The sequence below is a fragment of the Ovis canadensis genome, chromosome 22 (genome assembly GCF_042477335.2).
Source record: "Ovis canadensis isolate MfBH-ARS-UI-01 breed Bighorn chromosome 22, ARS-UI_OviCan_v2, whole genome shotgun sequence".
Lineage (NCBI taxonomy): Eukaryota > Metazoa > Chordata > Mammalia > Artiodactyla > Bovidae > Ovis > Ovis canadensis.
The window spans coordinates 54,886,094-54,936,587 of NC_091266.1; the positions used below are offsets into that span (position 1 = coordinate 54,886,094).

A 50,494-nucleotide genomic window follows, 5' to 3' on the forward strand; every position below is an offset into this window, starting at 1 on the left:
GGAGCACGAACTCAATAGTTGTGGCTCACGGGCTTAGTTGCTCCACAGCATGTGGGATCTTCCTAGATCAGAGATCGAACCTGTGTCTCCTGCTTCAGTAGGCAGCTTTTTTTTTTTTTTTTTTACTATTGAGCCACCAGGGAGGCCCCAGATCAATTAAGGTACTAATCAAGAAATGGATAGGGAGAAAGTGAAAAGCTGAGTGTGGAAGCATCTTCTGGGGACACAGATGCCCTACACTTCCATCTCACTGCTGCAACAGCTCTAGGAAGCTGCCTTCTGTCCCCACCTGGTTCTGCACTCAGAAGGGATGTAGGCAGCCAGGCGGGAGCAAGCGGGGGGGAGGTGGTGTGAGTACATGCTGGTGGGAGTAAGCTGTGGTTAAGAGTAAGCGGCTCCCCCTCCTACTGGGGAGCTTTTCAGGCAACTCTTAAGCAAGAGGCTCTTCTCTTGGCAGACAGACTTCCGGCTATCTCTAGCTGTTTCTTTTATGTGTTTCTGAACAGATCACCACCTCAAAGGGTCTCTGAACCCAGGAGTAAAAATGTGAAAGCCGGAAAGAGGGTTCCCAGCCATCTGCAGTCTCTGGGACCTGTCTGGAACAGGCTCTCAAATAGGAGGATCAGGGTTTCCCAGGTGGTTCAGTGGGTAAAGAATTTGCCTGCAATGCAGGAGACATGGGTTTGATCCCTGGGTCGGGAAGATCCCCTGGAGGAGGAAATGGCAACCCACTCCAGTATTCTTGCCAGGGAAAGTCCATGGATAGAGAAGCCTGGTGGGCTGCAGTCCACGGGGTCGCAAAGAGTCGGACGCAACTGAGGCAACAGCACACAAGCCACTCGCTCAGCTCCACGCGGCCTTGAAATTATCCTGTGTCTGTGACACTGCAGGGCCCGGCTTGGGGGCGCAGTCTGTATCTCTGCACTTTTCTGGCTAGTAAACTGTAAGTTGAGCTAGAGAACCTATTTCTTTTTTTTTTTTTTTTAATTCCTTACTCTTAAAAGTACATCAGTCTGTTCTGCTTGAAAATGGACTGAATTTCCCAGATGACAGGGCCCTTGGGTGTCGTTCTCAGGACGACCATCTCATTCCAGGCAGAGAGAAAACCTGTCTGGGATGACCTAGGGGAGGCAGATAACCCCCTGTTGGGAGAGGGGGATATCAAGTATTTACTGTTCCTGATGAGGTTCAGCTGTGTGGTTCGGTTGGAAGCAGCCAATGGCTCCCTAAGACCCAAAAAGGAAAGACAGGGGGCATTCGACCACAGTGAAGGGACAATGAGAATCTGGGGGACTGCCCAAGTGGTCATGCCAGGAGAGGGGGGTCAGCAAGGCGACTATGCAAATGGGTTTCACCCAGAACAGAACCAGCTGATGCCCTGTTATCCCAGCGTGATGATTCAACTCACTGCCCTTCTTTCTCAAGTGTCCTGGTTTGACTGATAAATCATAGAGTCATACTCAACAGCAGGGAGTTTTGCAAATTGAATGTCTGAGTTGGAAGGCTCTCAAGTAAGAGTCTAGTTGCTTTGTTTGTACAAACAGAAGTTTAAGGTTTGGCAAACATGCTGGAGAAGGTCTGGCAGCAGCAGATGGCAGGAACAGTGAGCAGAAGGGAACCATGCCTGACCTTGGGCTCTGCTGGAGGGGAACTTGGGCTGGCTAGGACTGCCTAGGACTATCGGACATCACTCACAGCCTCTAGTCCAAGAGGGGGCTTCCAAAGACAGCATTTCCATCCTCTGGTTGAAGTCTCAAGCCCAGAGTTAAGAAGTCTAGCGAGGGGTAGGCACTAAGAAAAAATGGTTTCACCAGATGGGCTGTGAGAGGAGCGAATATCCCCCACCCTCCATCATCAGCACGGGCTGGGTACCACCATCCCATTCAGCGCCACCCTGCATCGCCATGGGGACCCTGAATAATCTCCCGGTTTTCTTTCTTCCTGGTTGAGATCTTGTTTCTGTCAAAATGAACTATTTATCTGTGTTTCATAAAACGTCACGGATTGTGGGCAAAACCAGGACAACCCCAAACCTCAGAAATAAGAGCCCTCTGATGATACTCACACGCAACTCCCCGAATCTTGAGAGGCTGCAATGAATTTTCTTTTCCCAACACTGAACTTATTCTCTAGAAGCATTTAACCCAAGCGGCATCTGACAGACAAGCCCCCAATGGCCTGAGCATGCCAGATCAACTCATTCTCGAGCTGATTCACCAGGTGAAGCTGTGGACCTGAGCGACCCACCCACGGAGGGAGAGTGAAGATGTCAAAGGGAAGACGTGGCTGTAAGTTTCACCTGGAGGCCTCACATGAAGTTTAATCAAGCTGTAAAATACTCAAGATGTCCAGTGTATAAGGACTATTTCACTTTTGTGTGTGAGACAGAACTAAAACTTCAAAGCTATTTGTCTTATCTAAGATTAGCCATCATGCAAAAACTTACTGGTCAAGCAGATAATAAAATACACAGATCCCATGGAAGGGTTTTTGTACATTTCAGTCCTTGCAGATAACAAAGCCATTATCCACCCTGCATGGTCCTGAGAGTGAGTTCCTTCGATTCTGAAAGCTGCCAGTCCTGCCAGCGCCTGGAGGGTTCATGTGTTATAAATTCTCGAAGCTCTTTTAGCTGCAGTCTGGGCATCTGGTGACTCTTCGTCCTCTTCCTCGGTCCGCTTGTGTTTTAAGAACAAGTCAGACTTTAAGAAGCGGCTGTAACTGTCATACTTCATGAGGTTGAAGATCTAAGGGAAAAGGAAAATTATAAATCATTTAATTTTTATTAAATACCTATCATGTGCTGGGGCTTTCCAGGTGGCACAGTGGCAAAGAACCCTCCTGCCAATGCAGGAGACACAGGAGACGAGGATTCGATCTCTGGGTCGGAAAGATCCCCTGAAGGAAGAAATGGCAACCCACTCCAGTATTCTTGCCTGGAAAATTCTACGGACAGAGGAGCCTGTAGGGGCTACAGTCCATGGTGTGACAAAGAGTTGGACACGAATGAGCAACTGAACATGAGCACGATCGTGTGCCAAGGAGTGCACATGCATGCCAAACACCCAAGGAAAGCTAAAGTAGGTCTTGCGGTAGACCAGGCAGATTTCCTGGATGTTTAGGGTCACTATGAAATTATCTCAGTGGAATACAAGAGCTGAAAGAGCACAAGCAAATCTATATTTTTCATGGAAGTCTAGATTCATACAGTATTGATGCATACCCTTGGATCAAGAGGTACTTTAAGAATCACCACTTAAAAAAAAAAATAGAATTACCACTCTATTCGGGTTAGATATTACAGGGATGTGGGTCTCCAGGAACTTGAGGTAGCAGAAGAGAAGCCATATCTGTAGAGACGATGAAATAAAGGCCACTATCATATCAGACGATGCTAATATTTAGACCCCCGGAAGTCTGGCAACAAAGGTCTTACACAAACCTATTATTACGCCAAGAAACAAAATGGGGCATATTCAGTGCAGGGCAGAGAAGTGGAATGACAAGCTCAGGCAGGAGGGGCTTTGGGAACAGGCCCTAATTAAAGAAAATAGCAGTCAGCTGCAGGACGCAGACACCTGCTCGCTCACACAGGCCCAGAAGCGCCTCTCTGGGAAAGCAGTCATTCTAATGCACACTTGCCAGCTGCGAGGGGAGGACCCCTGACGCATTAGAGGACTGGCGCCTGCTGCACCCCAAGTTCACAAAGAGCTCCCCCCTTCTAAGCCAGAGTCCCTGTTCCCAACATTCTCCTCCTCCAACGCCTCCCCATGCTTTGCTGCAGTCCTCCCTTGCCCTGCCAAGGGGTGGGAACAGGGGAAACAAAAGGAAGCACTTTCTGGCTGTCGAGGGACAGTCTCTTATTTTGAGAAGTTTCTCTCCCATCTCAGACCTTCCCACTGGACTCTCAGGACATCGTGCAGACTGAAAATTCACATCACGCAACCTGGCACCCTCACTGACTGCACTGCCATGGGCTCGACAAACAGAAAGTTCCAGGGGCATCTAGAAAGATGCTCACTGCCAGGCGGGGTCACCAAGTGGGTGGTAAAATATCTTTTAAACCCGCCCTCTCGCCACAGGCACATAAACTGCTTTGCAAATGAAATGCCTGACGGTGTCCACGGACTCAGAACATCTGGCTGGGGGCTGGGAGAACTGGAACCTGGGCTTGACACCTTCGTTTTCCCAAGACAGCTCCAATCAGGAGAGGACCGCCTACATCGTTTTGCTCTCAGCCGGGTTTGGACTTTGGCTTTTCCGAAAACACTTGAACTGCTGTTTGCCCTTCTGTGAGTGCCCTTCCAGTCTGGTCAACCTGTTCAGAAGGAGTGTGCCTCCAAAGGCCTCTACCTTGAGCCTCTCCAGAGTGGGCCTCTATTTTGTAGCAATCTTGTCATCTTAGACTGCTTCAGTAAGATTCGGAGAAAGTATTCATTAAAGCCAAAAACCTCCCAGAAAATAAAAAAATCATAGGCAGGGGTGAGGCAGGAGATGCGAAACGCCAATAGTATGTCGCACAGGGGTGTTACCATCCCTCATCACCACCTGCATTATTCAGCCCTTCCAGGCACAGGAACCTCCAAAGGGGACTCTGAGACACCCATCCAGTTTACCGTTTGAAATGATGCTTGAAATCTGACCAATGAAACCAGGCTCATGAGTGCCCCCGACCCAGGGAACCAAGCCCCCACCCCCTCCTCCCAACCAGGCCCGCAGCAGATGGGACCCAGTACCACCAGCAGGATGCGGTTCGACCCAAGTGTCTCGTCTGAGTCTCTGCGTGTGGGAGTGGTGCATCCTGTTTGCCTGCTGCAGCTCTTCGAGAAAAGAAGAAGAAAGGCCGGGGCTGGAGGCGCCCGGCCCGAGGTGGTGGGGGAGGGGGGAGGGGAGGTGGTTCCAGCAGTGGGGCTCAACCTCCGGGAGATGCTTGGCTCTCCCTTCTGCACACTTGGAGCCAGCAAGCTCAGGAGGAGGGGGCTACAAACTATTTAACAAGAGCACAAGGACCACTCCCTGCTGTGGGCGGATGTGAGGTGCCCGTGGAGGCCCTCGAGCTGGGGTTTCCCTTTTCAGGAGCCCTCGCCTGTCTCCTGGTGAAACTGAGTCACCAGGTAGCAGCTGGAGGCATCAGACCAAGACAGATCTGAAGAAGGAAAGGGGTGTGGCTACCAAGAGCCTCATTTTCTGGGGATAGGAACTGCCTGGGATCTCTGATGGGGTCTTCACTGCCACCAGCAAAGGGTCTCCTGGGCACTGGCCTTGGGGTTCATGGCAATAGGCAGCTTCAACCCAGGGCCCCTCGTGGGTACTCAGCAATGATGACTTAGAGAATGTCCTAAAAATCTCTTTCAAGAAAGTGGCCAAGGCTGACCACAGTAGCCTTCATCACTGGGCACATGGTCACGACGGAGGTTCACCCAGTGAATGAGTGGGGCCCATCCACTGAGCACTGACAGAAGGGCTAGGGAAACAATTCAAGGTGTGCCAATCCCAGAAACAGTGCCTTCAAACCACATGCCAGGCAGCGCATGGGGCAGCCTCTCTAATCTCCACTGAACCGCTGAGGGCCCCGAACACACAAGGGGAAAAACCGGGCCCAGGAGGTTTGTTGCTTTGCCCCAGTGGCGGGAATATTGTCAGCTCAGCTGCCATGACAAGTACCGACAACTGATGACTTGAAAAGCAGAAATTTCCCTTCTCGGGGCTCTGAAGGCTGAAAGTCCAAGGTCAAGGTGACTGCAGGGCTGGTTTCTCCCGAGGACTCTTTCCTTGGCTTGTAGGTGGCCGTCTTCCCCAGAGTCTTCATCTGGTCTCTCCTCTGTGTGTGTCGATGTCCTAATCTCCTCTCCTTAGAAGGACACTTGTCAGATTGAATTAGGACCCACCCCAAGGACCTCATTTAATCACCTCTTTGAAGACCCCCATCTCCAACTAGTCACACTCTGAGGTCCTGGAGCTTAGGAGTCTGACATCTGAATTTGAGGGGGGACACGATTCAGCCTGTGACAGTGAGCAAAAGAGACTGGCAGGATGCAAACACTGGCCGTCCAGCTCTCAAGCCCACACGCCTACCTTTGGGTCATCCCACCGCTCACATGGCAGTGAGAGGTAGTCACTAGAAACGAAGATTGTGCAAAGAGTTTAACGTGGAAAAATGAACATGAGTGTCAAGTGACTGAACATCGAATGTTTAAAGTTCACTAAAACTGAAAACAATGACCCCAGATACATTCTCTAATGTGTTAGCTTATATATTTAAGTGGGAAATAAATATTCCCAAAGGTCAGTATAGGAGGTTGAACAATGTGTCCCCCAAACTGACATCCACCTGGAACCTCGGAATGTGACTTTATTTAGGAATAGGGTTAGCTGAGGATCTCAGGATGACATCATCCTGGTTTAGTTCAGTTCAGTTCAGTCACTCAGTCATGTCTGACTCTTTGCGACCCCATGAATCACAGCACACCAGGCCTCCCTGTCCATCACCATCTCCTGGAGTTCACTCAAACTCATGTTCATCGAGTTGGTGATGCCATCCAGCCATCTCATCCTCTGTCATCCCCTTTTCCTCCTGCTCCCAATCTCTCCCAACATCAGAGTCTTTTCCAATGAGTCAGCTCTTCTCATGAGGTGGCCAAAGTACTGGAGTTTCAGCTTTAGCATCAGTCCTTCCAAAGAACAGCCAGGGCTGATCTCCTTTAGAATAAACTGGTTGGATCTCCTTGCAGTCCAAGGGACTCTCAAGAGTCTTCTCCAACACCACACTTCAAAATCAATTCTTCTGCGCTCAGCTTTCTTCACAGTTCAACTCACATCCATACATGACCACTGGATTTAAGGTGGGCCCTAAATCCAAGGGGGCTTTCTTTGTGGCTCAGACAGTAAAGCATTTGCCTCCAGTACAAGAGACCTGGTTTCAATCCCTGGATCAGGAAGACCCCCTGGAGGAGGGCATGGCAACCCACTCCAGTATCCTTGCCTGGAGAATCCCATGGACAGAGGAGCCTGGCGGGCTATATTCCATGAGGTGGCAAAGAGACAAAATTGAGCAACTTTTCGCTTCGCTAAGTCCAAGGAGTGATGTCCTTATAAGAAAAAAAAAGAGAGAGAGCACACAGAGAGATAAACAACTGGGAGAAGCCCATGTGAAGACAGGGGCTGGAGGGATGCAGCAATAAGCCAGGGATACCGAGGATTGCCAGGAGCCACCAGGAGCTGGAAGAGAAGAATAGAGTCTCCCCTCCAACTTTCAGAGGAAGCACAGCCCTGCCTGACACTCAGGTTTCAGACTTCTGACCTCCTGAGCTGTGAGAGAGAAACAAAAAACAAAAAACACCTATTTTCTTAAGCCACTTAGTTTGCAATCATCTGTTACGACAGCTCTTGGAAATGAACGCAGGTAAATTATTGACTTCATCTCACTCCTGCTTAAGCGCAGAAAATGAGATGGCCCTTAGGGGTTCCAGAAGGCTCCACAAAACCAGGACTCTCTGATGGGAGAACTGGACTCACCAGGGCTGGACTGTGGTCATCAGTCTGACCACGCACCTCAAGTTGTCTGCAGGGAAGCGAAAGAAGGTGTACCCAGGTGGGCCAGGACTGTGGATAGTGGACCACAGACCAAGGGGGCAGGGCTCTAACTAACACAGATAGCCTTTTGGGGAGACGGGCAGCCGACCAAGCAGAAAACCCAAGTTGGCAGCAAAGTTGCATTTGTACCTTTTTTTTTTTTTTCGCCAACACAGCTGTGTCCATGCAGGTTTCAGATTTCAGCAGCCCCACATCTGGGAGCTACATACCAGGACTGTAAATCGCTTAGTGTTTTGGCCTTGGAATCTAACCCTTAGTCTGCTGGAGGTGGGACTCACAGTGAAAATCAAGAAGGGAGGCTTCCTGCCACGAGGGCCCCCAACTCATGGTTGATACACAGCAAGACGCCCCACCCTCCCCAGACCCCAGACAGCGCAACTGATTAGGATTTGCCTTTCCGTGACGGAAAATATCCATGAGGGGCTGTGATTTGAGACTGTTTTGTCTGCTGCTCTGGAAAGGATTCCCTCATGGACACATACTCAGTCGTGTAGAGAATGAGACGCTTAACCAGCTTTGAGGGCCCCTCCGTGGAAGCTTTATCCCTGTCTCGATCAAGTACATTGCAGGCCTAATAAATCTTCTAACCCATCTTAGGAGACAAGATGGCAGTCCAGTGGTTTGGACTCTACATTTCCACTGCAAGGGGCATGAGTTCCATCCCTGGTCTGCTGGGGAGCTGAGACCCCGCATGCCATGTGACATGGTCCCTCCAAAAAAACAAAAAACGCAAGGACATTAAAGACCTGAACACATACATGGCAAAGTCTTCCACCAATGTAATTTCAACTGAGTGCCAAGAGGAAAAAACATGAAACCTTTCCTGCAACAGACAATTTTATTAATGGGACTTCATATTTGCTTCAAGCACTTGATTTAGTTTTGATGTGAAAATGACTGCAAAAGTGCACAAGTGTCCACAAATTGCAGTTCTAGAATGTAATTGCACACGTACACTACAGACAAACTTTCACACCACGCAAATAGATGCAAAGTGTGAAGAGAGCCAGCCCTCATGCAAGGATCAGCTGGGTGCTGTAGAGGCTCCTGGGGCAGGGGCACAGCTGGGGACACCCCCACCGCTGGATCAAAGACCACCTTCCCCTCTGGTGAAGGGGGGATGGGAGAGGAGGCCTGAGGGCAGCCGGCGGAGAGCGGGAGAGGAGACAAAGCTCAGGTCGGCCCCGGTCCCAAAGCTCCGGGGAAGGCCACATAGAAGGTTGCGTCACCTGGATGTTGCTCCTGCTTCTGGAACAGGCCCCCTTAGAGGTGAACCATGTGCCAGGGTGAGGTCAGAACTCCAGAGAGAGGCCGAACACACATGGAGACAGCGGCCCCTGCCCCAGGTGAAATCCCTTCGCAAGCCCATGGGTCTGGTGCTCTCACATTGTCGGGGGCTGGAGTAGGGAAGAGGTGGCCATCCACTTGTTCCTGAAGGCCCTAATCCTCAAATCCAAAGCTGAAATGACACACCTTCTGCATGGGGTGAAGGTGTTTTATCCTTGCCTTTTGCCATCACGGAGAGAGTTCAGAGCTATACCGGTACCCACCCCCCTCCTTTTTCCCTTAAACACTATTTTAAAGTTGCTAAAAAAAAAAAAAAAAAAGATATTTCAAACGCTGTCCTTCCTGCCCCACCCTCAGAAGCCAAAGGGCTGTGGTAAACGCCAGGATCCAAGCTCCTTGCATTTGAGTGGAAACCCACAAACTGCTCTTTCTGGCTGTGCCCGTTGGAACATGCCATTTTCTGGACTGGGCTTGATCTTTGGGAGCAAAGGTCAGCTGGCACCAAGACTGAGGTCAGCTGGCACCAAGACTGAGGCGCCCAGGAACCCCTCTCCAGCCACCATCACAGACTACCAGCTGTTCCAGCCCTTCTTACTGAGGTCGACAAAGGAAGAGATTCTTAATTTCTTGGGGTCTGGGGAAATTCAAAGAAACGACACTGCTAAAAAAAAAAAAAAGAGGTCTGGTGCTTGGTTCCTTTCTCTGTCAAGGATGTGGCTGGGAGCATTGACACCTCACTGAAGTCTTTCTTTTTTTTTTTAAACATCAGAGGTTGAGGACTTCCTTTTCAGTGGAAAAAACCTGCCTCCACTCTGTCCTCCCCAGACCAGACTTAGCATGCATCAACCCTGAAGCCTGAGGGCCTCCTGGAAAGCCTCAAAATCTGCAGTAAGGAGAAGGAGCACCCTGCCCCCTCAAACCTGCAGCCTTCTCTTTCACGGTCCCATGAGCAAGGACCTTCCCTCTTCTTCAATCTCCTTGCTGTCCTAGGGAACCCATCATTCTATGCTGTGGAATTCAACCCAGAAGCTTCAGAGCAAGACAGGCATGTAAACGGGTGCCCAGAAACTTGTGGAGCAGAATTCTGTTTTAAATCTTTCATCTGCCACAACCTCAAGTCACTGAGCAGATTTCAAAGTGCTCCATTTTCAAACGTTCAGGGTCTGGAGGGACACACAACATGAGGCAGAAAGTGAGAGCGAAGAGGCAGGAACTGGGGAATTTTAGCCTTTCATATCATCTTCTGGATGGTGTCATTTTCTCCTCTTAATCTTTACAATGCACATAGTAATTTTACAATTGTTCAGTCGCTCAGTCGTGTCCAGCTCTTTGTGACCCCATGGACTGCAGCACACCAGGCTTCCCTGTCCTTTACTATCTCCCTGAGTTTTCTCAAACTCATGTCTATTGAGTCAATGATACCATCCAACCATCTCATCCTGGGTCACCCTCTTCTCTTGCCTTCAATCTTTCCCAGCATCAGGGTCTTTTCCAATGAGTCAGCTCTTGCTTTTTTTTTTTTTTTTTCAATTAAAAATAACTTAAAAAATTAACTTGTCCAGGGGACTGGTGCTCCAGTGGCTCACTACAGGGGCATGGGTTTGATCCCTGGTCGGGGAATTAGGATTCCGCAGGCTGTGCGGGGCACAGCCAAAAACAAAATTGACTTGTTCAGAATCCTGGGTGAGCCAGTAACAGGATGTGCTCGTGGCTAGCGGTGGCTTAGCGGGTTCCTCTGCCGGCCTTCCTCCCTGGAGCTCCAGCCAAGTGGATGAGCAGGATGCCTAGCTGTCAAGGCCAGCACAGACAGGCGCCATCACTTCTCATACAAAGAAAAGCATGTTAGGCTGCTGTGACCAATTTGATCCCTTTAGGTTGTAGGTAATTCTCAGTGTCTCAGTGACTGCTGGGAATGTTCTAGAATTAGCCAGGGCTGGAGGTACAGGAGAGGACGACTGAGCAAGGAAGGCCAAGGGGGAGAAAAGAGATGAAGGTAAGCAAGTTGGTTGGTCTCTGAATGCCAAAGACCATGCCACCATACCAGCCCCCAGGAAGAGAAGAAGGCAGCAGAGACCAGAAAGAGAACGGTGAGAATAAACACCACGGCTCCCCACGGAGCTCGGGCCTCACAGGGCAACCGTGTGGCAGCAAGAGTCCAGCTGAACCAGAAGCGCTGGGTTTTTGCCCCCTTTCCCCTCTTCCAGCTCTGGGAGCTCGGGCTAGCCAGGTCACCTCCCCCTCTAGAGAACTTTCTCCCGTAAACTGAGGTGCCAGGTCCCACCTTCCCCAAGACCACTTGAGAGTCAGATGGGAGGCACACCCGGAGGCGCTGTGTAGACTGTGAAGAAGTGCAGCCTGAGTGATTTCCCAGGACTCACTAAAGTGTAGAAAACTCCCATATACATTATTTGGTGCTTTTTTTAAAAAAAATGTGGGGCCCTGAGGCTCACTGAGGGTAAGCCACATGAATTCTGCTACATTTCTGAAAGCCACTCTAAGCCAGGATTTCTGCTTCTCTGGTGGCTCAGATGGTAAAGAATCTGCCTGCAATACAGGAGACGCAGATTCCATCCCTCGGTTGGGAAGATCCCCTGGAGAAGGGAATGGCTACCCACTCCAGTATTCTTGTCTGGAGAATCCCACGGACAGAGGAGCCTGGCAGGCTACAGTCCTTGGGGTCGCACAGAGTTGGTCATGACTGAGCGACTAATACTTTCAATATTTTTCTCCACCTCAGCACCATTGACATTTTGAACCGGATACATCTGCATCGGGGGAGGAGGGTGGGGGGTCGGCCCTGGGCACTGCAGGGGGTTTCACAGCATCCTGGCCTCTACCCGTTAGGTGCCAGGAGCATGCCCACTCCACTTGTGACAACCAAAAATGTCTCCAGACACTGCCCATTCCCCAGAAGGGCAAAACTGCCCCCCGTTAAGAACTGCTGCATGAGGGCAATTTAAAGGACACACGCACGGTTTACACTCATGGAATTAACACTTACAGATTGCACGCCAGCCTCTAGGTTAGCACTTCACAGACACGAGTGCATTTCATCCTCACAACTGCCTTATCATAACCCATATTTCACAAACGAGGAAACTGAAGCTCAGACAAGGATGGCATCTTGCCCAAAGTTTCACAGCTGCTAAATGCTCACGTCAAAGGAAAGAGAGACATGTCTAAAGGCACAAGGTTGTGGCCATCAGGGAGTGACTTTTTAACACGGGTCCTTGAAGGCTCGCGGACTGCCTTGCGGCGGAGCCTGGAGAGGCAGCCATGTTTGCTGAGAGCCCTGAGTTACCGGTGAGGCCACAGAAGCCACACCAGGCAGCAGGACGCAGCTGGGGGGCGGGGGGATGGAGGCCGTCCTGGATCATAAGCTCGCGCTTCCCCTCCTGCCTAACCCAACATACAGTGATGATGACATGAGTGTGAGCTCGGTGTCCAGGAAGTGATGGGCAGGGGGCAGGGAGCGAGGGGGCAGGGAGTCAGGCCATTGGGGACAGAGATGAGCCATGCTCAGGAGACTGGGTGCGCAACTGACTTTCTAGTAGCAGAGATGGCTGTGCACTGAGTCATCTGCATTCCCTTGCCGCCCACCCCCGATGAAGGACGGAAGCAGCTGGCATCAGGGGTCAGAGCCAAGGGGCCTGGCTTTCAAGAGGACCAAACCTTATGAGCCCAGCTGGCACATAGTCACCATTGAAATTAAACTGGTTCCCTCAGGGCCTAACCCCAGCCAGTCCCTCCCAACTTAGCTTCTTCTATCTCCCTCCTTCCCCTCCAGCCACACTGACCTCTTCCAACACACCCAGTGGATTCCTGCCCCAGGGCCTTTGCGTGTGCTGGAAGGTCCTGCCCCCCCCCCCCCCACCTGGCTCCCCCTTCTGCCACTCGGATCTTCAAGGAGTACTACCTGATCACTAGACCCCTCTCGGTCACTCTTAGCCCCATTGCCTATTGTATTTCCTATCCTCATGGTTAGTCAGATGCCGATTTCCTCACTGCACTCACAGTTCCAAGCACAGTCCCTGGTACATAGCAGGCCCCCCACCAATATTAATAGCATAAAGGAATGAAAGAAAAAACAACTTCACACACCAGCAAACCAACTAGAACCGAAACAGACCTCCCAGGGGAAATTTTTTTTTTAATGTGGACCATCTTTAAAGTCTTTATTGAACTTGTTACAATATTGCTTCTGGGTTTTTTGTTGTGTGTGTGTTTTTTTTAATATTTTGTTTTTTTGGTCCCTAGGCATGTGAGATCTTAACTCCCTGACCCAGGGTCAAACCTGCACCCCTTGCTTTGGAAGGTGAAGTCTTAACCACTGCACCACCAGGGAATTCCCCCAGGGGAATTTTGAAGATTTAAAAAGTCACTGCAGTGAACTGCGATTCATTGAAGAAATCAACTCTTTGTAAGATCATCTCCTCCCCATTCCAGCTTCCTGAAACTTAACTTTATCCAACAACAGCCTTTGACTATAGGCTGAAGTTCCCAAGGATGCTCCCAGTACTACTCTTGCCTCCCCTGGCCTTACTAGCGCGTGCTCAGCAACACAACTGGGCCCCATCAGCACAGCAAAATTAAATCAGAGAAGAAGCTCTCCAACGACAAATTTTCTAGATAACAAAGTTTTAAGCCTCCAAACTTCTCTTAAGATATCATTTTAATAAATATGCAATTCTTATTAAAACATCTAACACACTCTACAGTGACTATGCTGACCACAATGTAAGTTTTGCTTGACATCTTAGGGTCATTAGGATCACCCGCTGCATCACCATCCTGCAGTACTGGGATGCCCCCACTGTGGTGTGGGACTGTGGTCCCCCGTGCTTGGTGGTTCCCAATCACTGAGCTATGGTTTCGTGTTTTTAGTATCATTTTCTGCCTGCTCCTTGGCTGTTAGCCATTGCTTCTTGTAGCTCCTCACTCCACAGCCTCTACCAGCACTTCAAATAGGCTGTGAACTGAAAAAACCAAAATGTGTTAGAATTGTGTGTAAACCAAGAATCAATAGGACCTCAGCAAAGATCCAAGAAGCTCTCCTTTAAATGAGATTCATGGATGTCAAGTCATCTCATCTGATGCTCGAGGAAGATTTTCCCATCCTTCTAGGCTTCAGCTGTGCCCCAAAGTCCATGCTGCCCTAATAGCAGCCTCCAGGGCTTGGAGCAATGTCCAGCATGGGGAGGGGTTAAGGCTCCCTAAAGCTTTCCTGGTGAGCTAGTGCTGAAAGCAGCCTGCTCAGGAAGCTCAGCCATAAAGCCAAGTGGTGCTGAATGAAGTCAAGGCTTCCCTAGTAGCTCAGTTGGTAAAGAATCTGCCTGCAATGCAGGAGACCTGGGTTCGATCCCTGGATCGGGAAGATCCCCTGGAGAAGGAAATGGCAACCCACTCCAGTACTCTCTTGCCTGGAGAATTCCATGGACAGAAGAGCCTGGCTGAATGAAGTCAGAGCTGCTGAGAAGGGTTTTTAAGTTATCTGAAGTCTTGTGGTTCCAAACATGCTCTCCTCTGCTTCACTCTCCTTAGGAACACAGGGCTCTCGTGGGGGCCTTTGGAGAGCAAAGAACCACAAACCGTGCTGAGCATGCATTTTGATGGTTACCAGCAAGGCCCCTGAGAGACAGAGTTTTCTGAAGCGAAACAGAACCCAGAGGCCTTCACAGGGACTCACTATGGAATCAACCCAGATTCCAAGTACCCGTGCTGTGCTCGGTTGCTCAGTCATGTCCTACTCTTTGTGACACTTTGGGCTGCAGCCCACCAAGCTCCTCTGTCCATGGGATTTCCCAGGCAACGATACTGGAGTGGTTCGCCATTTTCTCCTCCAGGGGATCTTCCCAAACCAGGGATTGAACCCTTGTCCCCTGCAGCTCTGGATTCCTTTCCGTTGAGCCTCTGAGGAAGCCCCTCCAAGTACCTTGCTTCCATCCAGTTATGCCCAAGGAAGACAGTTAGCACCTCTCTCTCCTCCTCAAGTAAATGACTTTCAACAACAGGATATAAAAGTACTTTCTTTACAGGAAGTAGTGTGAACTGCATTGTGCCACATTTGTTCGATGTGTGTACACAGGCATATTTACAGGAAAAAAATGATGGAAAGTCTAGACATCAGATGTTAGTGATTTGCTTCAAGTATAAAATTATGAATTTTTTCATTTTTATATTTTAGTTTCCCAAGTTTCTTTTGTTGAGTACATATAATTTTTCTAGCTAGGCAGATGAAAGATTTTTTTAACAAAAATTATTTTTTAAATGTTTCTGGGGCTTGCCTGGTGGTCCAAGGGCTAAGACTCCAGGCTTCCACTGGAGGTGAGCATGGGTTCAATCCCTGGGTAGGGAACTAAGATCTCACATGCTGCATGGTGAGGCCAAAAAACAAAATTAAATTAAAATATTTTTGTCACTTAAAAACATTATCCTCAGTCCCTTGTACTTCCTCTTTTCTGCACCAGCTAAACCTCCCGAGGTCTGAATCCAGTGGGGGTGCCCTGGTCACAGCAGTCCAGCTCCTTTTTGAGATGTGTTGCAGGCCTAACTCTCACAGGAGAGCAGGGTCTTTGGGAGACCGAGGTGAGAGCAGCCCACATTCCTTGCTGCTGCCTGGGCTTCTGCAGTCCCGGAAAAGGGCCGTATTCACATGTAACCCCTCTGCTCCAGCTCCTGGAGCTTTGAGGAGCTGTGAGGGGCTGTGTGAGTCCAGAGTACAGTCTTATTTTTTTCCCTTTGGCCACACCTCATGCCGTGTGGAACTTTCCCGACCAGGGATCCAACCTGAGCCCTGTGCAGTGCAAGCGCAGAGTCTTAACCACTGCACTGCCAGGGAAGCCCCCAGAGTACAGTCTGTGAAGGCAGGTGCATCAGCCTCCAGCATGTCCTAGACCTGTGGGACTCTGTGCTAACAAACCATGTAGTGTCCCGAACCTTGCTTTTCTCATCATCAAAATGGGAGCACAACTCCTCACTGGAGATTAAATGAGATGATACGTGCCAAGGGGGCACAGAAGGGCGCCCCTGAAGCATGGACATTGTTTTTACGGAGAACACCTAGAACACAGGGGTGTCCGTGCAGGGTCTCACCCTGGCCTCCCTTCACAGTACCCTAGGAAGCTTGTAAATGATTCTGAGGTTGGGGTGAAGCGGAGACCTCCATGTGGCTCCAGCCACAAGCACTGCCTTTAACCTTGCCTTCCTTTCCCTCCACAAGCCCATGTCCACAGCATCCCTCCCATCCGCTCGACATCACCACCTCCAGGAGGCCCTCAACAAGTCTCCCATGCTAACTGTAGAGTTCCTCCCAAATTTGAGGTTGAATTCATGTGGAATTTGCATTTGCCACTGTACCCACTGGAAAACGTTCTCAAGTTAATTCTCATATTTGTAATTTCTACCTATTTGTTTTCTATCTGATGTTGAGCAGATGAAGCTTTCTGGATGCTGGGACACGCTTTGGGCTCTGTGCACAATTCAGCTGATCAAAAAAAAAAAAAGGCCAACTGATGCTGTAGACCAGTGGCTTCCAAAGTGTAGTCTCAGAACCTGCAGTGTCAACATCACCTAGGGGTTTGCTAGGAGAGCAAGGTCTCAACTCACCTGGAAACCATCAAGTCTGCTAGTCCAGTTTCTCTTTTAACAAACCCTCCAGGTGGCTCTGGGCTTGCTCATGTTGGAGGATTGCTAAATTAAGCTAAGAGCTAGTCTCCACCTGTGGGCCAAAGAAGGCCTTTGCTTCCCCAATAAGAATAGAGCCAGCAGAAGTTAGCAATCTGTCAGTGTTCCACGATACACGGGTGTGTATATAACGTTTCACAAGAACAGAACCTGCTGTGAATAGTCACATCTGCAAACACATATCCGAAAAAAACCTCTGCAGTACAGTTTCAGCCTGTTGCCTATTTTATTGGTGGCATTCCTCATATGACAATTCGCCAGAAAACTAAAGTTGATCCCTTAGAAGTCCATTTTTTAAACCTAACTTTCCCTGCATTAAGTGGACTACGCTGACAAAGTGGACCACGGGCCAACTGAAGTAGGTGGTGAAGTTCGGATATTTTTACAAAAGCCTCAGGTTCCCTGGAGAAGGCAATGGCACCCCACTCCAGTACTCTTGCCTGAAAAATCCCATGGACGGAGGAGGCTGGTAGGCTGCAATCCATGGGGTTGCGAAGAGTTGGACACGACTGAGCAACTTCACTTTCACTTTCACTTTTCACTTTCATGCATTGGAGAAGGAAATGGCAACCCACTCCAGTGTTCTCGCCTGGAGAATCCCAAGGACGGCGGAGCCTGGTGGGCTGCCATCTATGGGGTCGCACAGAGTTGGACACGACTGACGCGACTTAGCAGCAGCAGCAGCAGGTTCCCTGCCACTCCGGGTCTTGTGCTTGCTTATCTGGCTGCTCCCACCTTTAGCAGTTATCACACGTTGCTACCTCAGTGTGGGTGCCTCAAACAGCTCCAGCCTCCCTTCTAATCTGGTAGAGAAGACTGACAACCCTGCTCGGTCAAAGTGTGAGTAGGCCAAGAGTAAAGAGGCCTGAGGGCGGTTCTGACGGGTCAAATCCTGGGCCTGGCAGGCCAGCCTGTCTCTTTCACCAACCACGCCCCCTCCATGTGCCTCAGGCCACCCAGATGGATGGGACTGCTTCTAGGGTGTTCAGTATTTAGTTTTAACTGAGAGGGGGGCAGAAATGTCAGTTTTGCCATCAAGGTGCAGCTGGGGAAGTCAGGTTACCTGGTCCTGAAGCTTCTGGAACATCAGTGGATGCGGTTCCTCCAGGATCTTCTCATTGAGGCGGGACTGGCCCTCGACGTTGACTTGGGACGAGGCCTTGCTGGACAGAAAGGTCACATAGATCTCCTTTGCCTTTTCCTGCATCTGTGGGGAGATATGGAGAGCCTATCTATTATCTGCGAGCACAGCCCTTGCCAGCCAGAGCCCAGAAGGAACCACTGCTGGAAGAGCCGCGGGGGCTCTAGCTGTGGCTCCAGAGCTAAGCTGAATGAGGAGGTCAGGGGGGTGGGAGGCTCATGGTCACCCTGCCCCGTCCCCTCCCCTTCAATGCATCCGTGGCCACATCGCCCGCCTCAAAATCTACACTATTCATTCTGAAATGAGGACAGGAAGAATCCCAGCCCAGAGCGCGGGACATTCAGTAGCATTCACGACCATGCTGTGAATTCTCCAAACTCAGGCCTCATGAGAAAACTTTCTTGCTGTTCTTCAGTCACTCAGTCATGCCCAGTTCTTTGTGACCCTATGGACTGCAGCCGGTCAGGCTCCTCTGTCCAAGGGACTTCCCAGGCAAGAGTTCTGGAGTGGGTTGCCATTTCCTTCTCCAGGGCATCTTCCCAACCCAAGGACTGAATCTGCACCTCCTGCATTGGCAGGCGCCATGAAAAGGAATGACGGGCTGACACATTCTGCAACGTCGATGAGCCCTGAAAGCATTATGCTCAGTGAAGAAGTCAGACACGAAAAGCTACATGTTGCATGATTCTACTCATATGAAACATTTAGAACAGGCAACTCCATAGAGACAGAGAGATAAGTGGCTGGCTCGGGGGAGGGGAAACAGGGAGTGACTGCTTAACGAGTAAGGGCTTTGTTTGCAGTGATACACAATTTCTGGAACTAGACAGTGGTGACAGCCGTGTAATACCGTGAATGTATTCAATGCCACTGAACTTTAAAATGGTTAAAATGGAAAACATGAGAGCCCTAAAAATGGTTAGCATGGTAAAATGTATGTCTGTTTTATCATGGGTGTGCTCGGTCATTCAGTCATGTCCAACTCGTTGCAGCCCTATGGACTGTATCCTGCCAGGCTCCTCTGTCCACGGGATTATCCTGGCAAGAATACTGGAGTGGGTTGCCGTTTCCTTCTCCAGGGGATCTCCCCAACTCAGAGATTGAATTTGCCTATCCTGTATTGGCAGGCAGATTCTTTACCTCTGAGCCACCAGGGACGCCCCATGAGAACATTATTCAGCCATAAAAAGGAATGAAGGACTGACATTCTGCAACATTGATGAGCCCTGAAAGCATTATGCTCAGTGAAGGAAACGAGACATGAAAGGCTACATGTTACATGATTCTATTCATATGAAATATTTAGAATAGGCAACTCCACAGAGACAGAGAGAAGTGGTTGGCTCGAGGAGGGGAAAATGGGGAGAACCACCCAAGAAGCCTCGCATTCTTTACAGCCATTGGCAGGCAGATTCTTTACCACTGAGCCACCAGGGAAGCCCCTTTTATTTTACCACAATACCAAAAAAATCAAGTTAAACCATGAACACATATCCCAGCCAGTGATCAAGCCCCTACTAAGTGCCAAACACATGCTAGGCATTTTACATCTATGGTCCAATTTCCTTAATCCCTTAGGAGTTCAGCAAAGTGCCATCTTCCTGTTACTGCCATGTCCCTGATGAGGACACAGAGGCCAGGAGGGGTGATATGGCTTATCCATGCCTGCAGAGAGACATGGGATGATCTGCCTCCCAAGCCTTGCGTTTCTGCTCAGTTTCACACTGGTGACATACATTATCTGCCCCCTCCCTGCCCCCGGTGATGCACTGTCAGCCCTGCAGGACTGGGGGTTGTTTTCCCAGAACTAGAGATGAGCATTAGCAAGAGATAGAACACTGTCGCCTGCCCTGAACCCCAAGTGCAGTCAGGTCAGAAGGCATCAGCCCTAAATAGGCACTGCCCTGGGAGGGCTTGTCAGCGGTGTTGGAAAAGGTATGCACAGCTGCACTTAGGCGGCACCAAAACCCAGCGGTGACCGGTGCAGGAACGTGTTGTTCAGTCGCTAAGTCGTGTCTGACTCTTTGCGACCCCATGGACTGCAGCACGCCAGGCTTCCCTGTCTATCACCAACTCCCGGAGCTTGCTCAAACTCATGTCCATCGAGTCGGTGATGCCATCCAACCATCTCATCCTCTGTCATCCCCTTCTCCTCCTGCCTTCAATCTTTCCCGGCATCAGGGTCTTTTCCAATGATAGCAAACGCTTTGTCTTACAAACAGCAGGCTTCCACGCGAGGGTCCTGCAGGACACCCCCTGAAGGCTGTCTGCTCTCTGACTTCCTGTGCTCACCCCGCACAAGGCTGTTTCTCCAAACATTAGAGCCTCAGGAGTAGCCCACCCTACAGAGGAAGCCAGACAATAAAAGCCTCGGAAATGGAGCTGCGGAGCTATGATTTGTGTGGGAAGCCAGGGGCTTCTCAGGGTCTACGTAGAAAACTCCACTTTCTCTAGATAGCCCACCTGGGGTCCTGCAAGCTGCAGGACTTGGCCTAGGAAACCCCAGGCTGTGAAAACCCTTTGGACTCATAGAAACCACCAGAAGGCTTCAACACTTCATGCTGAAAGAAGACGAAAGCAATCCTTTCACTTCTTTTGGTTCTGGGGACTAGCAAACAAAGATCCTATGAGAAGGAGGTCTGACCCATCTCCCATCCCCCAGAAGGAAAACCCTGGGGAGAAGTGCAGGAAGACCACCCAGGTGGGAGCCTTAAGGTAAGTGGCTGTTGCAGGGGACAGGCCAGGAGGCCATCGAGGAGACCCAGGGGGCCTGTGCATTGGGGCCGCCCACCCCTCCAAAACCCACTCATTTCAGGAAGCTCTGAGCCTCCCTCCCACCACCCCCATTCTGTCAGAAAGGAACGTTTTTGGAAAACCACTTCCTGTTTCAACGATAATTCATAAAAGCAGACTTTTAACCAGTTAGATTAGCAAACTCCATGTAGGCCCCTAGAAGAAGAAATGGCTTTAGGCCTCCCCTCCCCCTTGAACATTCACTCACACACACACACACACACACACACACACATTTTCCAGATGGATCCAGGCTGTCTTGGGTAGTTCTGAAAAGAAGAAGTGTAATGAGTAGCTTGAGGCTTAGAGGTGGGGGTGGGGGGAGCAGGAAGTAGGCTTAGGGGGACGTCTGCAGGTGTACAGGCCTCGGGCCTCTCAGCCCCCCCACCCCCGTGTGTCCGCTACTACCCCAGCATCTGTCGGAGAGTGAAGGGTCCCCGAGGTGCCCAGACATGGGCCACCCTCATCTCTGGCTGATGGCTCAGGGTGACAGCTTCGTGGGCAGAGCTTATCTGGCCGGGGTAGGAAGCGTGACTGAGAAGGGAAACCCTGAGACTGCTGACCACAAGCTGGTCACAGGAAGGCCTGGTGTCCACGCTGAGAACACGTAACAAAAAAGAAGAAGCGGGTCTCTCAAGTTATTTGGGGATATTTTCCAGACCGTGGTTAACCCTATTCTAGTTCCTGTCGGGACAGGGTGAGACCATTCCCCACTGGTGGGGGCCCCCCGGGTCTAGGACCCTGGGTGTGATGTGGAACGATGGCTGGCCACTCTCCTCCGCCGTTCCAGCCTCCGCCAGAGCATCTGCACTGCCGTGGACAGCAGCCACACCCGGCTCTCAACCCTGCCCCAGAAGGTGCTGGAAAAGGATCGCCCCTGGGTGCAGGTGATGACTCCCGGCATCAAGCTGAGAACCCCCGTTAGAAGCCATGTGTAGCCAGGTTTGCCTCCCAGACACGGTGGTCCCCAGCCCCTCTGCCCAGGGCCCTCCTCCCAGCCCAGCAGCGCATCAGCCAACAGAAACATCAGCACTCAAATGCAGCTCCCAGCGAGTGCACGTTTAGGAGAAGCAAACCCACTTGAGTACCATCAGGCCCAGAAAGAGAAATCGACCCAGAACAAAGGCAAAGGCATTTGCAGACCATAGTGCGGACGAGCACTGCTCTGTACGTTCCGGCTTCTCTCCCTCATTAGTGAGTGTGCTTTAGCTTTATCCACTGGGAGAAATAAAAGCTTTTACTCCACATGCCCCTGTAGTTAATGACTTCTCACTGAAACATCTCAAAAGAAAGCACAAGTGCATTTTCTGTCTCCACTTTCTCCCTTCCACCTGCTCCCCTGTCCCTGGCTCCTGCCTTCCCACCGGCTCATCCGACACCCTTCTTCTGGACCACTCTCCAGGCCCCTACCCTGCTCACCCCCATTGCCCTCTCGGGATTCTCCAACACCTCACTGCATCTGTCTCCTTTGCCAGCTCCCGTCCCTCTGTCGCCCTCACCCCTGCAAATTCTGGGGTTTCCCGAGTTTGGCCCTAGGCTGACCACTTTCCTAACCACATGGTCTCCAAAGATTTCAGCCCATTCCTCTGCCCCAAGCAACTTACCATGCAGATAACTGGTGTCTAGAATTGTGGGCTTAGATATCCCACAGACATCTCACACCTAAAACCAAGGAAAGGAATGGTCCCCTTCTGGCCTGGGGGGTCCCCCTGTATCCACTCCAGGAACCTGGGGGTGGTGATCCCCTAACACCCCACTCATCCCTGCACCCTGCCTGTCACTGAGTCCTGCTCACCTGGCCTCCGTCAGCCCCTCCCTTGCTGTTCCCATCACTCTGCCAGAGACGGACAATGGGTCAGGACACATAAGAAAAGGCAAGGCTCGAGCCACGCACTACCTGTGTTACTATCAGCTTCAGAAAGAGACTGAGGCAAGGAAAAGGTCAAGTGAACGACTTGAGATAACTTCTGAGAAGGGGCTCAGGAAATGGAAAGCAGTTGGAGGAACAGTGAATGACACTGCAAACAGCAGCAGGAAGAAGCCTAGGCCCTGCAAGTTTGTAGGGGGTGAGAGAGGGGGAAAGCAGCATCCCCAAATGGCAGGAACTCAAGGGCATCTGGGAACCCAGGCGAGAGGGATGAAGGGGGCAGCAGGAAGAAGCCATGAGACCCCCAGGTTCTGACCCTCAGCCCTCCTGCAGTCATCTCCTCCCTCCCCACCCACCTACCACACCCACCCCCCAGCCTGGAGTTTTCTTCTCTTGAAGACAGAGGAAAGGCAGGAGGGAAAGGAAGAGATGCCAAACTGAATACAAGGGTTAACTGAAAATCCACACACACACACGCAGCAAATTTCTCCCAACCCAGCTCATTGGAAATACGTTCAGTTTATAAGCCTATCAGGCTTGCCACCACCAGGATGAGAGGGCCGCAGTCTATAGAAAACAGAAGCGGAAAAAGTTCCATAGAAAGATTTAAAGATAAAGTTGAAATCTCCAAACGAAAATGTAGGAACTGAAAGGTACAAAGATGAAAAGCTCGGAGGGAAAGACGAGGAAACTGAAGACTCAGTCCAGGGGAGGAGGGCCATCACTGGGAGAGAAACCAGAGAGAACGGAAGGAAAGAAGTTTCAAAAAAATAGTGATAATAAAAATACGAGAACATTTCCCAGAACTACAAATTTCCAGATGAAAAGGCTCCAGAAAATGTCCCACACAGTGAAAGCACCTCACCCCACTCCCAAGCCTCTAACTGTACAGCTTTAGAATATTGGTGATGAAAAGAGGGCCTTATGTTATTCTGGAGAGAAAAAGCAAAGAAAACGAAAGAGCTTACATATAACATACTGATTCGTAACAAAAATGGAAGATAATGGGACAATGGCTTCAAAGTTCTGAAAGAGTTTTAACTTGGAATTCAATTTTATGCCCTGTTGAATTATCCATGAAGCGGGAGAATAGCAAAACAATTAACATTTTCACTCAATAAGATCTTTAAAGGTCTACCTGCCATGTGCCCTTTCTCAAGAAGTTATGACTAGTCTTGTTCCATTAAGATGAGGAAGTGACTCAGGACAAGCAAGGGCCTGGGTCCAGATGGCAGGGGAGGGGCAAACGGAGTGGCCACTGGCAGCAAAGAAAGACCTGGGGACGTCTGGGTGGGAGCTGTGGTCAGAGGGCCCCAGGAAGGGCCCCCAGGGGAACCCGGACTGCAGAGATGACGAGAGGCCTGAGCCACATTATAACAAGAAGCATTTCACAGGCTACTAGAAAGTATAAAAAGAAGAAAAGCAAAAAAAAATGTCCAGGAACTTCTCTAGTGGTCCAGTGGTTAAGAATCTGCCTGCCAATATAGGGAACACAGTTTGGATCTCTAGTCCGGGAAGATCCCACATGCCTCGGGGAAACTAAGTCCGTGCTCCACAACCGCTGGACCCACGCTCAGGAGAGTAGCCCCCACTTGCTGTGGCCAGAGAAAGCCTACAAGTAGCAAGGAAGATCCACGGACAGAGGAGCCTGGTGGGCTACAGTCCATGGGGTCGCAAAGAGTCAGACACGGCTGAGCGACTTCACTTTTCTTTTATAGACCCCTCCCTCTGGTTAACTCTAAACCACTAAAAAAAGGCAAGGTGCTGTTTGTTACATTTAAGCACCAGTGCAAGTTGCTCTCAAAGCTTTGATTATTAGAAATCTTGCACCACCCCACCACTTCCCCACCCCGACTCAGTTTGGTTTTTACAAATCTGTAGGAGCTGCTATATCCGTTTCAATCATTGTCACATAGTAAATAGGCCCTTTATACATGTGCTGATGAATGAATGAGTAACAATGAATGAATGAATGAGGGATAGCCAAAGAACAAACACCTTCTTGGAGCTTTTTCAGAGGTTTTAAAGGACATGAATGTTGCTCTGTGTTAGAAGGTAGATGTATCTCCCATGCTAACTCACGGGGAAGAGGCCCTTTAGAGAAAAATGTCAAACCATAAAGAAATTGCCGAGGGAGAGAACGGCTCTGAAAGCTGTCTGCAGAATAGGAACACCTGGCAGTTACAACCCTCAGGAACCCCGAGACGGGAGCCGGGCAGGCATCACCTCCCAACTTCCTAAAGCCCCAGCATCCCCCACCGTAAACAGAGCGCTGAGACCCTCCCAAACTAAAGGGTTGCTTTCCCCCCCGCCAGGGGGCAACACACAGACCAGGGAGGGCAGTGAAGGCCCAGCATGGGTCCACCGTTTGGAGTTTCTGAGAATTCAAACCCCAGCAGAACAGACGGCACCCCCCTCTCTCAAGTCTACCCCTAAAACTGCGACTGCAGCTCAAGGTGAGCAGGGAGGCCAGGATCCTACCCACTGTGGGTCCTCAGGGGTCAGCTGACCTGAGTGGAGATCAGGGAGGACCCAGTGAGCCAGGGACCATCCTAGGCTTGGGACAGAAGACAAAGCTCGCCAACCTTAGAGAGCCCTCATGATAAAGGGAAAGCCAAACCGCACAGGAGATAAATAAATATAAGGTACCAGGTAAGTTGATAAGAGCTTATGGAGCCATCTGACTGGATCACGACAGTGAAAGAACGGAAACAACACCCAGCACAGGTCCAATTGAAACCGAGGCAAAGGTGAGACACGGCCTCCATCTTGCAACTGCCTTAGTTCACGGCAGAGACAGACAGTCAACAAACTCCCTGCCGGCTCAGACGTGACAAGTCCGATTGTGAAATGCAGTTGGGCTGACTTCTCCCTGGGCCATGTCCTCCTCTGCATCTTAAGATTAGTGAAGCAGAACTTAGTTCTGGTTTTACTTCCCTGCCGCTGGACCGGCAAGACGGTCTAGAGAGAGAGCCAGGCTGCATTCCCGGCTCTGTCTGCACCGAGCCCAGGGGGCCGTGGGCGAGCCGCAGCCTAACCTCTTAGACCGCAGCCCCGGTGTCTGGGAAGGGGGGGAATGGTCAGGACGCTGAGTGTGATGACCAGGAAGGAGGTGTGGACCCCATTGGCTTCCCGGATGGGATCCTCCGTCTGTCCCAGAGCCGTCCACATCCGCACGCAGCTGATGGGCAAGGCAGCGTTCACTGCCCTGAAGCAACATCCAGACCTCAGGGCTGGGGGTGCAGAGAGGGGCTGCTGGATTCTGGAGGCTCTGGCTGTAGGAGCTGGATGGTCCCGTGCACTCCCAGCCTGTGGCTTTCCAGCCTTTACCTTGGCACCCGGGTTCTCCAGCCGTGACCCCACCTCCCTCCCAGCACAAGGTGCAAACAGGCACAGCGAAGCCAGCCTGCCTCCAAACAGGAGCCTCCTGCCGCCTGGTCTTCCTTCAGCTCTTCTCTCCAGGCCTTCCTCCCCACAGGCTGTGCCCTCTTCCGGGAACACTCCGCCCACCCTTGACCTCACCCCCATCCCCAAACTCCACTGAGGTGTCAGCTGAAGAGTCACTTCCCCAGAGCCCTGCCTAACACCGACTGCCTGTGCTCCCACGGAACCTGCACTTCCCATTTCTGGGCTCGTCGCACTTGCAAAGGCTTGGTGAACCCCAGGGAGCTTCCGCTCTTGGGGCCTGTTCCCTAAAGAGGCTCAACTGTCTCGTCCCGCCATCCCGCCGTGTCGCCCATGCTTTCTAGAAGGCCTGGCCCTGAGCAGGTGCACCGTGAGGGTCTGGCAAACTCGACTGGATGGAAGGGCATGTCAGCGTCATGGGCAGGGACACCTGGGAAGCTCAGGAGGCAAGCTCAAGTCCCAGCTCAGCCGTGCAGGGACCTCTGCTGCCCAGTTTGCATATAGAGGAGTGGCTGGCTGACTGGTCAGCCCCTCGTACCTCCAACACACAAACTGAGGCAGAATAATGGCCATCTGTCCATCTGTCCCACTTGACTCTGAGCTAGGGCTTTAAGGTGAGGCCAGATGAATCCATTGCAGGTCAGCATTTATCGACAGTGGCCCCTGGGCTCTGGGCTGGGTGCTGGCGGCCAAGGAGAGCAATGGGTGAGACAACACCCAAGTGTCAGTCGTTCAGTTGTGTCTGACTCTTTGCCACCCCAGGACTGTAGCTCACCAGGCTCCTCCATCCATGGAATTCTCCAGGCAACAATACTGGAATGGGTTGCCATTCCGTTCTCCAGGGGATCTTCCTGACCCAGGGATGCAACCCAGGTTTCCTGCTTTGCAGGCAGATTCTTTACCATCTGAGCAACCAGGGAAGCCCAAAGGGCTCTGGCAAAGTCATCCAAAGGGGAGAAGCAAGAAGGAACCAATGTCAAGAATCATGCCCAGGATGGCTTTCTGGGCTGACCTGGGAATTCCAGCTCCAGGAATCTCGGAATCCAACTATCCTTGCCCCTGCAGAAGAGAAGGCGTAGAACAAAGGCCACACCACTCCCTCTTGGGGAAAGAGTGTCTGAGGCAGAAAAGCCTTTGAATAAACCAATGACAGATATTTTCTGCAAACACATAATGGCTTCTGGCTTCATGGATTCCAGCTTTTTGGAGCCAGAGGCTTAAAAACTGGCAGCCCACAAGCCACATCTGCCCATGGTTATGTTTTGTTTGGCAGGAAAGGTTTTACATTTAAAAAAAATTAGTTCCATCATTTATAAGATTGGATGGTTTCACATAAGAAACCAAACATCCAGCTTCTCTGGAAAAACAAGCAGCGATTGGACTGAAGATGGGAGAAGATGCCCAAAGAAGCAAGGTCCCTCAGGGTTCTGGGGCAAGTGAAGACCTAAGCGGGTAGAACCTGAGGCAGGGAAAGCTCAGACAGCCACAGATCCCAAGGCATTTGCTGCCAAGGTCAGCTAAACAACCAGCCACTACAGGCAGGACAGGCCACCCCCTAATGCCCCAATCCCCACCACTCCCTACAGCCTCACACCAAAAACCTCCGTCATGCACATTATTACCAGAAGATCCCCTGGAGGAGAAAATGGCATCCCACTCCAGTTTTCTTGCCTGGAAAATCCCGTAGACAGAGGAGCCTGGTGGGCCATAGGTCCATAGGGTTGCAAAGAGTGAGACACAACCAAAGCCACTTAGCATGAATGCATGCATGCAGGCATTTAGCCATGAGCCTCTTAGAAAGGCACAAGCCTTGTAAACACACTCAATCCACAAGCCTCCTTGCCCAGAATCTCCTCCACCTCCCCTGACACCCAACCTTCAGTGGCAGAAAATCCGGCTGACACTGGAATTAAAGACTACCTCCTGCAAAGAGCACATATTCACCCAGGAGAACAGTCAGAAACTTTCTATGTGGGATGCCTGCCAACTACAAGATGTTTTGTAAAGATGGATTGAATAATTGACAATCCATCTGATGTGCCTTGTGCTTTTATCACCATGCATCTGCTTTACGATGTCCATACAAAACGCCAACATGTCAAGCCCTGGAAGGAGCATTCACATAAATTATGCATGAAAAAAAATCATACTCGATGACAGACTCTCAGAGACTTAAATCGTTATTTTTACTTTAAATATTTGAAAATATTTTAAAAATTTTAAATCCGTTTGAAAATAGATTAACACACTCTTTAAAAAACTGTTAATATTTGATCAACACAAGGTAGGCTATTCTGAATCTTAAATCCTCCCCCAAATCCAATATGGTTCGGATTTCTGTTGGCAATTTCAAAATTTATTGGAAAGGGCAACTGTAACTTTATAAACAACGAAAAAAAGTTAGCAACAACATGGTTACAGGGTGAAAGAAGTACCTGCTTTTTATCTTGTGTTTTCTTAAAATCTTCACATGCTAGCCAAAATAAAACATTTTCTTCACTGAATTCCTTTTTTAAAAATTCCTATGGATGAAGAGAAGAAAAAAATATCAAACAGTATTCTACTTAAAAAACAGAGAAACAAATAATGCATTTCCCTTCAAGAAGTGACAAGTCAAAATTTGACAAATGAGCATGTTCATTCACTCTGTAAAAGCTCCACCCCCAAAACAGTGTTATGCTTAATGTTAAAGCTAGAATTTCATATGCATTCGAACTTAATGGTTTTTAACATTGTGAAGAAGTGTAAAAATGAAGCAGGAATCTACTCAACAATTCTCAACTAACAATAAATTACCAAAAAGTAAATTAAAGTGGAAGATACATTAGTTCCTTCCAGACAGTGTTTAAACAAAGTACATTCCTCTAAAATCAGGCTCATTTTTTTTTTAAACAAAAGAAAAGAAAACATATTAAGCATGTCTAAAAATGCCACAATGAAAAACTATTTTAAGTTGGAGGTGCGCTTTCTTTCGGCAGATGTTGGGGGTCAGTGGCACAGCCAGCTATCCTAATGTGCACGGAAAAGTTTTCTCCCCAAGATCTGCATGGTGCTTACAAACGCCCTGTGTCCAGGAGTGGCTGCCACTGCTCCCTGGAGTCTGCAAAGGGAACCAACAACATGATGGCTTTTGATGGCCTGACCCAGGACTAAAGACAGAAGTCAGTGGGACTCAGGCAGATACAGGCGTTCTTGAAATTTACAGGTTCTTCTGACACCTGGGGTTTGTGGAGGCCATTTCTAGGTAGTCCTGACATTTCCCCATCCGCCTGTCCTCCTTTGAGTTCGGCTTCACTTTACCAGCTGTTGTCCAGCTCTTTCACTCTACGAGCAGCGTATCCTGAGAAGCCCCAACACACGAGAGAACAAACCTTCACATCAGGGAGCCCCTGACCGGCCCCTCCTAGGTGTCATGGAGCTGGAAATTCTTTGCAGATTCTGCCAATGGGCACAGTACCTCTTCCCCATCCCCCACCCCTCCCAGTTATATAAAAACCAGACACAGTCGGTGCAAGCCCCTCAGTGCTGGCCCATGACCACCCGGGAAAGTGTTCCCATGTTGGTCCTGATAGGTGAGAAGTTCTTTCTCTCAGGTTGGGATAGACAGTATCAAAAGCTGGCTTGTGTTTCCCCCACAAGCTTCTAAACTTCTTTGTGTGGTGTGTCAATTCCGGTCAACAAGGAAAAAGGCACACCCTAAATCTTTTCACGCCTTCTGGGTCTTCAAGCAGATTCTCCAGGGAAGATGCCCATTTGGCTGTGCTTTTGGGGGTCTGGTGGCTGCTGCTGGAGCTCCCATCACTGTCGTGGATGTCTGCAAAGCAAAGTTCAGAGACTGTGTATGTGGTCCAAAGATACTGTCATCTTATAAGAAGCATTATTTTCATCATCATCACCACCACTATGACCAAGACACAGTATCAGGTTACACACCAGAATCTACTCTCTGGGCTAACACAGGGAATTCATTCATTCATTTATTCCTGACAACAACCTTATGAAGTGGATGCTACCATTCCATTTTACAGATGCAGAAAACAGGCTCAGAGTCAAGAAGGGTTTTGTCACTTTCCAACACTCCCCCTACATCCTTCAGCCACCCACATATCCACTAGCCAACCCACAGGCAGCCTTCAGGTCTCCCTCAAGCCCTCCTTCCAGGAATCAAAGGCAACTCCTCCCCATTACTTCCTGTGCGCAGTCTTATAATTACCCTGCTGTGTTGTGACTGTTCGCACAGTCAGCTCTCACTAGTCTGAAAGCTCCTCTGTGTCTTGATCTTGTATCTCAGGAGGTAGCTCATTGCCTGGCACATAAAGTAAGTACCAGAGTTGGGACTAGAGTGGGGGAAGGGAGGCAATGGACCAGGTGCAAATTTTAAGGGGATGCCAAAAAACTCAGGCATCAGATAAAAGAGATTTTCATGCAATATATTGAAAAAACAAAATTAATGCAAAAAAAATCCATAATGAGCAAAATACTAAAGACAGAGTCGTTATAACTGACTTTTCCTGTGCCTCTCAGACTCCAGTATGGCTCGGCGTCACACTGGCACAACGGATAAAGACTAAATGAGTTAATGACTGCACGTGCCCACTCATGCATTCTCTTATTGTTGCCTCCAAAAAAAGCCTCTTGATTAAAGGAAAGGGGACTGGCACCTCCAACTAACACACTCCGGCTACTTGCCTGAAGGTGGAATCGATAGTACAAAGACATCTCATCTCACTTGGCCCCTCCCTGGAGTCAAGGGAAAAACCATGGAATGTCCCTTCAGATGGGCCCAGGTTGCAAAGCCATTTTGGCCAATTTGAACTACGTGCCTGGGTGAGCCACTCACTTGTATCCAACTCTTTGCGACCCCGAGGACTGGAGCTGGCCAGGCTCCTCTGTCCATGGGATTGACTTAGCAAGAAAACTAGAGTAGGTTGCCATTGTAGATTGCCTGTGATCTCTCATGTACTACTGGGGGTCAACACAGGTTCATTTCTGTGAACAGCAGAGATTGCGTTCTCCCAGCATCTTGCCACTAGGCTAAATAAACCAGAAGCAATACACTTTGGTGACGGAGTAAGACAATTGTTGGGACAAAGCCACTCCTTTGGGAGGCAAACTGACTCAAACATCACAAATGGACCTGATGCTTCTCTAAAGTGAGTCTCCAGTTCGGGGATATTAAATTAGTTCTGTGCTCTCTTTGCAAATGCTAAAATGGCAAGCTTCTGAACACTGTGTTTCTTCCCAACGAAGTATAAATCAAATTAAAAGATCATTATCATAAGGAATTTCTGCAGCAGGGCTCATTCTGCCAAGCATTTCACAAATTTACTCTCTGTTCTCTGCCCGAAGAATACAGTTTGACGGTTTTCTCCACTTCCCCAGCAGGTCTTCTCTTAAGTAAATAAATTAGAGACACAATTTACTGTTCCAGGAATAAACTTAGGCAGCCAGAACTTTCTCTTGCCATGGCAGAACAACTCCTTTGTCTATAAGTTTTCAACCTTGGCCTGTGGTGATTCCAAAACTCTCTGACATTCTTTCAATAATACATGAAACCACATTTGGGCTTTCACAGTTTCACGGTCTTGCAAGTAAATATAGTTGGTGGGGTCCCATTTAGCTAACAGAGTGCTCTGGTTAACTAGATCTTCTGGTTAACTGAGAGGTAAGATAGCTGTCTTATGAGACACCGTGAGCCAATCACTTCCTCCCTCTCCCGTTTCATTTCATGCTCTACTCACTTTGCACATTAGGTTTCTGGGCCAGCTTTCTGTGCCACTTGACAAAAAGTTTTACAGCTCAAAACCCGCTCATCTGATCTAGTCTCCTAATTTAATAGACAGAGACATAAAGGTCCAGAGGGTAAGGTGACCCAGCTAAGGAACTGCTGAATGGAACCAGTATTGGGTTAAATGTACAGGCAATTGTCCCCACCAGGACCACCTCCTCGGAACCCCAGAGTTCCTCAGAATACAGGAGTTTGCAAATGGGTGACCCTTCCTTTCAGTTCCCTCCTGGGCTACCGGTTCCCATCTATCGACATTGTGAAATATATCTATGGCCGACACTGTTACAGAAGGCATAGAAGTTTTAGGGCTAGCTCAGAAAGCACACCATATGGGGATACGGTAAGTATCCCCATAACCACAGTCACTGCCTTCTGGCTTTGGTGCCCTGGATAAAGAGAAATTCCTTCTTGCTTTTTTGCTCACCTTCTGCCCTAACAGTCCTCACTGTAAGAATCTGCTACTCACACTCTACCGTCATGTGTTTTCACTTCTCCAGAAATATTGGTTCACATTTTGCAAAGACTTCCCGATTGTCTTTCAATTTTGATTAAGGCCTCTGCCTCTGCCTCAAAAAAAAAAAAAAAAAAAAATCCTTCTTGATTGTATCAATATACATAGATAGCTCTAGTTAGAGCAACACTTGCAAACTCCATTCACTTAATGGTGTCTCTCTTTTCCAAGTCATTATCCCCAGCTTCCAATGAGCCTGGCAGAGGTCCACTCCATTTGGCACTGCCCTAGAGACTGCCTCATCACCTGAGGCATTTCCGTTCCTCGGGAGCCTCTGCACAAGGAGACTTCCACTATTTTCCAAGCATACAAGTAAGGACTTCCTAAGACAGCTTGGTTCGCTTTAAATGTTACAATCAGTCCAGTGATGTCCAGGAGAAAGAAAGAACCTTTCTTCATAGCAATCAGATATACTTCTGAGCTTAAGAATAAAGCAAAACCCAGCGGTAAAGAATCCGCCTGGAATGCAGGAGATGTGGCCGGAGCAGAGGGTTCAATCCCCCTTGGGAAGATCCCCTAGAGGAGGACATGGCAACCCACTCCAGTATTCTGCCTGGAGAATCCCATGGACAGAGGAGCCTGGTGGACTGCGGTCCATAGGGCTGCCCAGAGCCAGACACAACTGAGCAACTATAACAAGGGTACCCAGCTTCCCAATTCCTTCCCAGTCCCTAGCACTTGGAAACACAAAGGTCCAACACTCTTCTTTCCTTTTTCATTGACAAAGGTTTCCATTTTAGATGGATTACACAAGAAGGTAGGTTTGGAAAGGACGGGTAGAGGGACTTCCCTGGTGGGCCAGTGCTTCCACTGCAGGAAGCAGGGGTTCGATCACTGGTCTGAGAACTAAGATGCCACAGGGCACAGTAAAAAAAAAAAAAAGCACAGGAGGAAAAAAGTTAAACCTATCTATCTAGCAGCTTTAAGACCACTCAGGTTAATAAAGAACTGTTGGTGATAACATTTGTTTGTTTCAATTTTGTTCAGCTCTGCACACTTGCTGTCATTTAGATCAGCTGCAAAGCATTTTTGCAGTGAAATAAATAGGTTTTTTACCTCCTGGGCTCTTCAAAGTATTTTAGCTTTTCAGATTTTTGCAGGCACAATACTTCCCTTTCAAGAAATTCATCTTCAGATGAGTTTATCATGGGCTAGTAGTAACCATTACACTTAAAAATTATTCACGGCAGGCTGCGCTCTAGCTATTCTGAGCTTTTTCCATAGGTTAAATCATCTTGTTCTCACAATGACCCTCTGATGTGGTTAAGATTATTCCCACTTCACATATGAGGAAACTGAGGCACACTAACTTGCAAGGGTCACCCAGCTTTGAAAATGGGGACTCATGGTCCAAGCCCAGGTAGCCGTGGCTCCAAAGCACAATATACCATTTGCCACTGGCTCGACTGCCATCTTTATTTTTGATATCTGCTGATCTTCACCCTCACAGAGGCCAGAACATGCCAGCCTTGAAAAGAATGGTAAAAATTATGTGAGAGAAGACAGTGAAAATAAGAGTCTAACTCCTCACAGACAAAATCCCACACACAACTGGGCCAGAATCATCCAGCACATAAATACAACGGGCATATGCTTTCATTTACATTGGCGCTGTTCTGTGCAGTCTCTGACTTCAGTAAAAGCTGGTATTGAAAAGCCAGGTCAGCATCCAGGTGCAGAGGCCTGAGACTGGGTGCCTGCAGCATATTCTGTGATGCATTATTGATAGACGCTATGATGTCATATCTCCCAGAGACCTTCTCCAGACATTAATTCCTTGGAAATCCACATTCAAAAGGCATCTCTAACATTCATCACAACTGAACGCTTACAGTACAAATTCTTGCTATTAGTCTACAGGAAGGTCTGAGCAATGATCCTGAGACAATTTCCCCAAGCCAAAGATTTTAGTAAAATCTCAATATCCAGCTTGCTCAACAGCAGAGTCAACTTACATCCTCAAAGGGTTTGTCAAAGGCAGCCCCCCAAATGCATGGCTTATTGTTAAAAAATAAACATTCAAGCCCAGAAAAAGGCAAAAACATTAGCTCTAAATTCTGAAGTGGTTGGTAATACACACACAAATGCACACACACACACACACCAGACTCCTTAAAAATACACAGGGAAAGTACGCACCCCACAGAACTTATTCAAATCCTTGTATCACCTACATCACGCCAAACACTACATTTTTTAAAAAGTCATCCCAACTTAGAAGTGGAGAATCCGTTTTTAAAATTGGTGATCCATGGAAGGCTCCAGAGAAACTGGGTCATGGAAACCCTCTCTCTAAATATTCCTTAAGTGTTTATCGGCCCCAGTATCTAGCTTCTGAGAATAACGACCCTTCAGGCATGCAATTCCCTTGGTGGGGAGGTTTGCGTGAACTGCCATTAGCAGAAAATAAAAATAAAAACGTTTTGAAATAATCATACTAATAGAAAGCATCAAAGACCAGAGCAGGCCCACAGGCTGGAGAGGTCAGCTCAGAAAAGGCCTCATTGGCATTTTCCCACGAGTTCTGAAGCCTCAAAAAAAAGTCAAGTGCTCGGCGGCCCCCAAAAAGGCCCCCTGTGTACCTATGACTGCACCACACACCCCCGACCCTACTTTGCCTGTCAGCACCCAGCGATGGCCAAGTGGAGGACATATCAGCTCCAGGATGGGAACCCTCCTTACGTGCCATGCCCTGGGGTCCGCCTGGGGACGTCCACGCAGCCCCACACTCCGCCGTCTTCTCAGAGACGCGTTGTACAAGACGGGCAGGGGCTACGGGGCTCCTGAGCACCCTTGGGTCCGGAGGAAAAACAAGCCTCAACATCCTCTTTTGAGTGGACTAAACAACAGATGGCCACTGGTTTCCAGTTTCTACCAGAGGGAAGGAAATAAGAACGCCAGACTGCTTTTTGCAGCCTCTTAGAGTCCTCACTTTCTAGGCAAAAGCCCAGAAAAAATAAAAACTCAAGAGCCCAGTTCTGGAGGTGAAAGTAAAGACCCTGACAGCGTTTTTTTCTTACTTTCCAGAAGCCCCTGTGCTTCCTCTGGAACCAGTTATTGTTCAGTCGGTAAGTCGTGTCTGACTCTTTGCGACCCCCTGGTCTGCAGCACGCCAGACTTCTCTGTCCTTCACTGTTTCCCGGACTTGGCTCAAACTCACATCCATTGAGTCGGTGATGCCATCCAACCATCTCATTCTCTGTCGCCCCCTTCTCCTCCTGCCCTCAGTCTTTCGCAGCATCAGGGGACTAGACATTTATGCAGAAATGTGCCCTCGCTCTCCCTTGGCGTCTGGTGGTGGTTTAGTCCCTAAGTCGCGTCCAACTCTTGTGACCACATACTGTAGCCCTCCAGGCTCCTCTGTCCGTGGGATTCTCCAGGCAAGAATACTGGAGTGGGCTGCCATTTCCTTCTCCAGAGGATCTTCCTGACTCACGGATCGAACTCTGGTCTCCTGCATTCCAGGCAGATTCTTTACCAACGGAGCCACCAGGGAAGACCCACCCCCAACCCCAGCCCCTACATTTGGGCAAATAAGCAACTTTTTCCCTCCAGTGTCAATAGGGTAGACTGTGTATTTCTTGAGAGTAAGAGTTATGTCTCCCTCAGTGTCCACAGTGCTTGGCATTCATGTATAGATTTATAGTGATAACAGTTTTCTGATAGATTGTTGGGGTGGAGGGCAAGGCAGAAAGGAGGATGATGGTTATACAAAGATCCGGCATGTACTGAACACCGATTACCTCCCATCTCAACCCGACCACAACGCTTGGAGCCTGGGTCCATCACTGGCCCATTACAGATGAGGAAACCAAGGCAAGCAAAGGAGCAAGCCAGGAGCTAGATGCTAGGACTCAGCCCTAGGCTGTCTGGCTGCAGAGGCTTCAAAGGGAAAGGCAGAGTAAGATGCAAGAAATAAAAGGCAGGCCCTTTTTCTCAGGGAACTTAAAATTGACAGAGAAGATGAGGCCAGGCATTCTCTGATGGCCACTGCCTGCCTTGCCACACACTGCATGAAATTTTCTTCACTGGTCCATGAAGGAATGAGAATGAGCAGGAGGAAATATTTACCAAGTGAGCTGTGTTGACCAAGTAAGGGCAGTCTGGGGTTGTCTTTTTAAAGTAAATAAATGCATTTATTTACATGGTACAAAAGACAAGAGCTCCAGTGGGACAGGTCTTCCTATCTTCCCTGTCCCTCAACAACCCAGAGCCTTTTGCTAGAAGCAACAGCCTCTAGAAGATTCTTGTTAACAGGACAGTTCTTTACATGAGATTGTATCTTTCCTACTATTGGGGGTGTTGAAACATCCTTCATTTGTGGGATGATAAAACCAGTCCATCCTAACAGAGATCACTCCTGGATATTCATTGGAAGGACTGATGCTGAAGCTGAAACTCCAATATTTTGGCCACCTGATACAAAGAGCTGACTCATTTGAAAAGACCCTGATGCTGGGAAAGATTGAAGGCAGGAGGAGAAGGGGACGACAGAGGATGAGATGGCTGGATGGCATCACCGACTCGACGGACATGAGTTCGGGTAGACTCCAGGAGTTGGTGATGGACAGGGAGGCCTGGCGTGCTGCAGTTCATGGGGTTACAGAGAGTCAGACATGACTGAGCGACCGAACTGAACTGAAAGACGGGTGACGATGGTGTTGTTGGCTTTTAATGTTCCTGATTGGAGAGGGAGAGACAGAAAGAAGGAAGAAAGGAAGGAAGGATGTGAAGCAAGGCAACAGGGAGGCAGGGAAGGAAAAAGAAAAACCAGCGCGTCACACTTACTCTCAGTATTATACACAGGTGAGCTGAGAGGACAGGATGGATGCTGCGTGAGGCCACACGAGCAGCTCTGGGCTCGGGTCAGAGCTCTGAGTCCTTCTCACATAGGCGGCTCCAGGCTGTCCCTGTCCCTTGACAGTCTCTGCACGGTCCAAGCAGAGACAAGATGGACAGGCTGTGTTTCTGGTGCCGAGAGGGAGGGAGGCAGGAGGTCTGGAAGAGTGGGTCTCCTGGAGTTCTGGGAGGACACAGGTCAGAGGAGGGGGTATGTCCGGCCACCCAGGAGCAGAGCTGGGGATTGGGGGACCAGGAGAGAAGGCAGGCCAGATGAAGGGGTCCCTGAGTGCACCCCAGATCAGGAGCAGCAGAACCGAACCACAGGCACTGGGCCCTCGAGAGCAGGGTACTTGCTCGGGAGGGAAACTGGTCCCCGGAAGCCTGCAAGGCTCTGTTTTGCCCCAGGGGACCCCTCCTGACAGCTCTTATCGGGGAGCCACTGCTGTCGCCCACGTGGGCCCCTCAGCCCCCCACTGCCACCCCCGGGTTTGCTGCCCTGGAGGGCTATCTGGGGGAAGCAGATGAAACGGGTGGAAGTAAATTTAGTACAGTTTAAACAGCAAGTTCCCAGAGCCCAGCAGCAGGAGCCCAAGGGGATTACTCAACCCCAGGGAGGGAAGTGATTCAGTTCACCCAGGAAGCCCGAGGACGTGGCCCAGCCCAGCACCTGCCTAGTTTCCACAATTTCTAAAGCGAGGGAGAAAAACACATCGGTTCCAATACAAAGTCTGTGAAGAAAAGTAAAGCACCCTAAGTGCCTGGCACCCACCAGCCTGCAAGCTGCCTGTGCCCCTGTTCAGAGTTGGCACTGAGGACTCAGCTGGCATGGAACACGCGTGTATAAACGATGAGCCTCTCCCAGCCCGGCCTCTCTGTCTCCTTCTCTCCGAGCCCACAGGCCAGCCCAGAGATGTTCTGCAGGGAAAATTTCCCCCAGCAGCCAAGCCAATCCTGCTGTAGAGTTGTTATAACAAAGACATTAAATTGTTATGTCAACTGTCATCTTTAAATAAAAACTTAAGCCCAGCAATAAATCTGCAACTGGTCCCAGAGGTTTAATGGGATAATGTATAACAGGCTCGGGGCTGGGTGGGGAAATTCCCCCAGTGGTTCAGTCCTGGTCTGGTCACACGGGGCGGTGGAAGGGTACGGCTTTGGCTTTTTTTTTTTTTTTAAGTGAAGAGCATCCCAGGTACCATCAATGTCACAAGTCATCGTGGGGGGCAGGGTGGGTGCAGGGAATCGTCCAGGGTTCCTCACACTTCAGTAGCCTAAGAATCAATTGAGCGCTTGTCAAAAATGCAGCCAACACTCCCTCCCACCTTGGGTGCCCAAGACAGAATCAGACAGGGGAGGGGTCTGGGTCATGGCCTGGAAAGCTGCATTTTATCAGACCACCCCCACCCTCTTGTGGTTCACGAACACACTTTGAGAAACCTCAGAAAGGAGAACATTCACACTTTGAATCACACTTCGAAACTTGGAATTAAGGGTTGGGAGTGCCAAACCTCAGTTTAAAGATATGGTCTCCAGTGAGATTTTGTGGGAAAACAGAAAAGGTTTGGAGTAAAAGGAGCTGGGAGGCAGGACTGCAGCCAGGTCTGAGTCAGGGTCCAGCAGGAATGGATTGAGTTTTTGTGGGGCCAGATGCTGATACAATTTGGACAGCCACTTTAGGAAAATAATTCAGAATCACCAAAAGAGAGAGAAAAAAAAGTTCAGTCCAGGGTCCCCTGGATCACTTGGCTGGCTTCCCAGTGCCTTTGCCTCAGGGCCCACATTCCCCCTTTCTCACTGCTGGGTGGTAATGACCAAACTTGCAGAGGCTCGTTTGTCCTTTCCTATCCAGAGATGGACGTTAAACCTAAAAATCATAAAGAAATCAGGCTCCTGGAAGCCAGACACTTAACACCAGTCCACGATTTTTAGCTATTGATCTTTCTATCAGTGATCCAACCACATTTCATCAGCCTTAAAATGTGTTACTCTGAAAGAGGTACACTTCACTGGTATTCCTAAAACTGCCCTAGTCTTTCTGGGGTACAATCTGCACATATGCAACAGCACCCTAAAACTATGTGTGATCCATAATTCATTTGTTCTATTTGGAAGACCTCACCCCAAAAGCGACCTGTGCAGGGATGTTCAAAGCAGCTCTGTTTATGATAGGAAAAAGGGGGAAAAGGTAACAGCTAACCATTATACTCAGTTATGCCAGGCACTGTACTGGAGACTTCATATATATATATACATATATACATATATATAATATTATATTATATATATGCTTTTGTATGTTTGGTTCCACAATTCTATGAAACCCACTGTACAGATGGGAAAATGGACACATAAGTATGCTGGTAAACCAGCTTTCCTAGAATAAAAAGATTTAAAAAGAAAACGTGATTTTTAACATTTGCTGATTTCCATGGTGGAAATGGCCACTAATAGCCAATTTCGAGCTACCTATGGTTTAGCAACCAGGTCCCAAATTTCCCATTTAGCAATGGGCTCTGAGGTCAAGTAACTTGCTCAAGGCAGCTGAATGCTAGGGTCAGGGTAGGAACCAGGGGTGTAAGTAACTTCCGAGTCCAAGCTCTGACCACCACTCCTTCGGCCTGTGAACATCCAACAATAGGGAATGGCTAACTCGAACAGTTCAGACAGTAAAGAATCTGCTTGCAATGCAGGAGACCTGGGTTTGATCCCTGGGTCGGGAAGATCCCTTGGAGAAAAAAAATGACTACCCAGTCCAGCATTCTTGCCTGGAGAATTCTATGCACAGAGAAGCCTGGTGGGCTACAGTCTATGGGGTCGCAAAGTCGGACACAACTGAGTGACTATCACTTTCAAAGCAAACACCCAACAGGGAAATCCTTTGACTCACAGGCAACACAGAAAGGTTTACATGACCCCTAATACTAACACTAATATAAGCAATTTACAGTAACTCTGTGGAGTCCTACTTTGAGTTGTTCTCAATATTAGAGGGAATAATTTGCAAAATATGATGGAAGGGAAAGCAGTTTCAATTCAGCGTTTAAGGAGCGGTATTTTATTGCCATTATGCAGATCCTTGTCTGAACAGAGATAGTGCCCCCAGTTGGAGAAGGAAATGGCAACCCACTCCGATAATTCTTGCCTGGAGAATCCCGTGGACAGAGGAGCCTGGTGGGCTGCTGTCCATGGGATCGCATAGAGTCAGACACAACTGAAGCGACTTAGCATGCATGTACGCATTGGAGAAGGAAATGGCAACCCACTCCAGTGTTCTTGCCTGGGGAATCCCAGGGACAGGGGTGCCTGGTGGGCTGCCGTCTCTGGGGTCTCACAGAGTTGGACACGACTGAAGCGACTTAGCAGCAGCAGCAGTGTGCCTAGTAGTGGAGGGGGGACTTGGACTCAGTCGATCTGCTTTCAACTCATCCTCTTAACCACAGTCTCATAAAATAAGACACGAGGTGAAAAAAAGATAGGGGCCAACATGTACAGACTCTCTTGGTACCAGCAGAAGCGACTCTTGGACTGGGAGGTGGCAGAAAAGCCTCTGAACTCCAGAGTCAGGCTGAGCTGCGTTTGAAAGATTCTCCACCACCTAAGTGTGACTTGGAGCAAGTTACCTAACAGCTCCCTGGTGGCGAGGGCTGAGGACAATGCCTATCTCAGTGGGTTGCCCTAAGGGTGAAGAGAGAATTCACAGAACACGTACTGGGTCCCACTTGGAGCGCTAAAAGGGGCTGAGCTGCAAGGAACAAAAAGGGTGAGATGGTTGGAATCAAGGGATGGTTTCATCTTCACCACGAGCTCTTCGTCCTATCGAATCGCTCCGAACTGTGGTTGGTCCAGAGTGACAGGCTGGTCCAGAGTGACGGCCAAACTGAATCCTTTGTAACGTCTGTTGTTTCCTGGCGCGAGCTGCAGATGCGCCCTTCACCTGGTATATTCACCGTCCTTCTCCGCCCTACATTTCGGCTCCTCGGCGCAGAACCGAAGACGCCCAGCAACCCAGGCCAGGCCGCCCAGTCGGATCCCCCGGGTCCTGGGGTGCCTTCCGCGGGCTCCGCGCTGCGCACCAACGCCCGCAGCGGAGGCGGAGACCTCCAGAACTCGGTTCTGCTTTCGGAATCAAGAGCCCATACTACCTCCAAAGTCTGGAGGTGTTTTGGATCTCCTTTTTCTCCCAGACCATCACTAAAAAGAAAACGGCTGCTGTTCCTCCTTTCAGACAAACTTCCTCCCCAGCGCGCGTCTCGGGACTCAGCGCTCCCGCCGCGGCTGGGACCGCGGGGACGCTGGACAGAGCAGGGAGAAGTGACGCGTCCTGCCCGGGGCATCGCTGAGCCGCGCCCGACCCCGGGCAGGAGGGAAGGATGCCCGGGGGGTGGGGCAGGCAGCACCGGCCCGGTCGGCTCATCCTGGCCCCTGGGGGCTCCCCAATCCCCAGCCCGCGGAGCCCTGGAAACCGCTTACCTGACGGCGGCCGCTTCCTGCTCAGTCGACTCACAGCGCGGTTAAACATCGCCGCGAGCACCCCGGGGAGGAAGGAGGAGCAGCCGGGCTGCGCGGCGGCTGAGCCGGAGGAAGGCGAGGAGGAGGAGGCCAGAGGAGGAGGAGGAGCTGGCTCAGCACCGCCCCGGAGCCCGCAGCCCCCACCCTGCCGCCCTCCGCCGGGCCAAGCGCCGCGTGGCGCGATCAGTGCGCCCTACCGGCCCGCCCCCGTGGGGCCCCCGTGGTCCCGCCCCGGGGTGCCTGGGCGGGCAGGGCGCACCCGGGTGACTCCCAAACGCCGGGTGTCCAAGAGCCCGGCCAAGAGCCCAAGAAGGCGCGCACTCGCTCGGAAGTGGCCCGCGCTGCCCGAGACTTAGGAGCCTTGCCCTGGCGGTTCGCGCGTCCCGGGGATCCCTCGCCGCCTGGCGGGGTTCTCCAGGGATGCCGCCCGAGCCCCGCCCAGCCCTGCCCGGCTCCCAGCTCCAGCGCCCGTCCCGGCCTCCAGCCGTTTTCCTGCAGCCCCGAGAAACGGGCGCAGATCCTTCGGCGCCCTGCGCCTGGTGATTCCGCGCGCTTTTGCTGGGCGGCAGGTGAGGGTCACCTCCTGGTTCCGAGACCGGAAAGCCGAGATCTCGTGGTTCTGCAAAGCCCAGGTGCAACCCACGGCCTTCGCCCTCTTGCCCTCGGGTTCCAGGATCCCTGCGCTCCCCGGCCTACCCGACACCATGGGAGTTGGGCCCTCCCACGGCCGCGAAAGCCAGCGGGAGCGTCGCCTGGCCCCGGGCCGCGATGTCCGCGGGCGGAGCGAGCCGAGCCCGCGCGGGTGGGCGCCCTCTCCCGGGCCGCGCTGCGCGGGCACCGAAATTTGGGCGCCTCCTGCCCTTGGTCTTGAGGCTCCAAGGGCCGACCTCGGGAGAATTCCGTAGGACCCCCTCCGGTCTCAGCGCTGAGCGATGCCTCTGCCCGTCACGCCGGCTGGCGGGAGACCCTAACTTGGGGCGCCACTCACGTGGTGCACCTGTCTGCAGGGCCTTGGCGATCAACCCTGGAAATCACTCGGGCCACACTGAGCCCTGCTTCTGATTCCTCCTTTCCCGCCGCCGGTCGCCTGCTCTGCGTGGCCAGCTCCACTCAAATCTATTGTCTCATTTCTTCTGCAAAACATCCCGAGAAGGGGTATCATTAGCCTCACTTTCTTGAGGATCTGGTTTACGAGGAATTGTCTTTCTGGCAGTCCTATTTTCCTCCTGTGTATCTGGCTTTGTCTCTAAATTGGTCTTTATTTTTAGCAGTACTAATTGCTATTTTTCTCAACTGCTGCCCAGTCGTCGGTCCCCCCTCCAACCATCCTTTCTCAAGATTTTCACTAGTTGGCACTTTCTTTTATATCTTCTGTTCTCAGCTTCCCATTCCGCTTATTTTTCCTCCCTCCCTCCACCCACCGGTTCGGTCCCAATCCCACCCTGTCTCTGGCCTTCTATGGCTGCTTCTCATTTCTGTCCCTCCCATCCCTTCCCCTCTCAAAGTATTTTGCTCAGAGTATTTCTAAGCACACTGCCCCTCTCCTGCTGGAGAGAAGCTTTTCTAGCTCCTGAAGGGTACAGGGGTTTTCAGCTGCAGTTCTAGGAGACCACCATGACCAGGAATAGCGCGAGAACCATCTGAGAAGCTCGGGTTTCTTGAAGCCCCTCCTGCTGTCAGCCTGCTCTGGGCCTCCTCTTTCCTCTTGGTTGTAACAGGATTGAACCGTGGTGCTTAAATATCCTGCTTAAATAGGCAGCAGGTTCAGCCATTGTCAGAGCAGGACTTTTATAGTCTGCAAGTCCAGCACCTTAATGATGCTGCATTATCATAGCAAGAACCAGGAAATTGTGCAGAACCTCCCCAAAAGTTCCTCGGGAGAGACTACAAGTCATCCTAACACGGGAAATAGAGAGGCTGGCAATGGGTGAAATTTAGGCACAGCTCAATGTTACACCAGTTTCCAAGTCCACCCTCGCTGTATCCTGGGGGAAAAAAAAACCTGGCGTGGCCTAGGACATTCATATTAAGCTGTTAGGAGCTAAAGACTGTGGCCAGGCCTTTTTGAAATGAAGGGAAAATAGAACAGCTTCAACTCACTTCTACCGTCCTGTTAGCACATCAGATAGTGAGTACAGAAATAAAGACCCATGGGTCAATGATCACAGTTTAAAATTTGTTTCAGGGCATGAAAAGACTGTCCTCATGAAATTGCTATAAATACTTGTCTCAAGTGTCTGAAGATCCAGCAGCCAGTTTTCAATGTGTGCTGTGCAGAAGACCAAGTATAGAAGTATATAGACTCCTGGTTCCTAAGGCTTGCCAAAATAAAATACTCACACATACCCCTCCCACAGGATCCAAGTGCTGCCTGTGGTTTGCAGTACCTAAAGATACTCTCCATCCAAATAGCATCACTCACTTTCTATAGCTCATCTCAAGCCTTTACAAACACCGGTAACCAATCTAGGTGGAGAAGGCACTGGTGACCCACTCCAGTACTCTTGCCTGGAAAATCCCATGGACAGAGTCTGGTCGGTTGCAGTCTATGGGGTTGCACAGTTGGACACAGCTGAAGAGACTTAGCAGCAGCAGTAGCAGCAATCAAATCTAGGAAAGAAGAGGACAATCGGCTTGGCCCCTTCCTTTTGTTGAACCACTTTCACTCTGACTAGGTGAGGAGCAGGGGACTAGGATGTCTCCTGGTAAAGCAGAATTTCAGGATTATTATCGACTCTAGAATTTGATATTTTTTATTCTCAAAACCTTAAAAAAAACTGGTAAGCTGTAAATATCTTTTAGTCTTTAATAATAAAATTGAGTCCACGTGGTGCAGTGGTAAAGACTCTGCCTACCAACACAGGAGACACAGGAAATGTGGGTTCATCCTCGGGTTTGGAAGATCCCTGGAGGAAGAAATGACAACTCACGCCAGTATTCTTGCTTGGAAAATTCCACGAGTACAGGAGCCTAGTTGGGCTATGGGGTCACAGAGGGTCGGACATGACTGAGGGACTGAGCACACACAATAAAATGGAATATGGCTTAGAGTCAGAAAGATTATTCTCAACCATTTGAAGCAGGTGCGGTATAGTAAAATAAGTAAATACTGAAGTGTCAAGCTTGGAATCAAGAGCCCTGGGTATTGATCTTGACCATACATGAGACCAACTGTGTGTCTTTTGGGTTTTTTGGCCGCACTTCGAAGTTTGCAGGATCTTAGTTCCCTTAGCAGGGATCAAACCTGTGTTCTTGGCAGTAGGTGTGCAGAATCCTAATGACTGGACTGCCAGGGAATTCCCCAATTGTGTGTCTTTCAACACAGACTCCTAGGATTGGACAAGAAAAGGATGCCACCTACATTCTAAGGGTGTGGTGTTCACAATAAACAGGAGTAAACAAGAAAGCATCTGGCACAGTGCCCAGAGCATGTAGGCACACAAAAATATACTGGAATCTGGATCACTCCCCCTACAATGCTGTTTTAATAAGTAATAAACTTTGGCTTATATTCAGTAAGAGGTGACTTTTAAAAAGAAATCATAGGAAGTTGGCAGGGTTTGTAACAGCATGATGCAATCGACACACACAGTGAAGGCAGGAAAGTAAATTGTCACAACCTCTCTGGAAGGTAAGAGAGGCAGATGTGTTAAGGCGGTTTTTGGCAATATGCCCAAGAACCTTGAGAATGTTTCCACCCATTGGGACCAGTGAATAATTCTACAACTGGCTGTTTATGCCAAAGAAAGAATAAGACATGCAAAGATTTATTTATTTGTTTATTCATTTTTAAACCTTTTTGGCTCTGCTGGGTCTTCGTTGCTGTGTGCTGGCTTTCTCTAGTTGCAGCCAGTGGGGGCTACCCTCCAGTTGCGATGCGTGGGCTTCCCATTGCCACAGCCTCTCTCGTTGTGGAGCATGGGATTCTGGGGCACAGGACTCTGGGGCACGGGACTCTGGAGCACGGGACTCTGGAGCACGGGCTCAGCTATTGTGGCACATGGGCTTAGTTGCCCCAAGACAGGTGGGATCTTCCTGGACCATGGACTTGAACTGGTGTTCACCGTGTTGCAAGGTGGATTCTTAATCACTGGACTACCAGGGAAGCCTGAAATACAAAGATTTACGTGCAAAGTTGAACATCCTAACACTTCTTTTATCAGCGCTATTTATGATAGCTATAAATGCCCATTCATAGAAAGACTAAGTTACAGTGTATTCCTAGTAACAGTGTATTCCTGTTGAACAGCTGTATGGACTTCCCAGGTGGCTCAGAGGGTAAAGCATCTGCCTACAATGCAGGAGCCCTGGGTTCGATCCCTGGGTTGGGAAGATCCCCTGGAGAAGGAAATGATAACTCCAGTACTCTTGCCTGGAAAATCCCACAGACTGAGAAGCCTGGTAGGCTACAGTCCATGGGGTCGTGGTAAAGAGTCAGACACAACTGAACAACTTCACTTTCACTTTTCAAGAAGTAGTGAAGAATATTTGGTGATGCTGGGAACATGCTTGTGAAGCTGTCACTGAAAAAAACAGGATACAATTATAGAGGCATTTTTCATTGGGGGAAGAGAGGAAATACGGTATTATATTTATGGATAGAGAGGTGGAAGGAAATGACTCCACAATGTTACTATCATTTATCTCTAGATGTTGGGATAATGGGTGATTTTAATGTTCATTATTATATTTTCATGTTTTATAAAATTTCTACGGTGAATATGCTTTTCAATGAGGGGATGGGTTTGGCAGTTGGAAACTGATCAAAATCCCTACTACCATTAATCTACAAATACTTAAGCCCACATCTTTACAACATTAGTTGTGCTTTCTTTAAACTCTTAATTTCCCATGGAAGAAGCGAGCAGATATTGACTGCCTTTCCCAGCTTTGATCTCCCTTGCTTTTCAAGTCACCCATGCATGCCATATCATAGCTAGATCCTTGGAGATCAGCGTCTTAAGCTGCAGATCAGGAAACTGAGATCCAGATGACTTTGCCAAGGAGTGATGCTTGCTTTCCTGAGTCATCGGAAGGTGGTCTTCCTGGCTCAACTTTCTCTGTCTTGTATCATGCTGCATCCGTGAAGATGCACCTTAAAAAAAGGCAGGGCTTTCTGTACGTTTAAAATTCAAATTGGGATTCCTGCTAAGCAAAGACAGATTTGAATTATAGCATCGTGCGGTCATACTTGCATTTCTCCGATCTCAAAGCAAAAAAAAAAAGTTTTCTGTTGCTCTGTTTCACTGCAGCTTCTCAGCAAAGTGCCTCCATTAGCTGCCTGCAGCCACTGTCTCCTCTCACCCTCCTAGGCCTCTCCAGTCTGCCTGCATCTTCGCCACCCCACTCAGCTGCTCTTGCAAAGTCACACTGGCATCCCCTTGGGAATTCCAACAGTCAGCTCCATCTCCGTCTTACGTGACCCACTGTCAGCATTGACCCTGTGGATCCTGCCCCCCATCCGGAACCACTTCCTTCCTTTGACTTCCAAGACACTACGCTTTCCTACTCTTCTTTCTTTCTGCCACACTGGCTGTCCCTACTGCCACCTCTCCTTCCTCCTGAAGGAGGGCGCTGCAGGTTTTTTGGATCTCTTGTCTTGCACGCTTACTCCCTTGGCCATACCATCAAGTCTCATAAACAAATAGACTTTGTTTCTCAGAAGAATTTTGGTCCCACAGCACAATTAAACAGAAAGTTCAGAGTTCCCAGGTACCCTTCACCCACCCCTACAACCTCCCCCACCATCAATCTTCTCCCTCAGGGTGGTTACAAGCAATCGAACCTGCATAGACACATCAGTTTCACCTAAGCCCACGTGAAATGCCATTCTTAGACCAGGGGACTCCCACGTTTCCATCTCCAGCCTGGTCTTGCCTGTTTGATGTCTCCTCTTGGAAGCCAGCTAAGACATTGCAAACCAAGTGAGTCTGGGAAGGAACCTCCTCTTCCCATCCACACCCACTCCACCCACCTGCAGCCTTCTCATCACGACTAAAGACAGCTCCACCCTTGCTCAGGCCAATTATCTTGGAGTCATTTCTGATCATCCTTTTTCTCACATCTCACATCAGAGTCCAAGGAACTCTGCAGGTTCTACATTCAAAATAAATCCAGAAGCCCATGCTCCATCTCAATCTCCACATCACCCCCATCCAAGCCACCATCCACTGCTCTGGTTCACTGCAGCAGCCTCCTGACAGGTCACCCTGCTTCCAATTGCCATGGTCTGTTCTGAACCCAGCAACCAGAGTGAGCCTTTCGAATAAGGGATGTCTCACCATGTCAACCCTCTGCTCAAAACGACAGTGGCTCCCCATGTGGCCCCAAGAGAAAGCCCAAGACCTTATAAAGACTGACAAGACCCCACGTGACTGGGACCTCTCTCCACCTCTGAGCTCCTTTCCTGTTCTCTCCCCTCACTCATCTGCTCTAGCAAATCCTCCTTACCCCTGACCCCCCACCGCCAGCAATCCCACCTCATGGCCTTGCGCTTCTCTCTGTCTGGAGCAGCCTGCCCTGGGTATGCATGGTGCACGCCCTCAGCTTCTTTGGGTCTTCATCCAAATGTTACCTCCTCAGTGTTTCAAATGGCAGCCTCATCCCTGAACTTCCACACTCCATTTCCCTCCATCCCTTCCCTGTCTCTCTGTAGCGCGCACACCTTCTAACACACTGGAACTTACCTACTTACTACATATGTCTGCTCTCCACGGACTCCTTACACACACCCTAGTCTCCATTCTCCCTAGAATGTCAGCTGCCATCCCAACACCCGGAGGAGTGCCTGTCACACAGGGAACACCAATGCGCTGATGAATCCAGAAGGGAAGTACTTATCCCCTCTCTCCCCAAACTCCACTAAGATGACAGAAAAGACATTACAAATAAGGTGTATTCGATAATAAGGTACACACCTGGGCTTCTTCGGTAGTCCTGTGGTTAAGAATCCACCTGCCAGTGCAGGGAACACGGGTTCTATCCCTGACCCAGTAAGACCCCACATGCCTTGCAGCAACGAAGCCCAGGCACCACCACTACTGAGCCTGTGGTCTAGAGCCCAGGAGCGTAACTACGGAGCCTGCACACCCTGGAGCCCAAGCTCCGCAGCAAGAGAAGCCACTGCAATGAGAAGCCGTCACAACGCAACTAGAGAGAAGCCTCTGCCCCCCACAACTAGAGAAAGCCTGCACACAGAACAAAGATCCAGTGCAGCTAAAAATAAATAATTAAAAAAAAATTTTTTTAAGTGCAAACCTGCCTGGATGAGGTGTACAAGAAAGGAGGCAAAAACGGAAGAGAGATTTCTTCTTCTTCTTCTTTATTAATTAAAGCGTAGTTGATTAACAATATTATAAAATGCCAGCCAATCTGAAAGCTGATGGAGCAGCAGAAACTGCTTCAACAAGAGAAAGGAGCTTCCACCCAATATGGGCAGCTGGGCATTGGCAGGAGGCCAGTGTACCCTGCAGAGCCACCCGTGAGCTGTGAACCAAAAGCCACAGGACCACCCACTACAGGACAGGTAAGGGCTGGAAATGGGTCTTGGATCAATCCAAGGAGGCCTCAGGCTCCCTCCCACCCCAGCCCAGGAAACCAGAAATGACTGTGGGAAATGTGGGGGCACGGAGGCTGTGGACTTAGGGACTGACTTGCAAGTGGGATTCTGGGCTCTATGAGGGTGAAGTTCTGCATCCTGAATCGGGAGGCCCCTTCCCCTCCCTGCGCCCAGAAAGCCAGCAGTCGGGAGCCCTGGACACATTTAATATCTCCCTCCAAATAAATATCAAACAAAGCACAATAGATATTAATATTCAGGGATTCCCCAAAGGTGTCATGTCTAACCAATCATAGAGAAATACACCATCCACATGCAGCTTCTGAGAGCTTTTGACATCTCCCTCTGAAATATGAGGGGTATGTGAAGATCACAGACATTCAAGGAATGCCTCCAGCCTGAGAGAGAAACCAGAACAAACAGAAGAATTCAGAGGAAAGACAATGGAGACAGTAGAATAAATCTTTTTTAAAAACTGTAATTACCTGAGAGAGAGAGAAGTTATTGCATCCATAATAGAAACAGAGCTTAGAATATAAATACAAAAACAATTATTTTTTAAAGGAGGGTGGAAGAAAAAGTCAAAGAAATCTCCTAAAAATTAGAACAAATGAAACAATGTATAATAGGAAAGAAAGAAAACTAGTGAAAGAATCAGCCTGAGCAATAGAAGTTCTAGAAAGACATTGCAGAGAAAATAGCAGAAAGGAAATGAAAGATCCAATTCCACAAAATTGTCCAGACGGAAGAAAACTCATCTCCAAACTGAAAGAGCCCACAAAGTGGACATAATGATACACCTACAACAAAGTACACCAGCATGAAATTTCAAAACAGCTCTTTCCAAAAAGCTTATGGAAAGTGTACTGCTGGTGAGAATATGAAAATTTTTTTCAAAGTCAAACATATATAGACCGTATAATTCAAATATTCCACTTCTTGGCATTAGATCAAGAAAAATAAAAGCATATGTCTATAACAGACTTATACATGAATATTCACAGCAGCTTTGTTTGTAATATCCTGAAACTGGAAACCACCCAAATGTCTATCAGCTGTTGAATGTATACACAGATAACCATGCAATAGATTGTTATTCAACAATAAAAATGAGTGAAGCCTTGACATATACCACATGTAGGAACCTAAACAAATATTTCACTAGGTGAAAGAACCATCACAGAAAACCACATATTGTATGATCACATTTAGATACATTTCAAAATAGACAAGTCTGTAGAGATGGAAAGCAAATTATTGTTATTGCTGAGTCGCTAAGTTGTGCCAATTCCTTGCAACCCCATGGACTGTAGCCCACCAGGTTCCTCTGTCCATGGGATGTCCCAGGCATGAATAACGGAGTGGGTTGTCATTTACTTCTCCAGGGGATCTTCCCAACCCTGGGATCAAACCCACGTCTCCTGTATTGGCAAGTGGATTTTTTACTCCTGAGCCACCAAGGAAGCCCCAGAGAGTAGATGGGGTTAATTAACTGTTGTTAATAGGTACCAACTTTC

At 49.4% G+C, this 50,494-nt stretch overlaps 1 protein-coding gene across 3 annotated transcripts; it reads right to left on the bottom strand.

The window, feature by feature from the left end:
- Positions 1–2,289: 2,289 nt before the first annotated feature.
- Positions 2,290–42,219, bottom strand: RGS10 (regulator of G protein signaling 10). 3 transcript variants are annotated; one of them, XM_069567279.1, is made up of 6 exons: positions 42,000–42,219; positions 41,381–41,479; positions 29,465–29,583; positions 28,205–28,291; positions 17,627–17,770; positions 2,290–2,747 (listed from the first exon to the last, which is right to left on the bottom strand). In XM_069567279.1, exons 2-6 carry the CDS (start codon positions 41,427–41,429, stop codon positions 2,601–2,603), a joined length of 546 nt encoding a protein of 181 aa, XP_069423380.1. In that variant the 5' UTR covers positions 41,430–41,479; positions 42,000–42,219; the 3' UTR covers positions 2,290–2,600. The 3 variants fall into 3 exon arrangements, with proteins under 3 accessions (XP_069423380.1, XP_069423381.1, XP_069423379.1); XM_069567280.1 differs by having other exon boundaries at positions 42,116–42,199; XM_069567278.1 differs by lacking the exons at positions 41,381–41,479; positions 42,000–42,219 and adding an exon at positions 34,751–34,882.
- Positions 42,220–50,494: the final 8,275 nt, after the last annotated feature.

What these genes read in the sequence shown, in the direction of transcription:
- RGS10 (XM_069567280.1), bottom strand. An exon ending in CAGGAAGCGGCCGCCGTCAG is followed by an intron (nt 29,584 to 41,380) that starts GTAAGCGGTTTC and finishes TTTGCTTTGCAG; the next exon opens with ACATCCACGACAGTGATGGG. An exon ending in AAACACAAGATAAAAAGCAG is followed by an intron (nt 17,771 to 28,204) that starts GTACTTCTTTCA and finishes ATCTCCCCACAG; the next exon opens with ATGCAGGAAAAGGCAAAGGA.